This window comes from Neopsephotus bourkii, unplaced genomic scaffold (genome assembly GCF_033783945.1).
Source record: "Neopsephotus bourkii isolate Nb327-2 ecotype Australia unplaced genomic scaffold, CSIRO-AGI_Nbou_v1 NB_485, whole genome shotgun sequence".
Lineage (NCBI taxonomy): Eukaryota > Metazoa > Chordata > Aves > Psittaciformes > Psittacidae > Neopsephotus > Neopsephotus bourkii.
The window spans coordinates 30,601-102,689 of record NW_026900986.1 but is presented as its reverse complement, the minus strand read 5'-3'; the positions used below and the strand labels follow the sequence as shown (position 1 = coordinate 102,689).

The window sequence follows — 72,089 nt, the reverse complement described above, 5'->3', positions numbered from 1 at the left end:
AGCATGACGTGAATGATATGGAATAAGGGGTGGATACTGTCCTGGGTTCAGCAGTAGCGGGCATTTTCTCCTTCTTAGTAGCTGGTGCAGTGCTGTGTTTTTGACTTTCAACCTGGGTACAGTGCTGATAACACTGATATTTTTAGTTGCTGCTTTAGTAATGTTTACTCTGACCAAGGTCTTTCTCAGTCTCATTCTCTGCCAGGGAGGAGGGGAAGCCAGGATGAAGCAGAGAAAGGACACCTGACTCAAACTAGCCAAAGAGCTATTCCATACCACAGCATTTTATGCCCTCTATATAAACTGGGGGAGTTACCAGGAAGGGTTAGATCACTGCTTTTTTTTTTTTTTTTTTTTTTTTTTTGTGCTGTACCTTAGCTCCTGGACTGTTCTTATCTCCACTCATGGGAGTTACATTCTTTCGATTCGCCTCCCCAACCCTCTGGGAGCTGAGGGGAGGAAGGGGGGGAGGGGGGAGTGAGCCAGCGTCTGTGTGGCTGACTGGGCTTAAACCACAACAATACCACAGCACATCCACATACCACAGTGAGGGGGATGTAGGGAGAGAGTGAGCGAGCACCTGCATGATTCTGAGTTACCTGCTGGTCTTAAACCACGACTGGAGTAGAGGTAGCGAATCACCTCTCTTGACCTTCCAGTCACACTTCTGATGCTGCCCCGCATACGGTTGGCTTTCTGCACTGCAAGGGCACACTGCCAGCTCATAATCACTTCAGCATCCCCGAGTACCCACACAGCTCAATCCACTCATCTCTCAGGCTGTATTTGTGCTTGGGATTGCCCCAACCCTGGTGCATAACCTTGCACTTGGCCTTGTTGAACTTCATGAGGTTGGCATTGGGCCACCTCTCAAGCCTGTCAAGGTCCCTCTGGATGGCATCCCTTCCCTCCAGCGTGTCGACTGTACTGCACAGCTTGGTGTCATCAACAAACTTTCTGAGGGTGCACTCAATCCCACTGTTTATGTCACTGAGAAAGATGTTGGACAGTGCTGGTGCCAATACTGACCCCTGAGGAACACCACTGGTCACTGGTCTCCACAAGGACATCAAGCCATTGACTGCAACTCTTGAGTGTGACCATATTCTGGTTTTGGCTGGGATAGTTAATTTTCTTCTCAGTAGCTGGTACAGTGCTGTGTTTTTTTGTTTTAGTCTGAGAATAACACTGATAACACACTGATGTTTTAGTTGTTACTAAGTAGTGCTTACTCTAAATGAAGGACTTTTCATTTTCTTATGTCCTGACAATGAGGAGATGCACTAGAACCTTGGATGGAGTGTAGCCAGGACAGCTGACCTTAACTAGCCAAAGGGGTATTCTATACCATAGAATATCATGCTCAGTATATAAACTGGGGGAATGGTTTGGGAGCTATCATTTGCTGCTTGGGATGGGCTGGGTACTGGTCAGCAGGTGGTGAACATTTTTATTGTCTGTCACTTCTGCTTTGTCAATTTTTATTTCTCTTTTTTTTCCATTGTTCCCTGTTATCATCATTGTTATTGTTATTGTTGTTATTATTCTATTATTATTATATTTTACTGAATTTCAATTATTAAACTGTTCTTATCTTAAGCCGTAGGTTTTACCTTCTTCTGATTCTTCTGAAGGGGGGTGGGGAAGGGGGTAGGAGTGAGTGGCTTCATGGTACTTGATCTGCCAGCTGGGTTTAAACTGCAGCAGTCCTTTGTGGCACACAATGTGGGACATGAAAGGTTGAGATAACGATGTATCTGACCAGAGCGTGTTAAAACAAATTTGTTGTAAGCGTTGATTGTACTGTAATAGTAATTTGTCATGATGTTTCTTCATTTGTTTTCAGAGTTCATGAGTGTGTGCTCATAGACACGCTATGTAATACTATTCTTGTTTTACGTGCTCCCTATGGTAATGTTTTTCCATGGGGCTTGGGATAAGGTTATCATTTCCTTGAACAACATTTCGTTGTTCGGTGCTGGGTTATGTTACGATAGAATCATGTCAAGAATCTAATTTGGTATGCGCACTCAGTATCATCGTCACTTTTTTCCCTCGGGAGCCATGTGGTGAAAACTATTAATAATTACAACTTTGGCCTTTTCTCCTCGAGAGCCAACCTGTAACAGAAACATCTTCCTACAGCTGCCTGCCTGCCTATATCCTCCTCCTCCTCCAGGATAATTACAGTAGTATATAAGAATTTTAATACCCTTTAGATACCCTTGAAATCAGCCTGGTTCTTTTGCTAGGAACCAGCGTGGTTTTGAATATGGTTCAGATCTTGCTTAGGGTTAAACAGCTACCTGTGGCTACTCCAACCACTTTGAGAAACACTGTGGCTCAAAGGAGAAGGACTCAAAGTGTTGCTACTCAAACTCCAGCAACAAGGATTGCAGCTACATCAACCCTTGTGACATGCACTATAGTTACTCTAACCCCAGCAACAAACAAAGGGTTAATGCAAAAGTGCAGTTGCCGGCAGGTAGAAGCAGGCAGGCAGCTGTAGCTGCTGCTGAGCAAGCAGGCGTTCATGTCTGTTGCCGGCCGGAGTTTTTTCGCTGTGCAAAGCAGGGTGAGTGACCTCGGGGGGGGGGGGGGGGGCAAAGAAAGAAAGTTTGATAAGAGCTCAGTCCCCATGTTCAAAAGAAGCTGCCGTCCAATCCGGCTCCTGGTGCTCCACAAAAACAAATCAAAAAACAAACAAAAAAACCCACAAACCCCCCCCCAAAAAAAAAAAAAAACAACAAAAAAACAACCAAAAAAAAAAAAAAACAACCTCCAAACAACAAGATACCTCTCAATCTATTGAGGTATTGAGGCAATTTGTAGAGACGTCACAGACAAAGCCTAAAGAGCACCTGCAACACAGTGGGTGCATGGTAGGAGCCTTGCTTAGTATGTTTAAAGTAACCTGGGGGTGAATCCAAGACTTGGAGGAACAGATCAGTTGAAACAAGAACTGATAACTGAAAAAGCGAGAGGGGTAGTGCAAACACAAGCTTTATGATCCATCACCTAAGCAGCATCAGGGTGGCAGGAAAAAAAAAAAAAAAAGGGAGCAACAAATTCCTCATTTAACCTGTCTGCTTCTCAAGAACTGATAATCTGGAGGAGGGGGTATATTTGTGTCCTCCTGCCTACAGGTCCATGGCGACTGCCTGCAAAGTTTGTCAAGCCTTGCCATGAGCTGGACAGATGAATGGAGGAACCTGATGCCTCAGCTACAGGAGCTGACTGTGAATACCCCAAGCAGAATGAGATAGATGAAGAGAAAAACCAATGATTGTTAAACATCATTTGGGGGCAACTGAAAAGTAACAGCTTGAATATGTGTGCTTGTAAAGCAGCTATTATTAGAGGCTTTGATTTTGTGTATAAAACCACCTGTATTTACTAGCCAGTTGCTAATAAGAAACTACACCTTGTATTGTATAGATTTGTCACTTGTAAAAGAGATGTTAGAGTATGGAAATTTGCAGTAGCTGTTAAAAAATGCTAAGGCAAAAGCTAGAAATATTCTAATACAATGGTAGCGTTATAAAGCAGGTAATGGAACAAATTAAGAGGGTGAGAGAGCACCACTGGTAAGAAATTTCTTTGGCTAGTTACTCTGCTAATATAAATTTGTGTGTGCCTTGCCATAGTAACGACTTGTTACTGGATGAAGGAGGTGAAACTCTGCATTGACAACAAGGTGCAAGGACTGAGGCTGACCAAATGCCTGCTACCACAATCAAGGGCAAGACTGGGTTGGCCTCTGTGTTTGCCACCAAGAAGAACCTTGAGCTCTGCTGATGGCTGCAACCCAGCAGGCGTGGAGCGGTGGGGACACATGCCATGCCAGACCTTGATGTGAGGATGGCCTCCCCTGTTATCAGAGAGCCATGCAGGAGAAAAAGGGACAGGCCCAGCAGCCTGTAGTTGGCATATGTTGAAAATATGATCTAGCCCAAATCCCCTGCTCAAGTAGTGTCATCCAAAATATATATAAAACAAAAAGGGGTAGATGTAGAGACAGTGTTCTCACGGGAGAATGGATAATTGGTACATAAACTCTGAATAATCCTGAAAGATACAGCAAGGCTGTGAGAGTCCTGAGGAAGCTTAAGCAAGCAAGATAAGAAGCAGCTGTAATTCACTGAGTTAATGAGAACTGTGGTCTGTTGATAAGCTTTCCAGGTCAAGTTCTCACACCTGTGCTTAACCAATTATGTGTTAGTAGCTAAGGGTCTTCAAGACATGTAGGAGAAGGACTCAAACTCCAGTGAACAGCACTGTTGCTACTCAAACTCCAGCAACAAGCATTGCAGCTATTGAAAGCTCCATAACAAGCACCGTAGCTACTCAAAGTCCAGCAACAGGCACTGCAGCTACTTTAATTCCTGTGACAAACACTCCAGCTACTCAAACCCTAGTGACAAGCATGACAACCACTCAGACCCTGGCAATAGGTGATACAAATGAACCAGAAAACCAACCTGTGTTAGTATCAGTTGCCCCTATATACAAGAAGAAATGGACATGAAAGCTCATTTAGTGAAGGAGGATGAAACAGGGCCATAATCAGAACAGGAGGGGAGGCAGAACAAGAGGTAACCTCTCAGTCCCTATCCTTGACTGAGCTGCAGGATATGTGAAAAGATTTCAGCTGTCATCCAGTTGAGCACATTATCACCTGGCTGCTCCCATGCTGGAACAATGGGGCAAACAGTTTCAAATTAGAGGGTAGGGAAGCTAAGCAGCTGGGTTCATTTGCTAGGGAAAGGGGAATTGACAAGGCGATTGCAAGAGGGACACAAGTCCTCTGGAGGCAACTTCTGTTAAGTGTGAAGGAAAGGTATCCCTTCAAGGAAGACGTTATGTGTTGCAGAGTCAAGTTGACAGCAAGGGAGAGAGGTATCCAGCACCTGAGGGAAGTGGCCATTCTAGAGATGATCTATCATAAGTCAAACACTGAGCAGTCACACACAGATCTAGATGAAGTCCGATGTACACAACCCATGCAGCAGAAATTTGTACAGGGTGTGCTGTCATCATGTGCCAAATCATTGGCAGTAATGAGCTGGATAGACAAAGCGGGACTGACAGTGGATGAAGTGATTCATCAGCTCCAGTTGTACAAAGACAGTGTTTCCCCTTCCATCATTTCAGCTGTGGAGAAACTGTCTGGGACTTCCAGCAGTTCAGAGAGAATATGTCTTGCTCCCCATTTGTACTGACCCACATCTCAGCTATTAACAGTAAGCACCCTGTTGCTTGAGAGGGAGGATAGAGTAGGTAACACCACAGGATACCCTGTGGTTTTATCTCCTGGACCACAGAGAGGACATAAGGAAGTGAAAACCTACCTCGACCTACAGGAACAGATATATGAATTGCAAGAAAAAGCAACTGTGAATGGGGATCCTCCCAGGACAGTTGCTGCTCCAATCTCCAGTGGGCAGTTTCTCACATAGAGTGGAAAAGCTGATTTGACTTCAACTCCTATAAAAAGTAATTCTAAATCCCTTTTTACAAGAACTAAATGATGAATCTTATGATTAGGATTAGAGGGGTCCTGCCTCCAGCCAGGTGGAGGAGAGAGACAACTTGGGTTTACTGGACTATGTAGGGGGCTCACACATCAGACACTGTCTTGGGTTCAGCTGTAGAAGTTATTTTTCTCCTTCCTAGTGAAGTGCTGTTTTTTTTTTACTTTAGTCTGAGAACAGTGCTGATAACACACGGATGTTTTTAGCTGTTGCTAAGTAATTTTTACCCCAATCAAGGACTTTTTCAGTCTCATGCTCTGCCAGGGAGGAGTGGAAGCCAGGAGGAAGCAGAGACAGGACACCTGACCCAAACTAATCAAAGGGGTATTCCATACCACAGCATGTCATGCCCAGTACATAAACTGGGGGGAGTTACCCAGAAGGCCCAGATCACTACTTGGGTCAGACTGAGTATTGGTCATCATGTAGTGAGCAATTGCACTGTGCATCACTTGTATTTGTTTTCCCCTTTTATTTTTACATTCTCTCCCCTTGTTATTTCCCCTATCATTATTATTATTATTGGTGGTAGTCATAGTAGTACTGTATTATACCGTAGTTATTGCACTGTTCTTATGTCAACCTGTGGAATTTATATTCTTTCAATTCTCCTCCCCATCCCTCTTGGAGCAATGGGGAAGAAGGGGGGGGGGGGGGGGCGGGGGAGTGAGTGAGTGTCTGTGTAGTTCTGAGTTACCAGCTGGGCTTAAACCCAACAGTTCCTTTTGGCGCCCAATGTGGGGCACGAAGGACTGAGGTACCAAAAATCTGACCAGACTCCCTTTGATCGTATTTGTGATAAGCATTCACAACGTTGATTTATTTGCTCTCAGAGTTGTTGATCTTGGTCTTGGAGTTTCAGCATGTTGTGCCTTTCTTACAGCCAGTATTTGCTGTTTTAGTGTTTATCAGCTGGGATGCCTGGGCTAAGGTTATTGTTTCACTGTACTTTATGGTAAAGACATGTAATAGAGCCACTGAATTCAATTGTATGCTGTTGCCTACTATGTAGCACTTTCATAGCCCACCAACTAGATGTCTTCAGGTAACCAGTGACTGGCCCTGACTTGCCTCCGACCATCACCCCAACAAGGAATAAAATTTGATGAAACCAGATGAGCTCAACAGTGACCAGACGAGTTCCAAGGTATCATCAGCAGGCAAGAATCAAAGAATCATAGAATAGTTAGGGTTGGAAAGGACCTTAAGATTATCGAGTTCCAACTCCCCTGCCATGGGCAGGGACACCTCCCACTAAACCATGTCATCCAAGGCTCTGTCCAACGCAGCCCAGGATGGGGCATTCAGAACTTCCTTGGGCAACACATTCCAGTGCCTTGCCACCCTCACAGTAAATAACTTCTTCCTTATATCCAGTCTAAACTTCCACTGTTTAAGTTTAACCCAGCCACTGCAGTCTCTAATGAACAGTCACTCCCTAGCATCCTTGTAGTTCCCCTTCAGATACTGCAAGGCTGCTATGAGGTTTCCACACAGCCTTCTCTTCTGCAGGCTGAACAGCCCCAACTTTCTCAGCCTGTCTTCATACAGGAGGTTCTCCAGCCCCCTGATCATCCTCGTGGCTGGACATGATCCAACAGTTCCACGTCCTTTTTATGTTGAGGACACCAGAACTGCACATAGTACTTTAAGTGAGGTCTCACGGGAGCAGAGTAGAGGGGTAGGATGCCTCCTTTGACCCTTTTGGTCACGCTCCTTTTGATGCAGCTCAGGATACGGTTGGCTTTCTGAGCTGCGAGCGCATGCTGCTGGCTCATGTTAATTTTCTCATCAACCAACACCACCAAGTCCTCCTCCTCAGGGCTACTCTGAATCTCTTCTCTGGCCAACCTGTATCTGTGCCTGGGATTGCTCCTACCCAAGTGTAGGACCTTGTACTTGGCATGGTTAAACTTCATAAGGTTGGCATCTGCCCAGCTCACAAACGTGTCAAGGTCACTCTGGATGGCATTCCTTCTCTCCAGCATATTAATCAAACCACTCAGCTTAGTGTCATCGGCAAACTTGCTTAGGGTGCACTCAATCCCAGTATAAATGTCACCGACAAAGATGTTGAACATGATCTGTCATCCATTTTCCACTTCTTGAAAATGGGGGTTATATTTCCTTTTCTCCTGTCATCGGGAACTTCACCTGACGGCCATGAGTTTTCAAATATGATGGACAGTGGCTTAGCAATTTCATTCGCCTGCTCCTTCAGGACCCATGGATGGATTTCATCAGGTCCCATGGACTTGTGCACTTTGTGGTTCTTAAGATGGCCTTGAACCAGACCCTCTCATATAGTGGGACTGGGGTCTTCATTCTCATAGTCCCTGCATCTGCCTTCCAAGACTTGGGTGGTAGGGTCAGAGCATTTGCCAGTCAAGACTGAGGCAAAGAAGTCATTCAGAACCTCAGCCTTCTCTAAATCCAGGGTCACCAGTTCCCCTGATATCTTCCGGAGAGGGAATACTTTGTCCCTAGTCTGTCTTTTATTTGCAATGTAACTATAGAATCCCTTCCTGTTATCCTTAACATCCCTGGACAAGTTTAATTCTAACTGGGCCTTAGCCTTCCTAACCTGGTCCCTAGCTTCCCGGACAACATCCCTGTATTCTTCCCAGGCCGCCTGTCCTTGCTTCCACATTTTATAAGCCTCTTTTTTTCCTTCAATTTTTCCTCAGCAGCTCCTTATCCATCCAAGGAGGTCTCCTGGCCCTCCTGCTGCACTTCCTTGTAGTTGGGATGCAACACTCCTGAGCTTGTAGGAGGTGATCCTTGATTATCAACCAACAGTCTTGTGCCCCTCTGCCTTCTAGGGCTATATCCCATGGAACTTTACTAAGCAGGTTCCTGAAGAGGCCAAAGTCTGCTCTCCCGAAGTCCAGGGCAGTGAGCTTGATGCACGCTCTTCTCACTGTCCTGAGGATCTCGAACTCAAGCATCTCATCATCACTGCAACCAAGGCTGCCCTGGAGCGGCACATTTCCAATGAGCCCTTCTCTGTTGGTGAGCATGAGGTCAAGCATGGCACCTCTCCTTGTCGGCTCCTCTGTTAGTTGCAGGAGGAAGCTGTCTTCCACACAATCGAGGAACCTCCTGGATTGCTTCTGCTGGGCCGTACCATCCCTCCAATAGATATCAGGGTGGTTGAAGTCCCCCATGAGGACAAGGGCCTGCGAACGTGAGGCTGTTCCTATCTGTCTATAGAGTGCTTCATCCAGAGTCCTCTTGATCAGTCAATTTGTCACAGATTCCCACAGTAATGTCTCCCATAGCTGTTCTCCCTTTAACCCTGACCCACAAACTCTCTGTTAACTGATCCTCTGTCCCCAGAGTTCCATACTCTCCCGCCTATCACTAACATAAGTAGCAACTCCCTGTCCTTGTCTGTTAGGCCTGTCTTTTCTAAAGAGCCTGTAGCTTTCCATTCCAACACTCCAGTCATAGGAGCCATCCCACCCTGTTTCTGTGATACCTATTATATCATACCCCCGTAGACATGCACACATCTCTAATTCCTCTTGTTTATTCCCTATTGTCCTGTGTGTTTGTGGAGAGGCATCTGAGCCGAGCTCCAAATTATGCCAGCTGATTGGCTGGAGCTGGTGGAATATCTCTACATTGCTCTGAGCATTTATTATAGGTGCTGGCAACTGACTGGGAGTTTTGGGATGAAATGATGCCCCTCTCTCACAACACATCTAGTTTAAAGCTTTGTTGACCAGCCTGACAAGTCTCCTACCAAAACTGCTCTTCCCCTTTGTTGTCAGACCAGCTCCACCAGCCTCCAGTTGACCTGGCCTCCCAAACTGAGGCCCATGTTCAAGATACCGAAACCCCTGACTATGGCACCACTGTTCTAACCATTTATTAACCTGGCCAATCTTCCTAGCCTTTTTAAGGTCCTCCCTTTTATCCTGGAGAATTGATTAAAAGACTATCTGAGCTCCAGAGCCCCTAACCACCTCTCTCAGGGCTCTGTAGTCCTTCTCAGTGTTCTCCGAGCTACTGTTGTCTATATCACTAGCACCCGCATGGACAACTAGAAGTGGGTAGTAGTCAGTGGGACTTACTAGACCAAGTAGCCGCTCTGCAACATCCCTGATCTGAATCCAACACTGCACACCGTCTCTCCTGCCCTGAAAGACTGTTAGAAGAGATGGAGCCTGACATCATGGACTGAATGAACTCAGCAGCTTTATAGGAATTGGTCCATGTATTAAGGAATGATATCTCTCTCTTTGTGTGTGTATGGATGCATGTATATATATATATATATGGGACAAGAGTGATGGGATATTGAAAAATGTGGGATCTGAGCATGACGTGAATGGTATGGAATAAGGGGCGGATACTGTCCTGGGTTCAGCAGTAGCAGTCATTTTTCTCCTTAGTAGCTGGTGCAGTGCTGTGGTTTTGACTTTCAGCCAGGGAAGAATGCTGATAACACCGATGTTTTTAGTTGGTGCTAAGTAATGTTTATTCTGACCAAGGACTTTCTGAGTCTCATGCTCTGCCAGGGAGTAGGGGAAGCTGGGAGGAAGCAGAGAAAGAACACCTGACCCAAACTAGCCAAAGGGTTATTCCATACCACAACAAGTCATGCCCGGGATGGAGAACTGGGGGGAGTTACCTGGAAGGGCTAGGTCGCTGCTCAGGTTGGGCTGGGTATCGGTCAGTGGTTGGTGAGCGGTTGTGTTCTCTTCCCTTGTTATTTCCCTTTTCAATATTATTATTGGTGGTAGCAGTAGTGGTTTTGTGTTATACCTTAGTTAGTGGACTGCTCTTGTCTCAACCTGTGGGAGTTGCATTCTTTCGATTCTCCTCCCCATCCCTCCAGGAGCAGGGGGAGGAAGTGGGGAGGGGGGACTGAGTGAGTGGCTGTGTGGTTCTGATTTACCAGCTGGGCTTAAACCACAGTATTGAGGAATATGAGTCATTTGTAAAGAACACTCCCACTGGGAATTAACCTGGTCACTGGGTCTCACATGCCAGCTGGATTGGCAGCATTTGAGGAAGCTAGAGTTCACTGAGTGCATCTGTAGTTGGGCACATGTATTATCCTCATATATCACTAAATTATTGATCAGTCATGTTTTAACAAAAACTGGGAAAGAGATTGACGTTTACCTGGAAGTCTGCAGCACACACAAGTATCAGCTAGCTTGGAGGAGAGCCACCACTTTCACTGAGTCTCTAGAATTCAGCACTCTTCTCCTCCCCAGTATGCCATTCTGGGGCTCCTTGCAGTTCTGCGTCTCTGTCCGTCCTCCTCAGGAAACAGAGTGCCTGAACTAGCCCTAGCCCTGCTTACATGGCTGGGCTTTATCTGAAAAAAGAGAAAAACAAAATGAGATCCATGCCTAAACAAATTTCAGACTCTGAACTTCCCATAGCAAAACACAGCAGGGTATTGGCTCCACTCAGGGAAAATAAATACATACATAAATATATAAATTTGAGCTAGTATGTTTACTGCATGATCATATTTCTTTCTTTTTTTTTGCAGTAGAATTCCCCTACAATAAATATACTTTGTTTTTGTTGTTGTTATATGTAAACAGCTGAAGAGCAAGTGTTCAAAATAACTGGATTTTCTTTTAATGCTATTAATCAGACTAGGTTGTTCCTTCCTCTTTATAATTTCTTCTTGACTTGTTTTTAACACTTCAGTGATTTTAAAGTGGCCTCATTTCTTGTGTTTTGAAATCAGTACTGAGCCAGTTTACACCCATAAGGATCTAGACTAGTTCATTCCAGATTCCAGTGTGATTCCAACTAATTCCAGAGTAATTCCGCTGACTTAAAAGTAATTGCACCAACAGTGTATTTTGGTCCATAGCAAATATTATGAAACCTGGCAGAAAAAAAAAAAAAAACGTAAAGATTTTTACAAGTCAGTCTGTAGCATTTGAATCCCATTGACAATAATTTCTTAAGAATGCAGGCACTAGAAACAATTTTGCAAAAATAGGAAATGAAAACTCAGTTTCAGGATTCCTCAGATCTTACAAAATCTCTTGCCCATACTGAGTCCATTTAATATTTATGAAAATCAAAACATAAGAAATTCTGTAATTATCCTTACCTTTTATTCCATTAACATAATAATTTTGGCTTAACATGTTCAGAAAACACCCATTATTGAGAAATATACAGCATTATAAAACTGTTCCCCAACATGTCCTATAATTGCATAATTTTATCACTTGCATCAGAGTCTGACAGTAAACACAGAATCTTTTGGAAACACAGTTTTGATAAATAACACACTTTTTGCCAATCTTAACATATTACACAAAAATTAAAGAATTTTAATAACTGAACTTTTAAAACAAGAGCCAGCTGCTGCAAAGCTAACATATTTTGTGAAATCCTGCTGTTCCTAATGTGTTGGGTTTCTTTTCCTGCAGTTCTACCAAAAGCATTTTATGTACAGTACTTTGAAGATTAAACTGTGGTCCAACAGATAGCAACAGGTCCAGTTTTCTACTCTTTCCACACATCTGGAAAGCTGCTCACCTTTATATCTATTCTAAACACATGAAACTCCTATGACACCTAGAGATTCTTCAATGCTTTTATGGTCTTCTGGAGCACTGGCATACAGCACCCAGCAACAGCTGTATTGCTCTGTGAACTGCATGAGAGTTATGTTCTGAATTATACTTCTCTTCACACTTCAACTTTCTAGTTGGTTTCCAATGGAAATTTCCAGTCAGCCTGTGGAAAACAAGAAAACGCTTTGCTAAATCTTAAGTAATGAAGTTCTTTCATAAACCCAAGACCCTAATATTGCTATTGTTGCATGAGGGGTGGGAAATTTAGATTGCCATGGGATTTCTTTGTTCAAAATCCCTCTTCTGAGGCACCCTGCTCAAGCTGTAGTGCTATTAATAAAAAAGACTTTATAGAAGAATCTCCTCTCAGCCTATAGATTCAGCGGAAACCTAGAGTCAAACCCCTTTATAGTGGCTGGCATTCATAATTTCCGTAACACAGTAAGGGCAGTCAAATATTTTCAGCACTTTGTTACAGTGGCAATTTGCACGGACTTGTTGGTTCATTTATGAAACTCGCGAACGCACAGACTTGAGGTCTGGGAGAAATGACGGTGATTAATCTTACCCTAATGGTGAATTTAATGCATTTTCCTTTCATGAACGGAAAGCAGCCGTGCCCCTCCCAGGGGCGGAACAGCCGAGAAGCCGAGGCCACCTCTCCGCCGCCACACCGCCTTCCTGCGGGGCTTCAGGTGGCTGTAGCTGGTCGCTTCCCCAGCCAACCTTCCTGCCGGGAAGAGTGGCCGCCTGTCGTCGGGGCTCCCAGCCCTGTTCCGGGCCGAGACTGCACGAAGCGTACTAGCCCTGAGGTAGACAGGCTGGCTGTCCCACTCCGTTCCTAGGCCGGGCCTCGCGTGGCCCGGCGCAGCTCAGCTCGGCTCCTCGCGGCGGCACCGGCCACCCCCAAAGGCCGCGCCCCGTCCTGAGCCGCGTGGTGCTGGCTGGCAGACTGACAGAGTGCCAGACTACAACTCCCAGAATACACCGAAAAATCAAACTGCGCACCCTATCATGTGAAAGGTGATCGTGTACTACGCGACTTCCGCCGTGTAGTACAGGTTGGGAATGCGAGTAGCGATTGGCTGGCGCTTGATCCGCTTGTCAACGTGCTGGGGAGCAAGAAGCGGTAACGGAGGAGTGAGCGCGGCAGGACGAGAGGCTCCTTGCGGTGAGTACCTAACAGAACTGCTTTCCCACCTCACAGGACGCCATGCCACCTAGAAGCGATCCGGCCGGGATTTAAAAAGTCATCGATTTAATGCGCGCTTTGATGACGTAATAACTACTAACGAGGCTGCGGTGCTGCTAAACGCATGGCTCGGACCAGCACTATCCTCGGATGCACTCCCGTAGAATAATTGCGCCTGCCGGTGGTTCCCCGCGCTGCTCTTGAAATTCCCGTGCCCAACTGGCACTCAGCGCTAACTAGGCCTTCCGCTTCCTCCTACTCCTGGGACTCGGCGAGCGCTCATTGGCTTCTCCACCTGGGGCGTGCTCTGCCACCGCCCTACGATTGGTGGTTGACGCACTGACTGTCATCAGCGCCTGCCAATGAGGTTGCAGCTGGCCACTGTGCAGGCTAAAGCTCCGAGGTGGTTAGCCTCGTTTGGTTGGTCTTCGAGAGTTTTGCGGAGTTGTTGGGTGGTGGGGACTCTAAGGAACGTTGACGGCAGGTCGTGGTGCCACCTTACGGTCTCTGTGGGCAGCAGGAGGCCTCTTACTGCCCCTGGGCAGTGTAATACCTGGTGTTTGCCCTGCCCGGCTTGGTAGGGCGTGAGTGCCTGGGTCACTTTTGCTTCGGAGTGAGGTCTTGTCCGTGGCTGAGAGGGGACTGAGGGACTGGCTCGTATCTTTGCTCTGTGTCTGTTATTTTAGAAGGAAAATATACAGCAAAATGCACGAGAAATACCCGTGTTTGTGTTCTCTTGAAGTGGTTACTTGCCAAGTGTCCCTCATCTTTCTTTCCTGAGATGGCTAGAATGAGATGGCAGTGGTTTGACCAGTGCTCAGTCTGCTGACCTGTGTTGTCTGAATTGCTATAACTGTTCTGCCTGCCTGTGTTTGTGTATGATCCGTATAAGCAAAGAAAACGTCTAGTGCCTAAAATAAGAGGAGTTCCTGTTGAAGTCCAGGAGTGTAGAAATAATAAGATGGCCTCACTGAGGTAGGTTTATAAGAGCAGATATGCAAATTGCATGCCTATGACATACATCCAGTGTCAGAGGCTGATATGGTGAAGTCAGTAGTCAACTTGGTCTTCCAAGAAAATCCAGGCAAATAACTCAATTATTTCAGTTTCCATCTCTCATCTATGAGCCTGCATGTAAGTGCCAGTTTGGATTGCTTCTGTCTCCCTTGCTTGGCTGCTTAGTTTTTCGTCAATGATTTGTGCCTTTCACTTCTTGCTGCAAAGTAGCATTATGAAAATATGCTGTTCTCTTGGGCTTTCTTATGCAATGTCACTGAGTTTAAAATGAAAATATTGAATGTTGCAACTGTATTTTGATATGTGATAAATTCACATGGCTTTTATTAGTTTTGTGTTAATTCTGGACAATAAATTAGCTGTCTTAAGTTGTAATTTTCCTGTTCATGACTTTCAGTGTTATGAGACTGAAACTTCAAAATTTCTTATCTTGGCTTGCTCCGTTATTTTGAGAGGTTTTTTTGTAAGAACTTCCTATGAATGTGTTTTGGTAGTAAATTTGGGGTAGGTGGAAATAATGAGATGTGGGGGTTAAAATTTTGTTTGGTTTAACTTTTGGGGAATCAGGCTTTTACCTGCAAGCCATCTGTCCTTGTATGATGTATCAGAAATGGGCCAGAAGAATTAAACACTGTAGTAAGTGGCTGACAGATTCCCACATGAAACTTTATGTGGAATACCAGACAACAGAAGAAAGGTAGGAGCTGCTGGTCATCTGTTTTAGACCCATCATTACATATGAGGTAAAGACAGCAGCAGCATTTTCTCCCTTCAGCCTCACCTTCCTATTTGCCTTCACAAGACCCTGATTTGTATTTTGGCATCTGCAAAGCAGTGATAGCAGCTATAGCTAGACTTCCATAAGCAGTTGCTTCTGTTCTTCTTTCATACTCTTGGCAAACTGACTTATCCATAGGACAGTTTTTCTGAGATGCAAGAAAGAGTGTGCTTTGTAGTAAAAATAGGTGTCCTGGGGGAAGTTACTTGGAAGGTGCAGATGGCTGCTCAGGTTGGGCAGGGTATCGGTCAGCGGGTGGTAAGCAATTGTATTGTATGTCACTTGTGTTTATTGTTTTCCCTTTCCCCTTTTATATTCTCTCCCTTTGTTATTTCCCTTACTGTTATTCTTGGTGGTAGCAGTAGTGGTTTTGTGTTATACCTTAGTTAGCGCACTGGTCTTATTTTTATCCGTGGGTTTTGCATTGTTTTGATTTTCTTCCCCATCGGGGGGTGGGGGGGAGGGAGAAGGGGTTGGAGTGAGCAAGTGGCTGCATGGTTTAGTTACCAGCTGGGCTTAAACCATAACAATAGGAATTCCACAATTTTCTTTACTTGATATGTTTGTCATAAAAAATAACTTTGCTTTTATCGCAGCCAGGTAATTCTTCTCTCTACTTTTGTTGAACCCCATATACCAGTGTTTGTTGGAAGTATACCAGTATGTGTGTTTGTTGGAAGGGAGGTAGAATTTATACAGCTGCACAGGAGATTTAGCAAGCATGGTGGTATCAGCTCAGATGTTGTTAATGCACATAAGGATCAGGTTAACAGGTTTGTGCTCAGGACTTTCCAATCACACCAAAAAATCTCCACCAGAAGTTACGAAGCACCCAGAATTTTCTATCTCTATATTTAATGTTTGGCTTGATACTAGCTGCTCTTCTGCCTTTCTTCCTTTAATGTGACTTTGAAGTGTCTTTGCTTTTTCTGTGGCATTTTTGATACTAGAGCCATGTGAATGTGGGAGTTGAAGATGAGTGCTGCTGCACAGATCTGAAGTAATTTTTGTTGGGAGTTAATTTTTGAAATGCTTTAATTGAAGCACTTGGACTTTCTCCAGAGATCCTTCTGCATAAGCAGCACACTAACATATGTGTCTCATTTACAGGCACAGAGTTGTGTTAAAACACTTCAGGTTTGAGAATCTCTGCAACTTCTACCTCCTGTGTTTCTTGTATAAGTAAGGGAGTAAGAGCCATCAGATTACAAGCCTCCATGTTTCTCTCAAAAGGTTGGCAAAGACTATTTTGTGTTGCAGGGGGAGAAGTGTAAGAAGGCTAAGAGAATAAGAAGCTCTTGGGTGTGACAACACCTGGCAACTCCTTTGTACTCAGAAGCTGAAAAGTGCTGCTTTATTGCATCCTTATTTAAAGGAAGTAAACGTCTTGTGTTCACAAAATACAAAATGTGACTTAAGTATGAAAACTGTCAGAACTGTTCTTCTACCGAGTGGACTGGTAGAATTGCAAGAAGTAATTTTATAAAGGTTCTGACATTACACTGCTGAGGTATTATAGAATAGCTAGCTGTGGAGATGTTATATCCCTGCAGTATTTGCTTTGAGGGAGGTGGGCCTCTGATGAATCTGTAGAATAAAGAAATGCACTTACCCACTTTGACTGTGTTTTCCATGTGTATAAGTAATGCTATACTCCATTAAACTGAATGCTTCCTACCTGTCACCTAAAATCAAGTAAACCTGTTACTGAGACAATTTGTTGTTTTGTAGTCCCTGAAAAGTGCTAGTTAGTTCATGTTTGTATACTAACCAGACTGTGTAGTATTTACTAACTTGTGCTGTATTCTTACTGTCCTACCACATTTTTTGCAGACTAGTCCTTTTGCCATGGATGCTGAAGAAATGATGGAATGTATCAAGGAATTCCCTGAGCATTATAAAGTTATTTTGAATAGACTGAATGAGCAACGTGAGCAGGATCAGTTTACAGATATCACTCTGATTGTTGATGGTATGTATGTACAGGCCTGAGAACCAGTTGGTATAGAGAATTCTGAAAGCTGTGTTGGGAAGCTATGCGGCTTGTCACAGGTCAGCTGCCAAACTGGGTTGCTAATGTTCTTGGATCTGTATTGATGTGCAAGTTGCTTGCAGATTTTCATTTAAAATCTTGGGCTGAACAGAGTCATCAGCAGTGGTTAGTAATTTTGCTTCTGTTTTTCCAAACAAGGGGCTAAATATTTTCAGATAGAAGCCCACTTTGAAACTTCTGTACTATATTTAATGTGTTGTCTAAGGATTGAGAAAGTATCCTGTCCTGGGTTTAGCAGTAGCAGTCATTTTTCTCCTTGGTAGATGGTGCAGTGCTGTGTTTTGACTTTTGGCCTGGGAGCAAAGCTGATAAAAATGATGTTTTGGTTTGGCCAAGGACTTTGTGAGCCTCATGCTCTGCCAGGGAGGAGGGGAAGCCGGGAGGAAGCAGAGACAGGACATCTGACCCAAACTGACCAAAGAAGTATTCCATACCACAGCACATCATGCCCAGGGGGGAACTGGGAGTTACCCGGAAGGGGCTAGGAAACTGCAGGGTTGGAGGATGTATCGGTCGGTGCTTGGTCGGGCTGGGGGGGTGACTTATCAGTCGGCTGGTGATGAGGTGTTGTGTTCTCTTCCCTTGTTATTTCCTTTATCATTATTATTATTGGTGGCAGCAGTAGTGATTTGTGTTATACCTTAGTTACTAAACTGTTCTTATCTCAACCCGTGGGAGTTGCATTCTTTCTGATTCTCCTCTCCGTCCCTCCAGGAGTAGGGGGAGGGCAAAAAGGGGGAGGAGTGGGTGAACAAGCTGTCTGGCTGGGGTTAAACCATGACATATCCTAAAAATATCTTTGCCTAACTTGAGCTGGCTGCATGCAGAGAACTTACACAAGTATTTGTTAGTGTATTTGTTGTATTTGTTGATTAAAAAAAAAAAAAGAATCCAACAACCTCAAAACCCCACAAAAAAACCCTACCCACAAAAAAACGAACAAACTAAAAACTCCAGATTAAAATAAGATTGCCTTCCTGCTTCTCTAGTATCTGCCTACTATTTTGATGACACCAAGTTGAGTAGTGCACTTGACATGCCTGAGGGACAGGATGTCATGCAGAAGGAATTGCACAAGCTTGAAGTGGGCTCACGTGAACCTCATGAGGTTCAACAAGGCCAAATGCAAGGTCCTGCACCTGGGTTGGTGTTGTGGTTTAATCCTGGCTGGTAATTCAGAACCACGCAGCTGCTCACTCACTCCCCTCTGTTCTTCCCTTGCTCCCAGAGGGATGGAAAGGAGAATCAGAAGAATGTAAATGCCACAGATGATGATAAGAAAAGTCCAGTCACTAAGATATAATACAAAACCACTACTACTAATACCAATAATAATTTGATAAGGGAAATAATAAGGGGAGAGTATATAAAACTAAAATGGGAAAAGGAAAACAATAAACACAAGTGATGCACAATACAATTGCTCACTACCTGCTGACTGATACCCAGCCCAACCCAGCAGTCATCTGGGCCTTCTGGGTAACTCCCCCTAGTTTATATACTGGGCATGAAGTGCTGTGGTATGAATTTCCCTTTGGTTAGTTTGAGTTAGGTGTCCTGTCTGTGCTTCCTCCCAGCTTGTGCCCTCTCTCACTGACAGAGCATGACACTGAGAAAGTCCTTGTTCGGATTATTTAGCAACAACTAAAAGCATCAGTGTTGTTCTCAGGCTAAAGTAAAAAATGCAGCATTGCACCAGCTACTAAGAAGGAGAAAAATAACTCTTACAGCTGAACCCAGGACAGTTGGTGCAACCCCCAGTATCAATACAGGCTGGGGGGTGAAGGATTGAGAGTATCCCCAAGTAGGACTTGGGCATACTGGTGGATGGAAGATGGCATGTAAGACAGCAATGTGTGCTTGCAGCCCAGAAGCCCAGTCGTATCTTGGACTGCATTCAAAGGAGTGTGGCCAGCAGGTCAAGGGAGGTGATTCTGCCCCTTTCACTGGTGAGGCCCCACCTGGAGTACTGTGTCCAACTCTGGAGTCCTCAATACAGGAAAGATATGGACCTGTTGAAGAGCCACAAAAGTGATCAGAGGGATGGAGCACCTCTCCTATGAGGAATGGCTGAGAGAGTTGGGGATGTTCAGCCTGGAGAAGGCAAGACAAGTTTGCTGATGACACTAAACTATGTGGTTCAGTTGATACACTGGAGGGAAGGGATGACATCCAGAGGGGCCTTAGCACAATTGAGAGGTGGGCCAATGCCAACCTCATGGAGTTCAACTAAGCCAAGTGCAAGGTCCGACACCTGGGTTGGGGCAATCCCAGGCACAGATACAGGTTGAGCAGTGAAGTAATTCAGAGCAGCCTGGCAGAGGACGACTTGGGGATGTTGGTTGATGAGAAACTGAACATGAGCTGGCATTGCTCACCTTTACTGTGAGGGTGGTGAGGTACTGGAACAGGTTGTACAAAGAAAAACTTTGAGCAGGATATTAAATATCTGAAAAAAGAAACACTATGGAATGAGCAAGTCCTCCAGTTGATTGAGTTGTAGAGCTTCAACAAGCTCAGTGATGTCAGCAAGGGCCTGCATGAGATGGGATAGGCTAGGTGCAGTGGTATTCCATGTTAGAAGGAGACATATAGTATATGCTGCTGAAATAGATTTGTAGACCGGGGTGGTTCTGCAGTTGTGCTCTTCTCTGCATCTGCCCTTATTCTTTACTATAGAATCATAGAATAGTTAGGGTTGGAAAGGACCTTAAGATCATCTAGTTCCAACCCCTCTGCCACGGGTAGGGACACCTCACACTAGGCCATGTTGCCTAAGACTCTGTCCAACTTGGCCTTGAACATTGCTGGGGATGGAGAATTCACCACCTCTCTAGGCAACCTGTTCCAGTGCCTCACCACCCTCACAGCAAGTAACTTCTTCCTTATATCTAAAATGAACTTCCCCTGGTTTAGTTTGAGCCTGTTACCCTTTGTCCTATCACTACAGTCTCTAATGACGAGTTCCTCCCCAGCATCCTTGTAGGCCCTCTTCAGATATTAGAAGGCTGCTAAGAGGTCTCCACCCAGCCTTCTTCAGGCTGAACAGCCCCAACTTTCTCAGCCTGTCTTCATATGGGAGGTTCTCCAGCCCCCTAATCATCCTCATGGCCCTCCTGTGGACTTGTTCTAATAGCTCCATATCTTTCTTATGTTGAGGACACCAGAATTGCACACAGTACTCTAAGTGGTGTCCTGTGAGATCAGAATAAAGGAGCATTATCACCTCCTTTGACCTGCTGGTCATACTTCTTTTGATGCAGCCCAGGATATGATTGTCTTTCTGGGCTGTGAGTGTACACTGCTGGCTCATGTTGTTTCTCATCAACCAACCCCCCCAAGTCTTTCTCTGCAGGGCTGCTCTGGGTCACTTCTCTGCCATGAATAAGGATGGTGTTATCCTAAACTGATTTTTTTTTTTCCTCTTTTTGTAGGTCACCATTTCAAAGCTCATAAGGCTGTTCTTGCTGCCTGTAGCCAGTTCTTTTACAATTTTTTTCAAGATTTCACTCAGGAGCCCTTGGTGGAGATTGAAGGTATTCTTATTCACGCAAATAAAAGCCTTCAGAGTTGTGTGCCCAAGCTCAAAATGAATGCAGTATCCTTGGTATGGATTTAAAGGCATGCTCGGTTATGTTGATTAGCTTTCTAGGTCTCAGCTCTTGAGTTGTTCTGAAACAGTGTTGTGATTTAGCCCTGGCTGACAACTAAGCACCACACAGCAAGGCTTGCTTGTTCCCCTACCAGTGAGATGGGGGGGAGAATTGGAAAGGTAAAAGTGAGAAACTCATGGGTTGAGATAAAAACAGTGTAATAATTAAAAAGAAATAATAACTTTCAAAACATGGTAAGGAAAAGAGAAAATATAACAGAGGAAATATAACAGGAAAAAATATAACAGGAAATTAAAACCCAAGAAAGACAAGTGATACAAAGGAACAGCTGCTTGCCACTGACTGATGCCCTCTGCCTGTCTTCCCCCACCCCCCTCTAGTTTTATCACTGATCATGATAAGGTGAGGTGAATTAGTGGTGAGGCACTGAAACAGGTTGCCCAAAGAAGTTGTGAATGCTCCATCCCTGACAGTGTTCAAGCCAAGTTGGACAGAGTCTTGGGTGACATGGTTTAGTGTTTGGTTTCCCTGCCTATGGCAGGGGGTTTGGAATTAGATGATTTTAAGGTTCTTTCCAACCCTAACTATTCTATGCTTCTATGATGTCATATGGTATGGAATATCCCTTTGGTCAGTTGGGGTCAGCTGTCCTAGCTGTGTCCCCTACCAACTTCTTGAACATCCTTGGTTTCCTTGCTGGTGGGTCAGTATGAAGAGTAGAAAAAGACCTTGACTTGAGTGTAAGCATTGCTCAGCAGTAACTGAAACATTAGTGTTTTATCGAAGTTATTTTCAGAACAAATCCAAAACAGAGCACTTTTTGAGCTACTATGAAGTAATTTAACCCTGTCCCAGCTAAAACCAGTACAGATAGCTATTGCCACTGGAAAAAAACTTCTGAGGAAAAATAAAAAAGAGAAAGATGCCTTGGTAGGAGTGTAAGAACGGGGTACGTGTGGAGCAATACTTGCTTGACAAGCAAGGAGCAATTTCCTGGAGTAATATGGCTTCCAGTAACTTTCTGCTCAGAGGTCTCTGAGAGAGAGATCTCATTTTTTTATGTTTAAATTTATGGGTTTTATTATTTTATGCAAACAGCTTTTTGTCCATCTTACCGCTCCTTTTGTCATTGGTGTGTCCTGGGTTCAGCTGTAGGAGTCATTTTTCTCCTTCCTAGTTGCTGGTGCAGTGCTGCGTTTTTGACTTCCAGTGTGGGAACAATGCAGATAACACACCAGTGTTTTCAGTTGGTGCTAAGTAATACTTACTCAGATCGAGGACTTTTAGTCTCATGCTCTGCCAGTGAGGAGGAGCATGGGAAGCCAGGAGGAAGCAGAGACAGGATACCTGACCCAAACTAGCAAAGGGGTATTCCAAACCACAGCATGTCATGCCCAGTATATAAACTGGGGGTAGTTACCTGGAAGGCCCAGATCGTTGCTTGGGTCGGGCTGGGTATCTGTCAGCAGGCAGTGAGCAGTTGTATTCTCTCCCCTTGTTATTTCCCTTATCATTATTATTATTAGACCGTTGTGAGACAGGTTAGTTTTACCCTACTGATGATGTGTTGTTGCAATAGTAATCCTGCTTAGTCTGAGAGGAACCGCAGGTTCAGACCCCTAGTGCATGCACTTGGATGAGGAGCCACTGGCACGAGGCTACCATCTGCGGGCTCATGACTGAACGCCTCTAAGTATCCCACCTAGATGTTTGTTGTGTTATTGCCTCATCCGTCGCTTGTGATTGACCCAGGAGTTGACAGTCTTGTTCAGAATGCGTGGGTAAAGGTTTTCTCGAATCTTTGTTAGCGAAGACAGGCCTTCCTCATAGGAGAAGGAAAACTCTTATCTTCAGACCCAGGCTGATGGAGCTCATCTAGCCTTGTATGGTCTTCCATCAAAGACAAGGACACTCTTACAAAACCTACGACCTGTGGACTTTGCTGTCACTGTCCTAGCTAACTAGGCTGTGGCAGTTAAACCTCAGGTTTAAAGGGTGGGGCCAGTTCTGTGCAAGCTGCACTTCACCTAAAAAATCCACTGTGCAGGCTGGAGGGGCTTACTCTCACTTGTCTGTATGGATAGGCGAGGGTCGAAACGGTAGGTGTCAAGGTGCATGGGAAGCTGCAGATCCAACCTTGCATGCGGGTGGACCAGTGCATGGGTAGCTCGAGATTGTTCAGGAGATGACAGTCCTGGTCGGACACTTCCTGTTTGCCTAAGCACCCCTTTTTTCCAACTAGATTTGCATATCCCATATGCCCTTGGTCATCGTGCTTGTAGTAAGCATGGTTAAAGCCCTTCCCAAATCTTTGTTCGCGAAGCCAAGCTGTATTTATTATTGGTGGTAGCAGTAGTGGTTTTGTGTTACACTTTAGTTACTGGACTGTTCTTATTTCAGTCTGTGGGAGTTACATTCTTTCGATTCTCCTCCCTATCCCTCCAGTAGCAGGGGGAGGAAGAAGGGGGGGAGTGAGCGAGCAGCTGCATGGTTCTTAGTTACCAGCTGGGCTTAAACCGTGACGGTGTGACGTGACCCTATAGTTGTTCCAGATTTACACTTTTCTATAGTACATATTTTATTCCAACATGAGCCTTTCAAGAGTGGCATCTTCATGAAACTGGTTGTCTAAGTGTTGTGAGCAAAATGGTAAGTAGGCAAGTGTGCAGGATGAAGTAATTGGTAAAAGAGACTGTTTTGTTTGCTTGTAAACAGGTGTAAGTAACATGGCATTTCGTCACCTAATTGAGTTCACCTATACAGCAAAACTAATGGTCCAAGGTGAGGAAGAAGCAAATGATGTTTGGAAAGCAGCCGAATATCTACAGATGTTAGAAGCAATCAAAGCACTTGAAATCAGGTGAACACCTAAGTCTCTTTTTCTTCCCACCACTGAAATGTAGACTCTTAACAATCCTTTTACAAGAGCTGGCTGCCTGTATTTTGCAGTGCTTTCTTATCCTGGGACCTTCTAAACCTGTGTGGGACCGTATAAACTTTGACTATAAAATATGGATCAAAATTACAAAGGCTTAAAAGTGAACGTCACATTCTTTGGGCTGGAACTTGATGACAAGTGACATGGCTGGTAGATGTTGCAGACATTGTAGGCCTGTGACTTTGTGTTAACTAATACTAGGTCTCAGTGCTGACTACCCACACCTGATTGACAGTTGGGTGTACAATGAAAATTTGCCTCAGGTAATTGGACCACATTAACAAATTTGTGCTAGTGTTTTGATTTCATGTAGCTTTCTGCTTTCAAGAGAATAGGCAGTGATTAAAAAACTTCAAGGTGCAAAGTTAATCTCTTGAACAAATGTAATTGTTATCAGCTTTATATGGGATCAGTACTTATTCAAATGTTGCTGTTTAATCAAATGTTTTAGATCTATTTCCATCATTTATAGATTTTTTTTTTTTGTGGGGTTTCTTTGGTTAGAAAAAAACGTGTATCACTATCAGTCTCAGTTTTCTCCAACCCCAGTAGGAGGGGGAAGAATTGCAATACAGTGCCTCTGAGCCTTGACTGAAAGGGGTAAGCTTCAGAAATTTTAGGTCAAGTAGAGATTATTATAGAACTAACCATTTGTGTAATGAGCTCCACATCACATAATCTAGACTAGAAAGAAAACAGCCAGCTGTTATTCCTTGAGGTACAGTGTGTTGTATGTGTGTATCCCCATCCAGAGTTTCACACCTGAGTCACACAATGTGCTCAAGGATGGTAGTCTCTCTCCTCTCTGTCGAGCAGATTATTATTTTGGTATGTGATCCTGGAGCTCCTTGCAGTAATGTGCAAAATTGCTGTCACCACCTAGACATCAGAAATCCAGGCTAGATGGAACTATAAGTATAGCTGCTCTGTCGATCTGTATCTGAATATTTAATAAGCAATTTAATAAGCTGCATCCTGCATTGTCATTAGCCACATCTGTGCCATATGACATACATATATTCTAGAAAAACCTTATCTCTCCTATTACTACCAAACATGAAAATAGATATGGAGTAGCTTACATAAAAGGATTCATCAGGCTGTAAAGGAAGGTAAAAGCCCGAATTACTCTTGTCAGTTTGATTTGAGGGGAAAATAGCCACTCATTTTTTCAAAACTGATACATGCTGGAGGTTTTGCTAATGATGTAAGTGCTGTTGACACCTGTGAGAGTGCGACTTCAAAGCATTGGCCCACTCAGCTGTCTGTGTTTAAGATGGCATGTTATCCCTGACATCTTGGAGGAAGGGGCTTCTGTGTTTATGGTGCAAGAAGAGGATCAGGGTTGGGGGTTGTGTTTAAGCCCAGAAAATTAAACTAGAATACTCTATCCACATCCCAGTGTCTGCTTTAAAAAAAAAAAAAAAAAATCAAACACCCCCCCCCCAAACAAAAAGACCCAACAAAAACCTTATCTGTGCGCTTTCCTGAAGTATGAGATGTTATAATAATCACTGTGTGAAGTCACAGCTGTAGTGTTTTCTAGCAAGCTGCAAGTACTGCAGACAATTGCATTCACTACAGAGCTTAAGAGGTGAATAGTGTAGGAAGGACTTGAATCTTATTTCTGAGTAGGCAGGCCAAATAACTGCTTCCTTTGGGCAAATTTTCTTACCAGATACAGAATTTCACAAGTTTCTTAGATAAATTTATGTCTTTAGACTAATTGGCTTTTCTTCTTGATAGCTCCACTGGAACAATATACATTAGCTATTTAAAACAATTAGAAACAGAATCATAGAATAGTTAGGGTTGGAAAGGACCTTAAGATCATCTAGTTCCAACTCACCTGCCATGGGAAGGGACACCTCACACTAAACCGTGTTGCCCAAGGCTCTGTCCAACACTGCCAGGGTTGGAGCATTCACAACTTCCTTGGGCAACCCTCGCCACCCTCACGGCAAATAACTTCTTCCTTATATCTAACCTAAACTTCCCCTGTTTAAGTTTGAACCCATTATCCTTTGTCCTGCCACTGCAGTCTCTAATGAAGAGTACCTTCCCAGCATCCTTATAGGCCACCTTCAGATACTGGAAGGCTGCTATGAGGTCTCCACGCAGCCTTCTCTTCTCCAGGCTGAACAGCCCCAACTTTCTCAGCCTGTCTTCATATGGGAGGTGCTCTAGCTCCCTTGTCATCCTTGTGTCCCTCCTGTGGAGTTGCTCCAACCATTCCATATCCTTTTTATGTTGAGGACACCAGAACTGCTCATAATACTCCAAGTGGGGTTTAATGAGAGCAGAGTTAGAGTGGCAGGATCACCTCCTTTGACCTGCTGGTCACACTCCTTTTGGTGCAGCCCAGGATACGGTTGGCTTTCTGGGCTGCGAGTGCACACTGAAGACAGCTCATGTTCAGTTTCTCATTGACCAACACCCCCAAGTCCTTCTCTGCAGAGCTGCTCTGAATCTCTTCTCTCTCCAACCTGTAGGTGTGCCTGGGATTGCCCTGACCCCTTGCATTTGGCTTGGTTGAACTTCATGAGGTTGGCATTGGCCCACCTTGCAAGCGTGTCAGGGTCCCTCTGGATGGCCTTCTTTCCCTCCAACGCATCAACCGAACCACACAGCTTGGTGTCATCGGCAAACTTGCCAAGGGTGTACTCAGTCCCACTGTCCATGTCACTGGCAAAGATGTTGAACAAGACCAGTCTGAACACCGATCCCTGAGGGACGCCACTCATTACTGTTTTCCAACTGGACATTGAGCTGTTGACCACAACTCTTTGTGTGCAGCTATCCCTCCAGTTCTTTATCCATCGAGTGGTCTGTCTATCAAATTGTTGTCTCTCCAGTTTAGAGTCAAGGATGTTGTGCAGGACAGTGTTGTATGCTTTGCACAAGTCCAGGTAGATGATGTCAACTGCTCTGCCCCTGTCTGTCACTTCAGTAACCTTATGTCAGAGTTTCCACAACATTAACCGTACTATTCTATAGCTGTAAGGAATATAGATTAAGGACAAAGTCGCTTCCAAAATGCATGTAGTGTATGTGGTAGTTCATCATTCAGCTGCTTTGAGAAACAGCTAGTGAATGTTTAATGTAGGAGCTCACTATCAGGCAGGAATGTTTATGTAAGTGCTTATGGATCTTAACTATATTTATGTAAATGCTTTCCAGGAACAAAGAAATTTCATCACCCTTAGAATCAAATCAAACACAAGATAAAAATAAACCAAAGAAGAGGAAGGTAGCTGAAACCTCTAATGTTATCACAGAAACACTACCACCTGCAGAATCAGAGCCTGTTGAAATTGAGGTTGAGGTTGCTGAAGGGATGATTGAAGTGGAAGATGACAGCATCGAAACACTTGAAGTAGCTTCTGCAGAGCAATCCATAAAGTACATACAGACAACAGGTACATCAGATGCATCCGCTTTGGCTCTTTTAGCAGATATCACCAGCAAGTATCGTCAGGGAGAGGAAAAATGCCAGATCCGGGAAGAAGATGATAGTGCATCTGATACCTTGTGCAAACAGGTAGAAGGTTTTGAAATTGTGGAACTTCAGCCGTCACATATGAAGAATTTATTCCGCTGTGCGAAATGTAACCGTTCATTTAAATTGTTTTACCATTTTAAGGAACACATGAAAACACACTCTACTGAGAGGTACAAGTGTGACATATGCAAAAAGAGGTACCTACGAGAGACTGCTTTGAAACAGCACCTCACCTGTTACCACCTTGATGAAGGTGGTGCCAGCAGGAAGCAAAGATCTGGTAAAAAAATACATATATGCCAGTACTGTGATAAGCAGTTTGACCACGTTGGACATTTTAAAGAGCACCTTCGGAAGCACACAGGTAAGAGCATTTCTATAGTTCTGTCCTTGTGACCTTAGCTCTAACATTTTGGGGTTTTGCATGTTTTGGGGAAATAGAGAATATACTGAAGAGAACATGTGAGTCCTGAGTGGTAGAAATACTTGGCTTCTAGTTACAACTAAAATACTGGCTTGGTGTGTGTGTGTGTGGGGGGGGGGGGGGGGGGTTATGTCTTGTTTTTCTTTGTTTGTTTTGCTGTTTGTCCTGGTTTCAGCTGTAACAGTTTTTTGTTTGGGTTATTTTTGTGTGTGAGTGTTGATTTGGAGAAAACTCCAGGAACAAACTTGCCAACAAAGTTTCAAGTTGACAAGCAGGTATTCTTTATTGCGGCACTGGGAGACATGGGGGATAGCTCCTCCTAACGTGTGTCCCCCTATTGCTACACAAGCCATCCTTATATAGTTCCTGGGCATACGTACATATTCATGAGGCTACTTATGGATTACATTATTTTCCAGACAGTTCCCCGCATGAGTACAGAATTGTGGTGGTGGTCTCTGAGGGTCGTTTACTTCTTCCAACAGTCTTCATCACTTCTGGCAGCCTTTGAAGCACGCGCAGTAGATGCTCATACCAGCTTAATTGGTTCGTTAGCACCAGAGACATAATAATCCTCCCATCCTCCTACTTATCAGTTAGTTTAACTGTAGACCATCCTGGACACCTGCCATTCCTAGATACTCCTTATCCCTGTGTCCTGTTCTTCTACACTGTTTTTCGTACATTCATTTTCTACTAAGGTCATAGGGACTAAAACTATGTCAACTGCAATCGTTTATCTTATACAAGAATTCTCAGTATGTTCTCTAGCTGTACACTTTTTTTTTCTGTGTATCATGCACCTCAGTAATTTTCCATTGCTACTGTTACAAAGCCATCAAACTTAACATTACTTAAAACTGATTCTAAACGTTTCTATATTCAGTTTTGTAATTTTGTGCCCCCCTTGTCTCAGTGTGTGTGTGGTGTTGTTAATTTGTGTGTTTGGTTTTGGGGTTGTGTTTTTCTGTTTGTTTGTGGGTTTTTTTCCTCTCCTTCCTAGTAGCTGTTGCAGTGCTGTGTTCCAGCTTTAGTCTGAGAACAGTGATGATAACAGACAGATGTTTTAGTTGTTGTTAAGTAGCACCCTGATCAAGGACTTTTCATTCTCTCATGCTTTGTCAGTGAGGCGGGGCACAAGAAGTTGGGAGGAAGCAGAGACAGGACACCTGACCCAAACTAGCCAAAAGGGTATTCCATACCACAGCATGTCATGCCCAGTATATAAACTGTGGGAGTTACCCAGAGGGGACCAGTTGCTGTTTGAGTCAGGCTGGGTATCAGTCAGGGGGTGGTGAGCAATTGTACTGTGCATCACTTGTTTTTACTGTTTTTTGTTTTGTTTTGTTTTTCCCCTTTCCACTTCAAGCTTTATATTCTCTCTCCTTGTTATTTCCCTTATTATTAATAATAATATAATATTGTACTTTAGTTACTGGACTGTCCTCATCTCAACCTGGGGGATTTAAATTCTTTTGATTTTCCTCCCCATCCTGCCAAGGGAAGAGGTGGTGTGAGTGAACAGCTGTGTGGTGCTGAGTTACCAGCTGGGTCTAAACCATGACACCATTGATAGAAGCTTTGGGGGAATGAGGTGGTTAAAAACAGTTACCTGAAAACAGAAGCACTAATGAAGCTTCTTTCTCAAGTCTGTTAGATCTTAAAGTTTTTTTCAGAATCATTTCTTAAAGCATATTTTCTTCTCCAAAATTACCAAACCGAGGAGCCACTCATTTTCACAATTCTACCACTAAGTATTTCTGTTGAAATATGATCTGAACTGTGATCTTTAGTGGAATACACAGTTTAAAGAAACCTTTTAACTAACAGAATATCTGAATAAATGCCTATTAATGAATTAGGTGTAAAATAGCCCCTAACAACTCTCTTGTACCATCTTCTCTGAGAGTTTCATTATTGCTCTTGATATCTTACCTATGATTTAATCTTCTTTGTTAGTTAACAGAGCAAATCTTTTCTAGCAACTGACAAAGAAGTCTACTACTGCAAAATATGCCTCTGAAACATGGATAGCATATTTTGAGTACAAAATGACTCGTGCTACTTTTATATGGGAGGTTAGGGTGCTACTTCATCTTACTAAAAAGCTTTTACTATCTGAATAGGTACTGAACGTTATATGCATATTTATGTATATAAAATATATATTGTTCTGATATTTCAGAAGTTTCTGTTTAATATGTCAGTCATGAATCATCAGAATTTAATGGAGAGTAGCAGTCCTACTTCTTTCTCAGCTTGTTGTTGCTGCCAAATCATTTTAAATGGAACTTCTTTGCATTTGTGTATGGGACTGTGGAGCGTTGATATTGGTCAGTGTATGATTGGCTCAGGAAGGCCAGTGTTACTCTTATCTACAAAAAGGGCAAGAAGGAGGACCTGGGAAACTACCAGCCAGTCAGCCTCACCTCCATCCCTGGAAAGGTGATGGAATGGCATCCTGGAGGTCATCATCAAACACATAGAAAAAGAAGTCATCAGGAATAGTCAGCATCGATTCAACAAGGGTAAATCGTGCTTGACCAGTCTTGTAGCCTTTGATGATGACATAGCAAAATGGGTCAACAAGGGGAAAGCCGTGTATGTTATCTACCTTGACTTCAGCAGGGCTACTGACACAGTCTCCCATAAAATCCTTGTAGGTAAGCTTAGGAAATGTGAGTTAGATGAATGGGCAGTGAGGTGGATCAAAAACTGGCTGCATGGCAGAGTTCCAAGGGTTGTGATTAGCAGAGTACAATGCAGTTGGAGGCCTGTAGTCAGTGGTGCTCCCCAGGGATTAATACTGGGTCTGGTTTTAGAATCATAGAATCGTTAGGGTTGGAAAGGACCTTAAGATCACCTAGTTCAACCCCCTGCCATGGGCAGGGACACCTCACACTAAATCATGTTGCCCAAGGCTCTGTCCAACCCAGCCTTGAACGCTGCCAGGGATGGAGCATTCACAACTTCCTTGGGCAACCCATTCCAGTGCCTCGCCACCCTCACAGCAAATAACTTCTTCCTTATATCTAACCTAAACTTCCCCTGTTTAAGTTTGAACCCATTACCCTTTGTCCTGCCACTGCAGTCTCTAATGAAGAGTCCCTCCCCAGCATCCTTATAGGCCACCTTCAGATACTGGAAGGCTGCTATGAGGTCTCCACGCAGCCTTCTCTTCTCCAGGCTGAACAGCCCCAACTTTCTCAGCCTGTCTTCATATGGGGGGTGCTCTAGCTCCCTTGTCATCCTTGTGTCCCTCCTGTGGAGTTGCTCCAACCATTCCATATCCTTTTTATGTTGAGGACACCAGAACTGCTCATAATACTCCAAGTGGGGTTTAATGAGAGCAGAGTTAGAGTGGCAGGATCACCTCCTTTGACCTGCTGGTCACACTCCTTTTGGTGCAGCCCAGGATACGGTTGGCTTTCTGGGCTGCGAGTGCACACTGAAGACAGCTCATGTTCAGTTTCTCATTGACCAACACCCCCAAGTCCTTCTCTGCAGAGCTGCTCTGAATCTCTTCTCTCTCCAACCTGTAGGTGTGCCTGGGATTGCCCTGACCCCTTGCATTTGGCTTGGTTGAACTTCATGAGGTTGGCATTGGCCCACCTTGCAAGCGTGTCAGGGTCCCTCTGGATGGCCTTCTTTCCCTCCAACGCATCAACCGAACCACACAGCTTGGTGTCATCGGCAAACTTGCCAAGGGTGTACTCAGTCCCACTGTCCATGTCACTGGCAAAGATGTTGAACAAGACCAGTCTGAACACCGATCCCTGAGGGACGCCACTCATTACTGTTTTCCAACTGGACATTGAGCTGTTGACCACAACTCTTTGTGTGCAGCTATCCCTCCAGTTCTTTATCCATCGAGTGGTCTGTCTATCAAATTGTTGTCTCTCCAGTTTAGAGTCAAGGATGTTGTGCAGGACAGTGTTGTATGCTTTGCACAAGTCCAGGTAGATGACTTCAGCTGCTCTACCCCTGTCCATCAGTTCCCTAGCCCTATCATAGAAGGCTATCAGATTGGTCTGGCAGAATTTCCCCTTAGTGAAGCCATGCTGGCTGTCACCAAGCACCTTGTTGTTCTTCATGTGCCTTAGCATGCTTTACAGGAGAATCTGCTCCAAGATTTTGCCAGGCACAGAAGTGAGACTGAGTAGTCTGTAATTCCCTGGATCATGCATTTTTCCCTTTTTGAAAATGGGGGTTATATTTCCCTTTCTCCTGTCATTGGGAGCTTCACCTGACTGCCATGATTTTTCAAATATGATGGACAGTGGCTTAGCAACTTCATTTGCCAGCTCCTTCAAGACCCATGGATGGATTTCATCAGGTCCCATGTACTTGTGCATGTTCTGATTTTTGAGATGGTCTTGAACCAGATCTTCTCATACAGTGGGACTCGGGTCTTTATTCTCATAGTCCCTGTATCTGCCTTCCAAGACTTGGGTGGTATGGTCAGAGCATTTGCCAGTCAAGACTGAGGCAAAGAAGTCATTCAGAACCTCAGCCTTCTCCAAATCCAGGGTTGCCAGTTCCCCTCATATCTTCTGGAGAGGGCCCACATTGTCCCTAGTCTGTCTTTTATTTGCTACATACTTATAGAAACCCTTCCTGTTATGTTTGACATCCCTAGCCAAGTTTAATTCTAACTAGGCCTTAGCTTTCCTAACCTGGTCCCTAGCAATATCCCTGTATTCTTCCCAGGCTGCTTGTCCTTGATTCTGCCTTTTATAAGTTTCTTCTTTCCCCTCTGAGTTTCCTCAGCAGCTCCTTATCCATCCAAGGAGGTCTCCTGGCCCTCCTGCTGCATTTTCTTTTAGTTGGGACACAACATTCCTGAGCCTGTAGCAGGTGATCCTTGAATATCAACCCACAGTTCTGGGCCCCCCTGCCCTCAAGAGCTATATATATTGCCCTATTCCTTTTTTTTTTTGTTTTTTGTTTTTTGTTTTTACTAGTTCCCAGCTTCCTGGGTTAATGCCCTCCTTCTTTACTGCATGTGCTATGATGGATGCTTAAGCCCCCTGCACAGCTTGTGATTGGGGCAAGTAGTCCAGTTTCCTTTCAGCTTACTGACAGCCTTCTGCAGCTCAGCTGCCTGCTGCAGGAGGACCTCCACCAGGGTGCTCTGAGCACAGCCCTGTCCATTTTGTACCCTTGTTTAAAGTGACCAGTTGGGACACTTTCTATACTCTGAGGTCTGTGTTGCAACCTCCCCTCTCATCAGCTCTGTCTGGGTGCCTATGTTGGCCACCACCAGAGCAGAGCTCCCAGACTAGGCCCTGGTCATGTGGCAAATTCTCACCTGCCTGCTTGCCCTGCCTCCACAAACTGCTGTGCCGTGCCCTGCCATGCCACACCCTTTTCGCCCTGCTTCAGGTCACTTGTGCTCCCTGGGATGGGTTTTTACTCAGTCAGGGCTGGTACCACCCCCTGTGAGTCAGCTGCTTGCATCAGCTGAGCTGCTGGGCTTCTGGGCAAGTCCTGTTAAGGACTTGAGGCTCTGTCAGTGGCTCTTGTCACTTTGATTTGAGGCTCCTGGACGCTATGGTTCCCCCTGCTCAGGTGTTGAAGGCGTGCTCTCTGGAGTTACTCACCTCAGCAATTGACTATCTTATTCAACTTGTTTATCCATGCCCTGGATGAAGGGCTAGAGTGTACCCTTGGCAAGTTTGCTGATGATGTGAAGTTGTGGGGAATGACTGATACGCATGAAGGCTGTGCTGCCATTCAGCAGGACCTTCATAGTCTGGAAAATTGGGTGGAGAGGAACCTAATGAGATTCATCAAGGGCAAGTGTAGGGTACTGCAGCAGGGGAGGAAGAGTCATAAATACCAGTACAGGTTGGAGGCTGACCTACTAGAGAGCAGTTCAGATGAGAAGGACGTGAGAGTATTGGTGCGTTCTATGTTGAATTTGAGCCAGCAGTGTGCCTTTGTGGTTAGGAGGGCAAATAATATCCTGGGGTGCATTGGGAGGAGTGGGGCCAGCAGGTTGAGGGAGGTGATCCTCCCCCTCTACATGACCCTTGTGAGGTCACATCTGGAGCGCTGTTTCCAATTCTGGGCTCTTCGGTATAAGACAAGGAGCTACTGGAGAGGGTCCTGCAGGGTGCCCAAGGATGATCAGGATCTGGAGCATCTTTCTTATGAGGAGAAATTTTGGAGCTGGGCCTGTTTAGTCTAGAGAAGAGAAGACTGAGAGAAGTGGGTGCCAGGAGGATGGTACCAGACTCTTTTCAGTGGTGCCCAGTGACAGGACAAGGAGCAATGGCCAGACAGTAAAACACAAGAAGATTCACCTTAGCGTGAGGAGGTGAATCAGTCTTTGAATGAAGCTACTGCTCGTTGTGATTGTCATGGTATTTTGCAGAGCTTATATTCCTTAGCAGAAAGAGACAGTGAACAGCTTTGATTCCCTCTGATTTTACTGGGAATTTTGATTGCTGAATATTTTTCAAAGTTAGGCCTTGATTATTTTTTCTTTATTATTTTTTTTATTATTATTTATTTATTTTTTACATTTCATGGAGAGTGTGTGTGCTCACATGAGCGAAGGTGGAAGTGAAGGAGTTGCGATGTGCTCCAAGCACACAATATTATTTAGCCCTTGTCTGAAAACGCTGTAACTTAAGTAATTTGTATGCAGATTGTACAAACTTCTTAAGAAAATTAAGGTCTTTGCCATTGTCATGGTTTAGAGCCCAGCCAGCAACCCAGAACCACGCAGCATGCATAGCTCTTTGGCTAGTTTGGGTCAAGTGTCTTGTCTCTACTTCCTCTCAGATTCCCCTCCTCCCTGGCAGAGCATGAGATTCAGGAAGTCCTTGGTCAGAGTAAACATTACTGAGCAGGAGCTGAAAACATCGGTGTTATTAGTGCTGTTCCAAGGCTGAAAGTCAAAAACACAGCACTGCACCAGCTACTAAGGAGAAAAAATGACTGCTACTGCTGAACTCAGGACAGCCATTCTTTATAAATCTAAAACGTGTCTTACAGGTAGTAGACTTTGTTCACACTCGTGAATAACCTGGGCAATAGTGTCCATTGCTAAGTCCACCCCTCAATCCATCTTTATGTTGCATCTCTGCCCTGATGGCCTGAGGTGTCATGGGCCCACCAGGCTCAAAATAATTCACCCTCCCCTTCAGCAGTTTCTGCAACTTGTTGTTGGGGACTCCATACAGCTGCCTTCCATCTCTGATGCTTCCAAAGCACTGGAGGGGCCTAGTGGACTAGATACTTGCCCATACTGTCCCCGACACCCTGCCGGTCATGACTGTCCAGCCTTGTGGAAAATCTCTTCGTCCTCCTATATTGTCATCTAACCCTAGACAAGACCCAAACACAACTCTGCTTAACTTTTGAGATCAGACAAAATGGTTGTGGGTAAAACACAGTCTGTATGTGTGCCAACATGCTGATCCCCATCACAATCAGCAGGCAGATCCCAATGGTACCCAAAGGCCATTCAAAACCTTCAGAACTCTCAAATGATGCTGTACTTGTTACTGGGACTGGTGTAGCTGCTGTGCTTGGAGTTCTAGTAGCTGTGTTGTCTGCTGTGGTCGGAGTTTCTGTACTTGTTGCAGGGGTGTGTGGGAATGTCTCCCTCATAGGCTGACCACCTGAAGAGTGGAAAAAGGATGTGTAATTGCTATACACTTCTATTATATACCTCCCAAAGTATAGAGGTGATGACCACACTGGGAACACAATTCAGATTAGTTTCACGATCAATGAGTCTATTGTATTACAAGTCATTGCCATAAAGTACAGTGAAACAAGAACCTTAGCCCAGGGCCCCAGCCAATAAACAGTAACACAGCAAATAACGGCTGTAAGTAAGGTACGACATACTGAAACTCTGAGATCAAGTGCACCAACTTTGAGAACCAGTAAGTCAGCATTGTGAGGAGTGACCATTAATCCAAAACAATAAATGCTTATCACAAATATGATTAGACACACTCTGGTCAGATCTGTTGTTATCTCAACCCTTCGTGCCCCACGTTGGGTGCCAAAAAGAACTGTTGTGGTTTAAGCCCAGCCATAAATCAGACCACGCAGTCTCTCTCTCGCTCCCCCTCTTCGGGCCCCCCCCCCCTTGCTCCCGGAGGGATGGGGAGGAGAATCGAAAGAATACAACTCCCATGGTTTGAGATAAGAACAGTCCAGTAACTAAGGTATAACACAAAACCACTGCTGCTACCACCAATAATAATGATAAGGGAAATAACAAGGGAAGAGAATACAACTGCTCACCACCTGCTGACCGATATCCAGCCCAACCAAGCAGTGATGTAGCCCTTCTGGGTAACTTCCCCCAGTTCTCTCTCCTGGGCATGACGTGCTGTGGTATGGAATACTTCTTTGGCTAGTTTGGGTCAGGTGTCCTGTTTCTGCTTTCTTCTGGCTTCCCTTCCTCCCTGGCAGAGCATGAGACTCAGGAAGTCCTTGGTCAGACTAAACATTACTTAGCATCAACTAAAAACATCAGTGTTATCAGCATTGTTCCCAGGCTGAAAGTCAAAAAACACAGCACTGTATCGGCTACTAAGGAGAAAAATGACTACTAGAGCTGAACCAAGGATATTGGGTTAAGAAATATTTATTTTGGGCAATCACCTTCCTTTGGCTGTAGGATTATAAAGGAACAGCACAATATTGGACTATTTTAGTTCAGAATTTCTGTCCTGTGAGTTACTTATGATTGGCAACTGAAATCTCACCCATTTTCATAAATGGAAAAAAAGATAATTGTTAGATCAGGCCTGAACCCTTTCTCATCCTAAAATCTCACTTAGACTAAATTCTTAGTTGGATGACACCTGGGGATAGAGAAGTAAGGTGTCATTTTTAGTGGTGTTTATCCCCCCAGCTTGCCTGTGTTTCTCAAGCTAGGGGCAGGTTGACATGCTCTCTTTTTTCTATCACTACTGTGACTGGTGCAGTAGAGGTCAGTGTTGATTTGCACTGTGCAAGTAGTCACACATATGTCTTTTGGCCTCTTGATATCACCACTGTTGCCTTTCAGTTGTCACTTTGAGATACTTCTGGCAGAACACATTGAAGGTGATTGAAAAATTTGAGCAATAATAGATTAAATCTGTCCTTAACTGGGTGGTGCTTTGCTCTAAGTAACTCTTTGACCAAATTGTAGGGCAGGTGAAGGTCTGTAGTGTGAGTTTTGTTCTGTAGTATTCTCTTGGCTCACCAATGTGTTTAGTTGCTTGTGAAAAGTCTGTTATTTTTGATCTACAAGACTGATGGAAGTTCAGCATCCTCTGCATTACCTGTAAAACACTCCCCAAAAGCATAGCATTTTGTAAGCATTAAGGAGAATGTTCCCACCACTTAATGTTTTTCTGTGGCCTTTAGGTGTATAAGAGAGAATTATATGCTACTTGTGGATTTCTTTTAAAAGCTAGTTAGGCACTTCTGAATATCCTTATTTCTGAAAATACAGGTTTATTGGCTTTCTATCTCAATAGTCAATAACTACTACATTCCTGAAAAGGCTTTTAAACTTAATCTAGCTATAATAGATTCTGATGTTACTCACTGGAATGCCTTGGCCTCTTTTGGAGTTCATTAGGTTGTTTTCTTTCAGTAGTTATGTTGGTATTAGTACCTCCACAGAAAAATAATTAGACTTTCAGAAGAAACACACTGTTTCTAATTTTTTGCTTTTTAATTTCCTTGAATTTCATTGCATTTGTGTATGATGACATTAGTAAACAGGGACAGAAGTTGTTCTTTCTTACTACTTGATGATGATGATAGCGATATACTACTTTGGATGAAAGTTTGGGGGGGTTGTTTGTTTTAATACTGATGCATTGTTACTTCATGGTCCTTTTGTGCCAACTTCTTTTTCAAGAGCTCAGTTTCAGCTCTCAAGCATAAGCTGTTCTTGAAAATAAAACTTTTTATTATTTAAATACTTCCTTCTTTAATGTGTCAGTATATACTAATGTCGAGTCTTTAACTGTTAATATTATCGGGTGAAAAGAGATAAATAGCTGCTGTTTCTTTAAGATATTTCATCAGAATAGTAATCTAACTTCCATAAAAACCTAAATGTACCTTAAATGGCACTGGGAATTATGCTACATTGTTGGTTTGGGTTTTGTTTGTTTGTTTTATAAATGAGAGTTATGAGTCCACCTTAGGTTTTTGCCCTTTTTTTTTTTTTTTTTACATAGAATGTCTTTTCTTTTGTAGAATAATTTAGTTTGCCGTGTCTTCACAGCATATTTATCAATCTACACAAATGGGAGAGGGGAAGAAGGGAAGGGAGAGCTGACCGAAAACTGTCTGGTTTTATATGCTTACAAATCACTGTGTCTGTCTTAACAGGTGAAAAACCATTTGAATGTCCAAACTGCCATGAACGCTTTGCTAGGAATAGCACGCTCAAATGTCACCTCGCAGCCTGTCAGTCTGGAGCTGGAGCTAGAAAGGGAAGAAAGAAGCTGTACGAATGTCAGGTGGGTAACAGAAGTAGCAGAGTCTGAGGCTAGATATTCGTTCCTGTGCTGAGGGAGTGTGGGACTACTGAACAGGAAACAACGAGAGTGGACTTATGTATCCAAGAACTAATTTTAGTAAAATAAAATATAAAGATGGCATTCAACCACAACATGAAGGTAAATTCTTATATCTAAGTAGTTCCATTTTAAAATACGGAATTAGTGATATGGAGCTTCATAATTGTTAACCAGGGAGATTTCTGTGGATAGGTAAGTGTTAATCTGCATCTTGCTGATCTTTCTGCTTCCTTTTCAAGGTTCTTGATGCACTGACCTAGGCCTTTCCTGCTTGTGAGCATGCTTCACTAAAGTCCAAAATATAAATCATAGAATAGTGAAGGTTGGAAAGGACCTTAAGATCATCTAATTCCAACCCTCCTGCCATGGGCAGGGACACCCCACACTAAACCTGAGACTCCATCCAACCTGGCCTTGAATGCTGAAAGGGATTGAGCATTCACAACTTTAGGCAGCCTGTTCAGTGCCTCAAACCCTCGCAGTAAAGAAATTCTTCCTCATATCTAACTGTCGACGCGAGAGTCACGGACAACGCAGGAACGATCAATGTGATCAGTGAATGCCAATTTCTTACAAAGCTTTAACTCCTTATATACCATTTCTTACAGGCACTTGCAGTGATTTGGCATATTATGATTGGATACATGTCTTGAAGACCCTTAGTGACTAACACATAATTGGTTAAGCACAGGTGTGAGAACTTCACCTCGAAAGCTTGCCAACAGTCCACAGTTCTCATTAACTCAGTGAATTACAGCTTCTTCTTATCTTGCTTGCTTAAGCTTCCTTGGGCCTCTCATGGCCTTGCTGTATCTTTCAGGATAATTCAGTTTATGTACCAATTACACGTTCTCCCGTGAGAACACTGTCTCCACATCTCCCCCTTTTTGTTTTATGTATCTTATGGATGACACTACTTGAGCAGGGGATTTGGGCTAGATCATGTTTTCAACATATGCCAACTACAGGCTGCTGGGCCTGTCCCTTTTTTCTGCTGTATGGCTCTCTGGTAACAGGGGAGGCCATCCTTCACATCAAGGTCTGGCATGGCATGTGTCCCCACCGCTCCACGCCTGCAGGGTTGCAGCCAGCAGTGGAGCTAAAGGTTCTTCTTGGTGGCAAACACAGAGGCCAACCCAGTCTTGCCCTTGATTGTGGTAGCAGGCATTTGGTCAGCCTCAGTCCTTGCACCTTCTTGTCAATACAGTTTCACCTGCTTCATCCAATAACAAGTTGTTATTATGGCAAGGCACACACACAGATTTACATTAACAGAGTAACTATTACAGGGTGCAGCAGCATGTTGAAGATGCTGATGCCAGCAAGGAACTAGCCAAAGAAATGTCTTACCAGTGGAATTCTCTCACCCTCTTAATTTGTTCCATTACCTGCTTTATAACACTACCATTGTATTAGAATATTTCTATCTTTTGCCTTAGCATTTTCTAGCAGCTACTACAAATTTCTATACTCTAACATCTCTTTTACAAGTGACAAATCCATATAATACAAGGTGTAGTTTTTTATTAGCAGCTGGCTAGTAAATACAGGTGGTTTCATACACAAAATCAAAGCCTCTAATAATAGTTACTTTACAAACACACATATTCAAGCTGTTATTTTTCAGTTGCCCCCAAATGATGTTTAGCAATCATTGGTTTTTCTCTTCCTCTGTCTCATTCTGCTTGGGGTATTCACGGTCAGCTCCTGTAGCTGAGGCATCAGGTTTCTCCATTCGTCTGTCCAGCTCATGGCAAGGCTTGACAAACTTTGCAGGCAGTTGCCATGGACCTGTAGGTAGGAGGACACAAATACACCCCCTCATCCAGGTTATCAGTTCTTGAGAAGTAGACAGGTTAAACGAGGAGTTTGCTGCATCATTGCCCTTTTTTTTTTTTTTTTCTCTGCCACCCTGATGCTGCTTAGGTGACGGCTCGTAAGGCTTGTGGTTGCACTACCCCTCTCGCTTTTTCAGTTATCAGTTCTTGTTTCAACTGATCTATCTGTTCCTCCAAGTCTTGGGTTCATCCCCAGGTTACTCTAAACATATTAAGCTTGGTTTTGTTTTGTTTTGTTTTTTCACTCCTCAGCTCTGGTGTCCATCCTGGTCCTTCCACCGGTGGAGCACTGGGAGCCAAATTGGAGGGCAGCTTCTTTTGAACATGGGGACCAAACTCTTATCAAATAACTTTCCCCTTCCCCCCAAAGTCGCTCACCCTGCTTTGCAGGGCTGCAAACGCCTGCCTGCTCGGCAGCAGCTACAGCTGCCTGCCTGCTTCAGCAGCTACCATAAATACCTGCCGGCAACCACACTTTTGCATTAACCCTTTCTTGCCTGAAATGTTAAACTGCTACCGGTTAAAAACTTTTACATGAACCCAACAACAAAAAATACACAGAACACCATCTGCCCTCAACACACACACACACACACACACACACACACGGGATCCCACAAGCACAGTCCACACAACTACAATATTTGAAGCACAAAATCCCAACAATCATTACTTCCACTACACAATCCCATGTACAGAACGTGGCACAAGGACCCTGTGGAGACTAACAAGAAAACCAGCTCCGAGAAGCATCATCGCAGTGTGAGGTGGCAGGCTTAACCCTGGCGGGCGTCCCCGCAAAGACTCTGCCTCCCTCACATCGCATGAGGTTTGGGCTTTTATACTGACCAAAATGCACACTCATTCCGACACAGGTGGCCAGCCTATGTTGGAGGAAGTAGCCAGCAGTATTTATAAAGGTCTCCAAAGGTCAATAGAAACCTGGACATACTTATTTTTACCAACTTCTAGTACATGAGTATCCCAGAGAGAATGTATTAAATGAGTTGTATATGGTGTCATAAGTCCACAGTCCATCACAGTCTGCCTGATACTCGTGATAAGAGCATACGAGAGACCTTCCCACTGCGGGTCTTGATGCAGAACATACACCACCAGGAAAGCACAGTACATCTGCATCCCCCTCTGGTCTTACTTCTCCCTTTACAGCTGTGCATTTAACATGAGGATCTGGGGGGGATATAAATCAGGCTCCTTTTCCAGATGAATAGGCTCCAGGTCAAAAGGACCATCCAGGTCAGCATCAGAATTATCAGGCATCAGAACCTCAGGAGCAGCAACAGCAGTCTGATGGAGGTGCACAGGCTCCTTCTCGGGGTCAATAGGGCCTGAGTCAAAAGGATCATCTTCATCTCTGTCCTCAGTCTTCGCAGCCGCAGCGGCAACCGGCAGGGGGGGGGGGGGTGGTGGTGTTTTTGGTGGGTTTTTTGTTGTTGTTGTTGTTTTGTGTTTGTTTTTTTTTTGTTTGTTTTACTTTAACATAGAAGAGCTTGCTCCCTTCACTTTGGAAGGACTGAAAACATCCATAAAACAGATGTCCTAAGCTCAAATTTCAGTTCAGTCACTGACAGTGGGGGTGTCCTGGGGCAGTGTTGACTCTTTGCAGTGTTTCACCCATCGAGCTGGCACCCAGCACAGACCGGAATCTGTAATTACACACATATAACCTTGACCAGTTAGTTTTACTTCCGCAGGACCTTTCCAAATGCCAGTTTCCAAATCCTTGTCCTGGACCAGAATACCCAGAGTTTTAGTCATATTACCTGAACCTAATGCCTGACCATGTATTATAGCAGGGGGGGGGTCATTAAAATCTCCTGTCAATCACAAAAAATTCATAACATATACAGCTTTCTGTATCTTTGCTGTTGGTGTAAGTCCTTCTTCCCCTGTTTTTTGTTTTTCCAACAACTGTTTCAAAGTTTGATGTGTTCGTTCGATAATAGCTTGTTCTGTAGGAGAATGAGGAATACCAGTGATATGAGAAATACCCCAAGTATTCAAAAATCTAGAAAGTGTAGCTAGATGCATTGTCTGGTTTTAGCTGTAAAGGTACTGCCATAGCTGCAAAGCAGCCACGTAGATGTATGATTACATGGCACAGTCTCACCAGCCAGGGGAGTGGCCCAGACAAAGTGAGAAAAAGTGTCAATAATAACACGGAAATATTTCAATTTCCTGAAAGAGGGTACATGAATCACATCCATTTGCTAAAGCTGAAGAGGCTGGAGGCCTCGAGGGTTGACACCAAGGCCTATACCTACTGCTTGGCCTTGACAATCGGGACAAGATTGCACAATGCCTCGGGCATCTGTTAGGGACATTCCAGAGTGTCGAACTAACATCTTTGCTGATTGATGGAAGAAGGCATGGGATGCTCGAGCTTGTTGAAAGATATCTACAGAGGGTCCTGCCCATGCTGGGGCAACTAATTTATCCACTTTGTTATTGCCTTCACTAAGGCTTCCTGGAAGGCCTGAATGACTGCGAATATGCATAATAAAATATGTACATTTACAGGTATTCACAAGATGTAACAAGATCCACAACCTGTGATTAGTGAATTCTTGTAAAATTGCCCTTTCTATACATTGAACAATGCCTACAACATATAAAGAATCGCAGACAATATTAAGAGGGCTGTCAGGCCATCGTTGAAATATTGCAATAACAGCACTTAGCTCTAGTGTTTGTAGCGAATTGGAAAAATGACCAAATATCTTCTGCTCTTTCCAACCATTGTCTGTTTGCCAAACATATCCGGCTGTGTGATTGATTTTGCTTGCATCTGTAAAGACAGTTAATCCTACAACAGGTTTACTAGGATAAAAGGTAACATCTTCTTTAGCATTGTAAACATATTATGAGGTGGAAAATGTATATTAAGAGGACCAACAAAGCTTATCAGAGCAAACTGAAAAGCAGAGCTAGATTGTTGTGCCCAATCTAACCATACCCTAGTAAGTGGGAAACAAATTTGTGATGGATCACAGCCCATAATTTTCTGACAAAGCGAACGACCTCGTACAATCAAAAGAGCAAATACTTCTAACCGAGTAGTTACAGTTTTAAATAGGAAAATCCATTCTAAAATGCATAAAGAATCAGTCTTTTGAAGATCCCACTGTGCTAGTAGACTAAATGGATAATACTCACTGTTGACAGTAAATAGAATAACCTGTAAATCTGGACTCCGTTGAGCAGCATAAGAGGTAGTGATTTATGTCATTATGTGATCTAAGGCCTCATTCTGAGCTTTTAATAGAACTTTTTTTTTTTTTTGGCCTTTGACTCACCCTTTAAAAGGGGCATGAGATCAGTCAGATCATCATTTGTGATTCCACACAAAGGGAGAATCTACTGAATATCACCCATCAATTTCTGCACGTCAGACAAGGTTTTTATCTGTGCGGTAATTTTAACTTTCTGAGGCCTAATTTCAGTTCCATAAATGATCCACCCGAGATATTTCCAAGGACTTCACGCTGCTCTCTGTCTGGTGTACTTGCCAGTCCTGCTTTCTGATTGTAGCAGGTAGAGCAGATGGTCCTTGTTTAAATCTTTGCCTGCAATTAGGATATCATCCATATAGTGATAGATAACACATTTTTGCAGTTTTTGTCAGATCAGTTGCAATGCCCAGGCAACATACAGTTGACAAATACCAGGAGAATTTTTCATACCTTGAGGTAAAACAACCCATTCATATCTCTTAGCAGGCTCTCCTTTGTTAATTGCTGGGACAGAGAAAGCAAATTTTTCACAATCGCTTGGGTGTAGAGGAATTGTAAAAAAACAGTCTTTTAAATCAATTACTATTAAATCCCAACCCTGAGGTATCACTGAAGGGCTAGGCAAGCTAGGTTGCAAAGCAATGACATTCAATTGTCTTGTGTCCAAATTTGTCTGTGTCCAAATTTGTCACATCTAATACATTTATCTGCAAAACCAGTAACCCCACTGGGGGGGGGGGGGGCTGCTGAACTAATTTTCTTTAAAGTACACTGTTTCTTTTTAAAATGTCTTGTCCGTCCACAATTATAACATCTCATACCTTTAGTACCCCCACGATCGCCCTCACCTTATTGTAGAAGAGGTTTAACAGCAGAGGTGAAGACAGTAGCCTTTTCCTCTGCTGTGCCCCCTTTAAACCATATCTGAAGGTGGGGAGTAAGAAACGATTGAGCTATCATACGGATATCATATGGTGCTAAGATATATGCAGAAAAAATATGTGCAGTAATTGCCTGAGTATACGATGATTTTAACCCGTAGGATGTTACCGGTTGACAGCCTCCTTTACTGCCTTTAAATCCAATGCCTCCCACTCCTTTCCCCCCTGTGGAGTGTTAAACACCGGGAATGCCGAGGGACCCATAGCCGAGAATTCCCCCATAACAATTGCATCTTTGATCATCCCACAGCAGGATTATTACCATAATCCCCTACCCGGTGCCCAACACCCCCCTCCCACTCCCCTCTCTTTACTACAGGATTGTAGGAGGGTGGGGCAGAGGGTTCGGAGGTTTCTTTTGTCTCCAATACTTCTAATTTCTTCAGCAGCTGTCGCTGAGGCTGGTTTGCATATGCCAACGAGCCGAACTGTCTAAACCATCTGAATCTGAGTCGGGATCAGGAAGGGGAGTGTACAAGTCCAGTTCTGCCGGAGACTCTGGGTCTGGTTCCAATTCCGATTCGGGGTCTTCTTCCTCTGGGTCGGAGATGACCGCATTTGCACTTTCTACTTGTACTTTCGGGTGCGAGCGCCATTTCACTTTATCTTCCCCCTTATGCTGAGGAGGCTTCTGCGATGCCGTGCCAGGCACAGCCGTGGGAGGGCAAATGCCATAGAGGTAGCACTCTTCTCTACCTCTGACTGACTTTGTGAAGGAGCAGTGGCCAGGAAAACAGATGCCACTGCTGCCTGTTCCGATTTCATTTCCTTTAATGTCTCAATTATCAATCATCTCCATAACGAATACTTCAGGGCTTCCTTTGTCCCTTTACTAATCTCATCCCACAACGCCTGACCTATATGTTCCCATTCAGAAACTTCAAAGGTGGCTTGCTCTGTGGGGATAAAGCCACGATCCCGGGCCCACTTTACCAGCCTCTGTAAGGTGGCACTATCATGTTGCAGTCCTCTCTTAGAGGAAAGAAAAAGCACCTTTCCTTACCATATCAGAGGTCCGTCGTGAGCAGCGGAGGTCGGTCGCGGTCGATGGCTCCCCGAGAATCTCTCGGTGCCGGCTGGAGCAGGACCGAAACGCGATCCGCCTCGGCAGTGCCCGCGAGGTCCCATCTGGGTCGCCCAAAATGTTAGCGTAGGAACTGACACATAACCACCGGAATGGTTATATGAGGTGCTTTATTGCAGCGCTGGGAAACCAGGGGCACGCAGCGCTGAAATCTGGCTTCAGTCTTGTCACCTAGCATTCCCAATTTATACAGTATCCAACACGGATTACATCATCAATCACACGTATGCCCTACATCAGTCCATTGCGACATCAGCCTCTTCTGCGTTCTTGCGCAGCCCCCTCTGGTGGTCGTCCTGATGAAGTCAAGGAGTCTTCCTCAGATGAAGTAAGTAGTCTTCCTCGGATGAAGTCAAGAAGTCTTCCTCAGCTTGCTCCTTTTCACTTTCTGTTCTTTGGACGTGTTCCCCACCATTATGTGGAGGTCAGCTGCCCTCCTATTTTCCCCTTGACTGCCTTTTGGTATACCTAGGTTCTGACTTGGATAGATTCTTATAATATACTTTTCTAATTTATCACTTATACCCTTCACCATATACAGATGTATTACCTCCTGCTACCAAGACTACTATTGTATCACTGGTTACTGGTTAACCACGAGTACCGGACTGCAAAATTATAGCTCTTTCTAATCTACAAAATCACACTATTGATTTATAAACCTCTTAAACATAATCATTCCTACCATTTTATATGATTATTTATCTTAAAAACTTCACTCTTTTCTAACAGTTCCCCCCCCTTTGAAAATACTTCACTCAACTTAAGTCAAGTATTTTCATTTCCTTAGGTAGCTGTTTCCTGATATGTGGGAGGAGAGGGGGGGGCTTTGGATATTCTTTTTTAATTACTGTCCCTATAATTCGATGAGTCCATGCATTGCTCCGGGCTGTTTCCTTTTGAATACAAAAATACATCAGATATAACATTAAAAACATGATCATCATTGCAACTACAGTTTGAACGGATCCATCCAGTAAGGTGAAGGCCTAAACTATCAGAGTGCTCCAATCCAATTTTGTTCAATATATTTTCTTTCTCCTTCCGCTTCTTGTTCCACTTTGGTCAGCTGGGAAATATCATATTCTATGTTTGCAGTTACATTAGGAATGTGAACACAATAATGATCTATTCTATCCTTTAAATATCCACAAACACCATGTTCCTTAAGTAACAACAGGTCTAATGCCATTCTGTTCTGCAAAGTCATTTTAGTTGTTGCTTGTAATTGCAAATTTAAATCTCTGAATCCTTTCTTTGTCACCCTGGCTAATCTTTCTGTTTGGCCAATTAGCCTGTCAATCATTTCTCTATTTCGATATGCAGCTATTTGTGCAAATAAAGATTCAAAAACTCCACCCTATTTTAACCCCTGTGGAGGGCTCCTGCCATGTGTCATTATCATCATCATTATTTCTTTTAGTTCGAATTTGCAGGGTTTCTAGCTTGTCTTTGAATGGTGACTTTTTCCAAACTGGACAAAGAGTTGGTAATCCTAGGGTGATTTCTTTGACTGGGCCTCCTATGGATAGGTGAGTAGTCCAAGTTCCACCACTTGCTGCCCAAACAAAATGTCCTATACTACACACTGTAGAATATTTACAATCCTCATTGCTAATAGGGACCTGTATTCCTTTTTCTCCAATTTTTAGTCCTCAGCATGCACATCCTGCCATTAAAGCAGTTTTAATTGAAGGTATTGTAATTTCCTCAGGGTTTTAAAGTATCAGCAATCTAAAACTTTAGTACAATTCCATCAAGGAACGTCTTTAATAGCATTCTGACTAACTCTATTTATAGACAGCAAATCATCGATGTCTATATTCTCTGCTACGTGTTTGCTTTCCTGTCCATTTAAGGCACCAAGATGTATTTCCGATATATTGAAATTTCTGCAAAATGCTCATTGACCAGATTGTGTCCCAGTTCTGTTTTAAACCATTTTATTTTTCTTTCTTTGCAAAGTCTGCATTGAGTTTGGTTGTGTGACACAATTGCCAATTATTGTTCCTTTACATTCATACATGGTGTGATAGACTAATATTTGAGAGGGTTACTCCCCTTCGCCTAGTTGTGGTAATGCATTCAGTTACAGATCGTCTCTTTTATCAGCCGCGACATTTGCCTATATGGGCCCAAACAGAACCATCGCCAAAAGAGGTCCGGTCAGGATCACAGTGCTCAGCGGTCACAGCCCCAGGGGTTGCAGCCCTTGGCAGACCCTTCCAGCTGCAGCACTGATTCCCTCCGGTCTTGCCCTCTCTGGCAGGTCAGATGTATATTTCTCATCAGCTATTATGACAATAATATTTGATCCACAACAACTGTTCCAACGAGGTTATAGTTTCACACCGAATGCAAAAGAACTCTAATTGATTTCTCATTTATTACCCTCAGATCCCATACTAATCTATATTCACCATTTTCAAAAATAATCACTGCATCCAATTTGGCCAATAAGTCCCATCCTAAAAGGGAATGGGGTATTCAGGTACATATAGAAATTTGTGTGTTAATTTCTTTCCTCTAAGTCGCAGATCCAGGGGCTGCAATAATGGTCATATTTCCTCCTTCCCTGTGGCTCCCACAATTATTGTAGTTCTTTCCCCTAATCTTCCATGTAAATAATTTAAAACTGAATAGGTAGCCCCTGTGTCTATTAAAAGTATTACTTCTTCCTCTCCTAATTGTATTTTTACAAGGGGCTCTTCACTTCTCACCCTGTCTAGTCAGCTTTGGTTATCAAACTCTCCTAACACCATCGCCTTAGCTGCATCAGATCCCATAAAAGAATTCCCTGGAGACATAAATTGTCCTCCCCTAAATGGACATTCATTTTTCCAGTGTACTTCCTGTTTGCAGTATGCACGTTGATTATATCCTAACCTTTCTACATTCATTCTTGCTTTTGGATTACAAAATCCTCTTCCTCTAGGGTTCAGGGACGACGCTGTTCTCTCCCCTGGGTTGCTGCCAACAAATTCTGCTGCTGATTGTTTTCAGGTAAATAAATCTCCAGGTGAGAAGGGTACTTTAATGCACACCAGTCCTTCTGTCTTAAAGGCGCAAGCACTCCTCTGGACGTCTGAGCCTGCACTTTTCTTTTTATTTCCCCTCTGTCGAGTTCTATGCGAGACTGGGGTAATAGGGAGGCTTGCTTTCTGATCTCTTTTACACTCGCAACTATCCAGACTCTCGAGACTACACTATCACTCATCTTCTCCCCCTTTCTTCATTTAATGCTGGCGTGGGGCTGACGGAGCGACTGCCAAATCCAAACTTTCAATATCGCTCCGGTGTTGTAAGCTATTGTCTAAAACAAGGCACTTCATACATTTTCTCAGTAACACATTCCTTACACTGTTCATTAACATTTACCTTTGCACCCATTATTTCACAAGATTTTTGCCACTCACCATTATTTCTTAAAGAAAAGAATTATATATAACACCTTGTCCCATTTTCTTTCCTGTTATAACATCAACTGCAGTATAGTATTATACTGTTAAGTTCCATTTTTCAGGCCATTTCTCCTGATCCCCCAGTTCATACTGTGTCCACCATACATTACAATAATTAATTAATTTGCTTTTCAGCATACTCTGCCCAAATCCACCCTCCTTCCAATGGCTTAAAATACAGCCTAAGGGAGAGGGCTTGGGAACAACAGCATTTTTTTTTCTTTTTCTCTTTTTCCTTTTTTTTCTTTTCCTCCTTCTTTTCTTTTTTTTTCTTTCCTTTTTCCTTTTGTTTTTCCTTTTTTTTTTCCCTCTTTTTCCTCTTTTTTCTTTTTCTTTTTTTTTCTCTTTTTTCTTTCTTTTTCCCTTATTTTCCTTTTTCTTTTTTTTTTCTCTACTCCACACACACCACACACTCGCCACTAAGTTACAACATTTAGACAGACAGATGCTGATCCTGCAGCACAAATACCAATACCAATACCACTTCTGCCGAACCTGCAGAGCTTTCGCTACTGTCTAACGGACGGCGCCTAGGCTTTTACCCCGGGAGCTCGCCTAGCCCCAACCAAGCGCAGCTTTCGCCGCGTCTAACAGGCAGGCTTTACCAAATCAGACTTCGCGAGGCCAGATGCAGCTTTCACCGCATCTCTCTGGTAGACTTTTTGAAGCCAAAGTTTCACCAAACCAAGCAGGCTTCGCCTACAGCCAAGCTTATCAGAAGTCTGTACCCTTACACTTTACCAAAATTCGGTACCATAATTACCAAACCATACGAAAATTCGGTACCTAATTACCATACCATACGAAAATTTAATACCGTAATTACCAAACCATACTTTAAAAAAATCGGCACTGTGACCGAATCAGAAAAAAAGGAAAAAGCACCTTTTCCTTACCATATCAGAGGTCCGTCGTGAGCAGCGGAGGTCGGTCGCGGTCGATGGCTCCCCGAGAATCTCTCGGTGCCGGCTGGAGCAGGGACCGAAACGCGACTCCGCGCTCGGCAGTGCCCGCGAGGTCCCATCTGGGTCGCCAAAATGTTAGCGTAGGAACTGACACATAACCACCGGAATGGTTATATGAGGTGCTTTATTGCAGCGCTGGGAAACCAGGGGCACGCGCCCCAAATCTGGCTTCCGTCTCGTCACATCGCGTTCGCAATTTATACATATTCGATATAGATTGCATCATTCACTAATACATATGCATTAAGGATTGCCACGTCAGTCTATTGTAACATCAGCCTCTTCTGCGCTTGCGCAGCCCCCCCTCTGGTGGTCGTCCTGATGAAGTAAGGAGTCTTCCTCAGATGAAGTAAGTAGTCTTCCTCGGATGAAGTAAGAAGTCTTCCTCAGCTAGTCCTTTTCACCTTCTGTTCTTTGGACGTGTTCCAACCATTATGTGGAGGTCAGCTGTCCTCCTATTTCCCCTTGACTGCCTTTTGGTATACCTAGGTTCTACTTGGATAGATTCTTACAATATACTTTCCTAATTTATCACTTATACCCTTCACCATACAGGTGTGTTACCTCCTGCTACCAAGACTACTATTGTATCACTGGTTACAGGTTAACCACGATACCAGACTGCAAAATTATAGTTCTTTCTAATCTACAAAATCACACTATTGATTTATAAACCTCTTAAACATAATCATTCCTACCAGTTATACATATATAACTATTCTATCTTTCAAAAATTTCACTCTTTTCCAACAAGTTATACATATATAACTATTCTATCTTTCAAAAATTTCACTCTTTTCCAACAATTTCATTTCCTTTAATGTCTCAATTATCAATCATCTCCATAACGAATACTTCAGGGCTTCCTTTGTCCCTTTACTAATCTCATCCCACAACGCCTGACCTATATGTTCCCATTCAGAAACTTCAAAGGTGGCTTGCTCTGTGGGGATAAAGCCACGATCCCGGGCCCACTTTACCAGCCTCTGTAAGGTGGCACTATCATGTTGCAGTCCTCTCTTAGAGAGAATGTGTTGGAGGAGCTCCATCACTGCCTGTTCCTCTTTGGGTAGCAAGTGCCCCTTCTCCTCCCCGGCCACTCACCTGATCAGGGTGAGATCCCACTGTTATTCCACTGTTTGCAGACGTCTGACTTTCACAGTGCCGGGGCTGCGCCAAATTTTGGCTGGCTCTCCGCCCCCTCTTCTTTGATCGGACCTTCAAACTTGCATGCCACAAGTTACCGTTCTGAGGGTCCCTGTTCTGGCGCCATTTGTCAATGCGGGAGTCACGGACTACACAGGAACGATCAATGTGATCAGTGAATGGCAATTTATTACAAAGCTTTAACTCCTTATATACCATTTCTTACAGGCACTTACAGTGATTTGGCATATTATGATTGGATACATGTCTTGAAGACCCTTAGTGACTAACACATAATTTGTTAAGCACAGGTGTGAGAACTTCACCTCGAAAGCTTGCCAACAGTCCACAGTTCTCATTAACTCAGTGAATTACAGCTTCTTCTTATCGTGCTTGCTTAAGCTTCCTTGGGCCTCTCATGGCCTTGCTGTATCTTTCAGGATAATTCAGTTTATGTAACAATTACACGTTCTCCTGTGAGAACACTGTCTCCACATCTAACCTAAACTTCCCCTGTTTAAATTTGAACCTGTTACCTCTTGTCCTATCAATACAGTCCCTAATGAATAGTCCCTTCCCAGCATCCTTGAAGACCTCTTTCAGATACTGGAAGGCTGCTATGAGGTCTCCACACAGCCTTCTCTTCTCCAGGCTGAGACCGGAACTGTACACAGTACTCCAAGCGAGGTCTCATGAAAGCAGAGTAGAGGGGCAGGATCACCTCCTTCAGCCTGCTGGTCATGCTTCTTTTGATGCAGCCCAGGATACAGTTGCCTTTCTGGGCTGCGAACGCACGCTGCCGGCTCATGTTAAGTTTCTTATCAAGCAACACACCCAAGTCCTTTTCCACAGGGCTGCTCTGAATGTCTTCTCCACCCAACCTGTAGCTGTGCCTGGGATTGCCCCAACCCAGGAGTACTATTTTTGTTTCCTGTTTTATTATTCTGTTTAATACCAATATATTGACTTTGGAAAGTCATTCCAACTTATGATGACAATCTGTAATGTTTTCTAAGCAAATATAAATGCTGTAGATGGATAGCTGGTGTACCTGGTCACTATACATAGCTGACATATGAAAAGCTGTTCAGAAGGAGTACTTAGCTTTTAAAACTTGATTCTGTAAAGCTAGAAGACTTGAGAACTGAAGTTTGTCGTAGCATTTTTATATATCATTTTGCTGCTTCACTGCTGTGACAGTCTCAATTAAGAATATTCTTCCTCCGTAAGGCTCTGACCTTACTGAGTTCACAGAATAGCTGTGGTTTGAGGTTAAATTGGGTTCTGCAGTAAATGAAACTGCTGGATATTGGCTTTATTTGTTACAGAAAAACTGATCTTATTCACTGAAAGCAATGAGAATTAATGCAGGAGATAAATAAGTTCTCTGTGCTGCTGCAGCAAAAGGAGCATGGTCAGCAGGTTGAGAGAGGGGATTCTCCCCCTCTACTCTGCTGTTCTGAGACCCTGTCTTGGTTTAAGCCCAGCCAGTAACTCGGAACCATACAGCTGCTCACTCACTCCTGTGAAAAGTCCTTGATCAGGGTAAACACACTGATGTTTTAGTTGTTGCTATCAGCATTGTTCTTGGATTAATGCCAAAACACAGCACTGCACCAGCTATGAAGGAGAAAAATAACTTATACAACTGAACCCAGGACGGTATCCACCCCTTATTCCATCCCATTTATGTCTTGCTCAGGTCTGATTCGGAGAAAACTTCAGGAACAAACTTGCCAACAAAGTTTTCAAGCTGACAAGCAGGTATTCTTTATTGTGGCACCAGGAGACACGGGGAATAGCCCCTCCTAACGTGTGTCCCCGTATTGCTATACAAGCCATCCTTATATAGTCCCTGGGCATACATACATATTCATGAGGCTACGTATGGATTACATAATCTTCCAGAGAGTTCCCCGCATGCGTACAGAATTGTGGTGGTGGTCTCTGAGGGTCGTTTACTTCTTCCAACAGTCTTCATCACTTCTGGCAGCCTTTGAAGCACGCGCAGTAGATGCTCATACCAGTTTAATTGGTTCGTTAGCACCAGAGACATAATAATCCTCCTATCCTCCTACTTATCAGTTAGTTCAACTGTAGCCCATCCTGGACATCTGTGGTTCCCAGATACTCCTTAATCCTGTGTCCTGTTCTTCTAGACTGTTTTTGTTAAAACTATGCCAACTATAACGATTTATCTTGTGAGAATTCTCAGTATGTTCTCTAGCTGTACTCTATTTTTTTTCGATGTATCATGCACCTCAATAATTTTCCATTGCTACTATTACAAAGCCATCAAACTTAATATTACTTAAAACTGATTCTAAAGGTTTTTATATATTCCATTTTGTGATTTTGTGCCCCCTTGTCTCAGGTCCCACATTTTTTTCAATATGCCATCGCTTTTTGTCTTATATATATATAGATATATACACACATATGCACACACACACATATATATACACACACACACAAAGAGACAAATATCATTCCCTATTCCACGGAACTTCCCTATAATGTTCGTTGAGTTCATTCAGTACATGATGTTGGGCTTCATCTGTCGTGTTTCACGGCAGGAGAGACAGTGTATAGTGTTGGATTGTTGCCCGCTGATGATGCCACTGATCTCGTCTGGTCTCATCAAAGTTGATCCTTTGCTGGGGTGATGATCACACTGAAGTCGGGTTCAGTCAATGCTGACCTGAGGACAGTACTAGGAGACTCCTGCTGCTGCTGACTTTATTCTCTGCTGATAGACATTGCAGCATATATTTTCTTTTGAAAGCCCAGAGTGGCAGAGAGAGGCATTTAGCTGATGGGCTATAGGAGTGTTACATAGAAGGCAACAGAATATAATTGAGTTCACTGGCTGTTTTCACCCAAAATTAAATTCCATTGGGGTACACACCAGACTTCCCCATCTTCCCGCATCACTCACCAAGTACATCAAGGTCCCTGAGCAAAAGGAATCCCTTGAGTGGGTTTCACTTTACCTTAAGCAGGAATAACTCAGACTGTCTTCCCCAGCAAACTGGGCTGCCTTTGACTCCAGTTTATATTGAGTTCTAGCATGTCCAGTACGGCAGCACTCAGCGGTGGAGTGCCCTCATTTACGCCACAATAATCTACTGTTAGTCACCACTCTCCATTAGATTTTAGTATTGGCCATATGGGGCAATTAACGGTTGAGCGTATCCTGCTGATCTCTTCTTGAGTCTCCAATTCACGGACCAGCTTATGGATGGTAATCAGAGTCTCTGTTGGTACGATACTGTTGCTGCTGCACCATTGCAGTAGTGATTTGCACCTATTTTTTGTCAATCTTTGCAGTCCCACAACAGAAGGATCCTCTGAGAGACCAGGCAAGATGTGAATACACTGGCTTTATTTCATCTGTCTCTAAGGCAGCTATACCAAAAGCCCACTGGAACCCTTTTAGGTCCTTGAAGTACTCGCTCCTGAGCCTAGGATGCACAGAGCCTCTTGACCAGTCACAAAAGGAGTGCTTTTGCCACTACTTACCAGTTAGGCTGATTTCAGCCTTCAATACAGCCAGATCTTGTGGCTCCTGTCACTTGTCCTGGGTTCAGCTGTAACAGTTGTTTTTCTCCTTCCTAGTAGCTGGTGCAGTGCTGTCTTTTGACTTCAGTGCAAGAACAGTGCTGATAACACACCAATGTTCTTAGTTGATGCAAAGTAATGCTTACTCTGACCAAGCACATCCTCATTCTCATCCTATGCCAATGAGGAGGGACACAGGAAGCTGGGAGGAAGCAGAAACAGGACACATGACCCAAACCAGCCAAAGGGGTATTCCATACCACAGCACATCATGCCCAGTATAGAAACTGGGGGGAGTTATCTGGAAGGCCCAGATCGCTGTTCGGGTCAGGCTGGGTATTGGTCGGCAAGTGATGAGCAATTGTATTCTCTCCCCTTAATATTTCCCTTATCATTATTATTATTAGTGGCAGCAGTAGTAGCATTGTATTACACCTTAGTTACTGGACTGTTCTTATGTCAGCCCATGGGATTTACATTCTTTAGATTCTCCTCCCCATCCCTTAAGAAGCAGGGGGAAATAAGGGGGAGAGTGAGCGAGCAGCTGCATGGTTCTGAGTTACCAGATGGGCTTAAACCATGAAATAACTCCAGAAATAAAAATGGGTTCTACCCCTTGATAGCTTGAGGGCATCAGGGTACACGGGGCACCAGTATCTACTACAGCCTTATACTCCTGTGGGACTGATATGCCAGGCCATCTGATATCCACGTCCTTGAGCAAAAGAAATCCCACAAGTGGATTTACCTTTACCTTAAGCAGGAATAACCCAGACTGTCTTCCCCAGCAAATTCTTTATGTGCACCACAAGAACTTTATCCCCTTCTACAGTATGTAAATTTCTGACTGGGCTGGGCCAGCCCTGTTGGCAGATCCTTTGGTGCTGACCAACCAGGTGGCTTTTGGTAAATGTGTATCCCAGTGTTTGAAAGCCCCATCACGAAATGCTCTCTGTGTAGTTTTTAACAGCCCATTGTACCGTTTGATTTTCCCAGAGGCTGGTGCCTGGTAGGGGATGTGATATACTCACTCAATGCCATGCTATTTGGCCCAAGTGTCTATAAGGTTCTGGAAATGAGTCCTGTTCTCTGACTCGGTTCTCTCTGGGGTGCTGTGTTGCCACAGAATCTCTTTTTCAAGGCATAGGATAGTGTTCTGGGCACTGGCATGGGGGACACTGTATATTTCCAGCCAGACAGTTGTTGCTTCCATCATGGTAAGTACATGGGGCTTGCCTTGGTGGGTCAGTGGCAGTGTGATTTAGTTAATCTGCCAAGCCTCCTCATATTTGTATTTCAGCCTTCATCCTCCATACCAGGTATTATTTAACCACTTGGCTTGCTTAATTGCAGCACATGTTTCACATTAATGAGTAACCAGGGTCATAGTGTCCATTTTTAAATCCACCCCTTGATCATGAGTCCATCTGTATGTTTCATCTCTACCTTGATGATCTGAGGTGTCATGGGCCCACAGGGCTAAAATAATTCACCCTTATGATGTTAATCTAAATCCACCTGAGCCACTTTACTCTTAGCAGCTTTATCCACCTGTTGGTTGTTCCGGTGTACCTCAGTGTCCCGACTCTTGGGTACATGTGGCATACCTTCACCACCAGGTTCTGTACCCAGGCAGCAATACTATGTCTCAGTGCAGCAGCCCAGATGGCTTTCCCTTTGTACTGCCAGTTACTCTGCTTCCAGTGCTGCAGCCCCCTCCACAGGGCATTTGCCACCATCCATGAGTCAGTATAGAGATAAAGTATTGGCCATTTTTCTCATTCAGCAATGTCCAAGGCCAGCTGGATGGCTTTCACCTCAGCAAACTGACTCGATTCACCCTCTGCTTCAACAGTTTCTGCAACTTGTCATCAGGGACTCCATACAACCCTGGTCAGTCCATGATGACTTCTAGGATTCCTGAATGACTGTGATTTCCTATTTGAGCTCGTTGTGTGTTTAGTGCATCCCACTTATTCCATGTTGTTGAAGAAACAATTCAGGAGGTTCTTGGAGGGTGTGGGAGATAACTTCCTGACCCAGCTCATGAGTGAGCATACATGGGGAGTTGCCCAGCTAGATTTATCATTCACAAACAGAGAAGGACTGGTGGGTGATGTGATGATTGGAGGCCGTCTTGGGTAAAGCAATCATTAAATGATTGAATTTTCAATTCTTGGAGAAGTCAGGAAGGTGGTCAGCAAAACTGCCACCTTATATTTCTGGAGGGCTGACTCTGGCCTATTTAGTATGCTAGTTGGATACATTACTGAAGGACAAAGGGATTCAGGAAGGCTGGACACCTTTCAAGACTGAAATCTTCAAGGTGTAGGAGAAGGTAGTCCGTATGTGCTGAAAAGGGCAACAAAAAAAAGGGCAAGAAAGCTGTTGAAGGATCTGGAGAATAAGTCTTAAGAGGAACAGCTGAGGGAACTGGGGTTGTGTAGTCTGGAGAAGAGAGGGCTCATGGGGGACTTTATCTCTCTCTACAACTACCTAAAAGGATGTTGTAGTGAGTTGGGGGTTGGTCTCCTCTCCCAAGTAACAAGAAATAGGACAAGATATAATGGCCTCCAGCTGCTCCAGCAGAGGTTTCGATTGAATATTAAGAAAAATTTCTTCACAGAGAGGATAATCAGGTATTGGAACAGGCTTCCCATTGAAGTGGTGGAATCACCATCCCTGGAAGTGTTCATAAATCCTGTGGATGAGTCTCTTAGTGATATAATTTAGTGGTGGACTTGGCAGTCCTGGGGAAATGGTCAGACTTGATGATTTTAAAGGTATTTTCCAACCTAGTTGATTCTATGACTTTATAGTTCCATGTAGCACATAGTAAAACCATAGAGTACCCCGTGGCGTGTACCTCCTATATCTTCCCTCTTGAGCAATAGGGCACCTTTTGTTAGTAGCTGAAGGAGGTGATCCTGCCCCTTTATTCTGTTCTCGTGAGACCTCACTTGGAGTACTGTGTGCAGTTCTGGTGTCCTCAACATAAGAAGGACATGGATCTGTTGGAACAAGTCCAGAGGAGGGCCACAAGAATGATCAGGGGACTGGAGCACCTTTCATATGAGGCTGAAAAAGTTGGGACTGTTCAGCCTGGAGAAGAGAAGGCTGTGTGGAGACCTCATAGCAGCCTTCCAGTATCTGAAGGGGGCCTATAGGGATGCTGGGGACTGTAGTGATAGGACAAGGGGTAATGGGCTAAAACTTCAACAGGGGAAGTTTAGATTGGATATAAGGAGGAAATACTTTCCTGTTAGTGTGGTGAGGCACTGGAATAGGTTGCCCAAGGAGGTTGTGAATGCTTCATCCCTGGCAGTGTTCAAGGCCAGGCTGGACGAGGCCTTGGATGATATGGTTTAGAGCGAAGTGTCCCTGCCCATGGGAGGGGGGTTGGAACTTGATGATCTTAAGGTCCTTTCCAGCCCTAACTATTCTATGATTCTATGTGAGTCTGTACATATGGGGAGCTGGTTAGATTGGATAGATCATCTCTCAGTTCTTTGAACTCCTGGGTCAGGAGTTTTTCCACAACTGAAATGATGGAAGGGGTGAGATTGTCTTCAAACTCTCAGAGATGCTGCATCCCTCCTGCTCATTGATGCCAATGAGTGGGCTTATGATGATGGTGCACTCCATGTAAGTTTCCGCCACATGGATCATGTACATTTGACTTCATCTGGATCTACAGGTGCATTCCTGGCATCTGGCTTATGATAGATCACCTCTAGAATAGCTAATTTTCTCAGGTACTGGGGGCCTTTCTCTGTCATGGTCTACTTGCCTGGGTGACATATAACATAGTCCTTGTAGATATACCTTTCCTTCACATCTGCCAAGATCCACCTCCAGAGGCTGAGGAGCCATTTCTCTTTGTCAATCGCTTTGTCAATTCCCCCTTCCCTGGCAAGTGGTCCCAGCTGCTTTGCTACCCTCTAGTTCATGACTGTTGGCCCCATTGTCCCAGCATCGGAGCATCCAGGTGATGATGAAATTTTTTTTGCATATTCCACAGCTCATTCAAGGACAGGGATTAAGAAGTCACCTCTTCCTCTGTTTCTTGTACTAATTCCTCTCATTCAGATGTCATCCCCTCTAATTCGTGCATTGAGTTTTCATCATCTTCGCTATACGAGTTGCTTTTCATGCTTTTATTTTGCTTTTTCTCTTGCTTATACTGGCTAATGATATTGGCATGGACTGGCTTTTTGGTTCAGCTGCAGTGCCAGCTACTGGGGTTGGAGTGGCTTCAGTGTCTTTCCATGGAGTTGGAGTGATTGTTGTGCTCCTTGCTGGGGATGGAGCAGTCATGTTGTCCGTTGCTTTGCCATCAGATCCAAAGACATCTTTTTCCTTCTTATAGAACAGGGCTCTGTAGGCGTAGGCCAAACCCCAGCATGTTGTGGGGATTTGTTCCTCTCTGGTATTGCCAGGACAACAGCACACCTTGTCTAAGAGTTCTGCTAATATTTCTAGATTTTGCACTTGTTCAAGGGTAAAGTTCCAAAGCACTGGAGGGGCCCATTGGCCTAGATACTTGCCCATGCTGTCCCACACACCCTGCCACTCATGACTGTCCAGTCTCAGGGAAGATTTCTTTGTGGCATTTTTAGATAGTTGTTTAACCTTAGACAGACCCGAGGCTGATCCTGTTTTGCTTCTGAGATCAGCCAATATCAGGCATTCTCAGGGTGGTATGGCCATAGGTAAAATTTATGCAGTATATGCAGCAACATGCAGATTCCTAGCAAAAGGAGCAGGCTCGTTTCAGGGCATTCAAAGGATATTTAAAATGTTTAAAATTCTCAAATGCTACTGTAAATAACCTGGTGGCAGAGCGGAAGGTGTGGGAATATGTATCCTTCATAGGTTGGCCCTCCAAAGGGGGGAAAAAGAAGTGTAATTTTTAACAATTCCCATTACATGCCTCCTAAAGTATAGAGGTGACGGCCATACCGAGAATGCGTACCAGATCAGTTTTACAATAATTCTATTGTATTACAAGACATTGTCATAAAGTACAAGAAAACGACAACCTTAGCCCAGGCCCCAAAACTGATCAACTCTAAACTAGCAAATATTGGCTGCAAGTAAGGTATGACATAATGAAACTCGGACTAAGTGCAACAATTCCAAGAGCCAATAAATTAGCATTGTGATGAGTGACTATTAATCTGAAACAGTAAATGCTTATCACAAATACATTTTGACACACTCCGGTCAGATCTGTCGTTATCTTTTGCTTTAAGAAAAGATCATGACACTTGGAAAAAAATATACTGTTAGATTCTGATTCAAATGTAATGATGACAATGGAAGATACAGATTCGTGCTGTTGTTCAGCATGTAGTATTTGGAAAAGGCATTTGATAGTAAATGAAGACAAAGAAGGCCAGATGTTGGTAGCTCCAGATAGTGGGAATAGTCATAGAAATAACTACAGAGGGAGTGATAATTTTAGTTCTATAGCAGGGAGAACCCCAGCACAACAACATCCTGTACTAGTGGCTTCTTTCTGTCAGGCTGTAGGTCCAGGAGGAAAGCCTGTATTTGTTAGAGCGCCTTTCAATACTTCTGACTTAATGAATTGGAAGGAATCAGCTGGATCATATAGAGAAAACCCGGAGAAAATGTATAGCTCTTTCAAGATGGTCATTGAAAATCATAATCCAGATTGGAAAGATATACAAGTTTTATTAAATCATTTTTACAAACCAGAAGAAAAAAAAAAAGGTAATGGAAATACGATAAGACCCCTAGGAATCAATCAGTGTGTCTTTTGCAAAGAGCCAAGGACACTGGAAAAATGAGTTCCCCCTCCAAAAAATAAAGCATCAGCCAGCCTCGGGAAATACGTCCTGAAGCTGATTTACTTATAATGGGAACTGAAATCTGAATGAAAGCTGGAGAATGAAAATGAAGTTTTTAGTAGATATGGGAGCAAAACATTATTATAAATACTTGTAAAGGACCCTTGAGTCAATTTTCTATTGTTGGAGCCAGAGGAAAGCAAGAGGTTAAATCATTCTTAAAACCACTGAAATGTAAAATTGGAGGTTTGGTGTTTTTTTTTTTTTTGGTACTTACCAGGGTGCCCAGTGCCTTTTCTAGGATGGGATTTATTAAACAAACTAGGAGCACAAATTAATTTTGAAAACGGAAAGGTCCAATTTCATTTACCTAAAGCTAATGCTTGGCAAGCTCAAGTATATTTATTAGACGGAGACAGAAAACAAAGAAAAAGAATTTGAAAACGTTCCAGAGGAAATAAAGAATGCACTTACTCCTTTTGTATGAGCAACTGAAAATCTGGAAAAGTAAAAAATGTTCAACCGGTGAAAACTGAACTGAAATCAGGAGTTTGGTAAGAAAGAAACAATACCCTATCAGTAGGGAAGACAGAAAAGGTCTGGAGACAATAGTGAATAATTTTCTTCAAATATGGACTTTTGAGATAATATCAATCTGAATAGAATAGAATCCCATTCTTCCAGTGAAAAAGCATATACATTGTTAACAACTATTCTTTTGCATACCTTTGGAAGAAAACAGCCAAAACATTTTTGCCTTTGAATGGGAGGACCCACTGACTGGGAAGATAACTTAGGTCTTCTGGACTGTGTTACCACAAGGATTCAAAAATAGTCCAACCATCTTTAAACAGTCCTGGCCAAGGAACTGGAGTAGTGTCCAGGTAAGGAAAACCAAATAACCCTTCTTCAGTATATGGATATTTTATTGAGGGCAGATACTGCTGAGATCTGTAAAGAAAAGACTTATCCTCCTAAATTTCTTAGGAAGGGCTGGGTACTGAGTATCAGAAAAGAAAGTACAAATTGTAAACCAGACTGTCTCAGATTTGAGATTTCCCAGAGACAATGAAAATTGGGAAACGACAGAAAACAAGCCATTTGTAGAATGTGCCATCCTCCCCCCGCCCCCACAATCTAAATGAAAAAAAATAATTGATTCTAATCATGACTGTTTGCAAATTATCGAACAGGCATATGCTAGTGGGCCAAGTTTGAAAGATGTTCCTCTTGAAGCTCCAAAGAACTATATACCAATGGAAGCAACGTTCTTGTGAGATGAGAGAGGAAGGCTGGCTATGCTGCAGTAACCCTAATTGAAGATTGAGAAATTAAAGCATTCAGAAATAATTGCCTTAACTAGAGCTCTAGAACTGACTGAAGGATAAAGAGTTAATCATGCCCATGGAGCTATTTGGAAAGAAAAAGGACTTTTATTGCCAGCGGTACACCTGTAAAATATGGGACAGAGATCTTAAACTTATTAAAAACAATACAAAACCCAAAGGAAGTTGCTATAATCCATTGCAAGGCCCACCAGAAATGAAATCCTAATGTAATTCAAGGAAACCAGAGAGCAGATGAGGCTGAAAAACGTATGGCACTGAGTGCCACAATTTATGTTCTAATTCCATCAAAAGAAATAGAACCCCTGGAATGTAAGGATAAAGAAGATAAATTGGCCAATCTACTACAGTGCAAAAAGGGCAAGAAATGATGGTGGATCACATCACATGGACCATCTATACTGACTGCTGAAATGATGAAAAAACTGACAATTAAAACTCATGATGAGATGCTGTCATTTAAACCCAGCGGCAATTAAGTAACATGCAGCTGCTTCCTCACCCCCCCTTCCTGGGTGGGACGGGAGGAGAATCAGAAGAATGTAAAAACCACAGGTTCATATAAGAACACTTTAATAACTAAGATTAAGTACAATATAATACTACTACTACCACTACTACTAATAATAATAATAATAGGGGAATAACAAGGAAAGAGATATAAAACTAAAAGGGGAAAGGGACAAAAAAAACCAATGATAACCAATAACAGTGATGCACAATACAATTACTCACCACCTGCTGACCAATACCCAGTCCGACCTGAGCAGCGACCAGTCCCTTCCAGGTCACTCCCCCCCCTGCTTTATATACTGGGCATGATGTACTGTGGTAAGGAATACTCCTTTGGCTAGTTTGGGTAAGGTGTCCTGTCTCTGTTCCCTCCTGGCTTCTTGTGCCCCTCCTCACTGGCAAAGCATGAGAAACTGAGAAGTCTTTGATTGGGGTAAGTGCTACTTAGCAAAAACTAAAACGTCTGTGTGTTATCAGTATTATTCTCAGGCTAAAGCCAAAACACAGTACAGTGCCAGCTACTAGGAAAAAAAAAACAACTCTATCCCAGCTGAAACCAGGACAGTATCCACTCCTTATTTCATACTGTTCACATCATGCCAGGTCTCATGCTTCCCACCATCATCTTTCCTGTATTTTGATATAAATATATTCATATATTTATATATACAGAGAGATATCATTCCCTTAGTTTATGGAACATCCCTAGAAAATTTTGTTAAGTTCATTTAGTCCATGACTTGGGGCTGTCATAGCAGTCTCTCAGGGCAGGAAAGATGGTTGGTGTGTGGTGTTAGATTGTAGCATGTTGAAGCCAGTTCAGATTCGATCATCTGCTGCACTTGTCCAGTTTTATCAAAATTCATTAATGTGGTGATCAAAAGGGACTCAGGTTCAAATCCTCAAATCCAGAGCAGAGGGGACAGGTGCCCCGAGGTGTCAAGTGCAGTGATGGATGTATAGCCTCCATGAAAGTGATCATATTCAATAGTATACAGCATCATACAGTTTAATTCATTAATTATTTTCACCCAAAAATAAAATCTATCTGTTGTGGTTTAAACCAAGCTGGTAACTTAAGTCCCACGCAGATGCTTGCTCACATACCCCCTTCCCCCTCCCTGGGCAGGATGGGGAGTAGAATATAAAGAATGTGAAACCTGTGGGTTGAGATAAAAACAGTTTAAAAACTAAAGTACAATATACTACTACTAATAATAATAAGGGAAATAACAAGGAGAGAGAACATTAAACTGAAAGTGGAAAGGGGAAAAACAAACCAATCGAACAAAAAACAACAAATACAAGTGATGCACAGTACAGTTGTTCACCACCCGCTGACTGATGCCCAGCCCAACCTGAGCAATGATTGGTCCTTTCCGGGTAACTCCCCCCAGTTTATATACTGGGCATGATGTGCTGTGGTATGGAATATCCCTTTGGCTAGTTTGTGTCAGTTGTCCTGGCTCTGCTCCCTTCTGGCTTCTTGTGCCCCTCCTCACTGGCAGAGCATGAAATATTGCAAATTACTTGATCAGGTAAAGTTCTACTTAGCACACTAATGTTTCAGTTGTTGCTATCAGCATTATTCCAAGACTAAAGGCACAACACAGTGCTATACCAGCCACTAGAAAGAAAATTAACTCAATCCCAACTGAAATCAGGACACTATGGTATGGAATATCCATATGGAGTGTGATTGCTCTGCCTGGAGGTGGATGAGGACCCAACCAAGAGCTTATAGGTCAGTATTAAAGGGAGGGTAGGGACAGGGGACATTACAGTGAGTGTCTGCTATAGGCCACCTGACCAGGAAGAATGAAAGATCATGCCCTCTATAGACAGAAAGGTGTGGCCTCATGTTCACAAGCCCTGGGGCTCATGGGGGGATTTCAACCACCCCTATATATGTTGGAGGGACAACACAGCAGGGCACAAGCAATCAGGGAGGTTCCTGGAATGCACTGATAATAACCTCCTTCTCCAAGTGATAGAGGAACCAACAAGGACAGGGACTATTTTGGACTTTGTTCTCACCAACAAGGAGGGGCTGGTGGGGAATGTGACACTGGAGGGAAGCCTTGACTGCAATGACCACCAAATGGTGGAGTTTGAGATCCTTAAGGTGGTAAGGAGGGTGTGCAATAAGCTGGCTACCCTGCATTTCAGGAGGGCAGACTTTGGCCTCTTGAAGGATCTGCTTGTTGGAGTGCCATGGGATAAAGCCCTGGAGGGAAGAGGGGGCCCAAGAAAGCTGGTTAATATTAAAGGATCACCTCCTCCAGGCTCAGAAGCAATGCATCTCAACTAAGAAGTTGAGTAAGAGTGCCAGGAGGTGTGTGTGGATGAACAACGAGCTCCTGGACAAACTCCAGCATAAAAAGGAGGCCTACAGAGGGTGGAAGCAAGGATGGGTAGCCTGGGAAAGACATAGCGAAATTGTCTGAGCAGGCAGGGATCAGGTTCGGAAAGCTAAAGCCCTGACAGAACTGAATCTGGCCAAGGATATTAAAGTCAACAATAAAAGCTTCTGTAAGTACATTGGGGATAAAAGGAAGACAAGGGAAAATGTGCCTCCCCTCCTTCTGGGAATGGGAGACCTGGTCACCTGGGGCATAGAGAAGACTGAGGTATTCAATGACTTCTTTTGCCTGTGTCTTCACTGGCAAGTGCTCCAGCCACACCACCCAAGTCACAGAAGGCAAAGGCAGGGACTGGGAGAATGAGGAACTGCCTGCTGTAGGAGATCAGGTTTCATATCATCTAAAGAACCTGAAGGTGCACAAGTCCATGGGACCTGAGATTCATCTGCGAGTCCTGAGGGATTTGAATGATGTTGTTGCCAAGCCGTTATCCATTATTATCCATTGAGAAGCCGTGGCAATCTGATGAAGTTCCTATTGAATCGAAAAGGGGAAATATAGCCCCATTTTTAAAAAGGGCAAAAAGTAAGACCAGTCAGTCTTGCCTTGGTGCCTGGCAAGATCATGGAGCAGATCCTCTTGGAGAGTATGCTAAAGCAGAAGGAGGTGATCTGCAACAGCCAACATGGCTTCACTGAGGGCAAATTGGGCCTGATAAATTTGGTGGCCTTCTATGATGGGGCCATAGCACTGGTGGATAAGGGAAGAGTGACTGACATAATTTACCTGGACTTGTGGCAGACCATTTGACACTGTCCCGCATGACATCCTTGTCTCTAAACTGGAGAGGTATGGATTTGACAGATGGACCACTCAGTGGATAAGGAATTGGCTGGATGTTCACCCTCAGAGTTGTGGCCAACAGCTTGATGTCCAAGTGGAGACCGGTGATGAGTGGTGTTCTTCAGGGGTTGGTATTGGGACCGGCATTGTTCAACATCTTTGTCAGGAACATGGACAGTGGGATTGAATGGACCCTCATCAAGTTTGCCGATGACACCAAGCCATGTGGTGTGGTTGACATGCTGGAGAGATACCATACAGAGGGATCTTGACAGGCTCAAGAAGTGAGCCAGTGCAAACCTCATGAAGTTCAACAAGGCCAAGTGCACCTGAGTTGGGGCAATCCCAAGCACAACTACAGGCTCTGTGGAGAATGGATTGAGAGCAGCTCTGAGGAGAAGGACTTGGGGCTCTTGGTTGATGGGAAGCTCAACATGTGCCAGCAGTGTGTGCTTGCAGCCCAGAAAGCCAACTGTGTCCTTGGCTGCATCAAAAGCAGCATGACCAGCAGATGGAGGGAGGTGATTTACCCCACCTGGAGTACTGTGTTCAGATATGGGGCCCCCAACACAAGAGGGAAATGGACCTGCTTGAGCAAGTCCAGAGGAGGGCCATGAAGATGATCAGAGGGCTGGAACACCTCTGTGAAGACAGGCTGAGAGAGTTGGGCTTGTTCACTCTGGAGAATAGAAGGCTCTGGGGACACCTTATAGGTGTCCTTCCAGTACCTAAAGGGGGCCTACATGAAATCTGGAGAGGAAGTTTTTGCAAGGGCATGTAGTAACAGGACAAGGGGGAATAGCTTTAAAATGAAAGGGGAGAAACCAGCCAAAACCAGGACAGTATCCACATCTAATTCCAGATCATTTTTGCCAGGTCCCAAACTTCCCAGTACACCATCACCTTTCCTGTCTTTTGCTGTATACATGCAGATATTATTCCTTTAGTCTATGGAACAACCCTAGAAAAGTTTGTTGAGTTCTTTTAGTCTATGACTTCAGGCTTCTCCTATTTCCTCCAGGGGAGGAAAGATGGTGTATGGTGTTGGATTGTTGTATGCTGAAGCCCATTCAGATTCCATCACTGCTACTTCTGTCTAGTTTCATCAAAGTTAATTCTTCATTAATATGGTGATCAGAATGGAGATGGGTTCAGATCCTCAAATCTGGAGGGGCAGAGATGATATGAGGTGCCTAGTGTGGTGATGGGCATATAGCTGCTATGCAAATGATAATATCCAGTGTTCAGCACTCTTAATGCAATGGCTATCCTCACCCAAAATCAAGTACCCCTTTGGTACAGACCAGACTTCCCCAGCCTCCCCTATTACTTGCCAAATGTACCCAGATCCTTGAACAAAAGTGATCTCACAAATGGGTTTGTGTTTGCCTGAGTCAGGAATAACCCATCCTGTTTTCCCTATCATAGTCTTTATACCCACTATAGGACCTTTATCCCCTTCTACAGTACATAAAGGTTTTGTTTGGGCTGGGTCAGCCTGGTTGGCAGATCCCCTAGTGTTTACTAACCAGGTGGCTTTTGCCAAATATGTATCCCAATTTTTTAAGGTCCCTCCACCCATTGCTCTCAACACAGTCTTCAACAGCCCATTGTACCATTTGATTTTCCCAGAGGCTGGTGCATGGTAGGGGATGTGATATACCCACTCGATGCCATACTCTTTGGCCCAAGTGTCTATGAGGTTGTTCCAGAAATGAGTCCTGTTGTCTGACTCAGTTTTTTCTGGGGTGCCATGTCACCACAAGACTTGTTTCTTAAGGCACATGATAATGTTCAGGCAGTGGCATGGAGCACAGAATATGCTTCCAGCCATCCGGTGGTTGCTTCCACTGGTTGGTGAGAGTATAATATAGTCAATCTGCCAGGCCTCCCCATATTTGTACTTCAGCCATCGTCCTCCATACCAGAGAGTTTAGCCACTTGCCTTGCTTAATTGCAGAGCATATCATATTCATGAATAACCTGGGTGATAGTGTCCATGGTCAAGTCTACACCTCGATCACGAGTCCATCTATATGTTTCATCTATTCCTTGATGATCTGAGGTATCATGGGCCCACAGGGCTAAAAATAATTCACCCTTATGTTGCCAATCTAAATCCACCTGAGCCACTTCACTCTTAGCAGCTTTATCCACTTGTTGGTTGTTCCGGTGTACCTCAGTGTCCCAACTCTTGGGTACATGAGCATCTATGTGGCATACCTTCAGCACCAGGTTCTGCACCCAGGCAGCAATACCATGTCTCAGTGCAGCAGCCTGGATGGCTTTCCCTTTGTACTGCCAGTTACTCTGCTTCCATTGCTGCAGCCACCTCCACAGGGCATTTGCCACCATCTATGAGTCAGTATAGAGAACTGGCCATTTCTCTCATTCAGCAATGTCCAAGGCCAGCTGGATGGCTTTTGTCTCTGTGAACTGGGTAGATTTACCTTCTACTTCCTTAGACAATGGGGTCTCCTCAACACGTCACCTCCTCCTCTGGTGACATGGACTGTGGTGACATTCCAAAATCTTTGCCCTATGGCATGTCCATGGTCACTTCCAACATTCCTGGATGACTGGCATTTCCTATTTGACCTCCTTGTATGATCACTGCAACCCACTTAAACCATGTAGCATCAGCTGCATGATGTGTAGAGGATACCTTCTCTTTGAACATCCAGCCCAGCATGGGCAACTGGGGTGCCAGGAGTAGCTGTGGAAATCACTTCTGAAGCAGCTCAAACCCCTTTGTAATCTGCCAGTATCTCTTTTTCAGATGTAGTGGGCCTGGGATCCTCTATATCCCTGACTCCAAAAGCCATGGGGTCAGCTTGGTATTATACCTTAGTTACTGGATTGTTCTCATCTCAACTTGTAGGATTTACATTCTTTCAATTCTCCTCCCCATCCCTCTGGGAGCAGGGTGAGGAATAAGGGGGGAGGGAGTGAGCGAGCAGCTGTGGGGTTCTGAGTTACCAGCTGTGCTTAAACCTTGACAAGTCTACCCTGGAGCTTTCTGCCAGAAGCTCCAGGGAAGACCATTCTCCCTGGCTGCAGTGTAGAGCACATTTTTCACAATTTACATACCCCTCCAAGTAAAAGTGAACTGTGGCCTGCTCTCTGCTGCAAAGGCATTGAGAAAAATGCATTGTCAATATCAATCATGGCATACCACTTGGCTGCCTTTGACTTCAGTTTATATTGAAGTTCTAGCATGTCTGGTACAGCAGCACGCAGTGGTGGCGTGACTTTGTTCAGGCCATGATAATCTGCTATTAGTCTCCAGTAGAGTTTTGTACTTAGCACATTTGGCTATCAAAGGGTGAGCTGGTCCTGTTGAATCACTAGATCTCCAGATGACAAATCAGTTTATGGATGTGAATGAGGGAGTCTCATTTGGTGTGATATTGCCACTGGTGCACTGTTGTGGTCGCAATTGGCACCTGTTGTTCTTCAGCCTTCAGTAACCCCACAGCTGAAGGGTCCTCTGAGACACCAGGCAATGTAGGCAGCTGCTTAATTTTTTTTATCTCCAAGGCAGCTTTACCAGAAGTCTGTCACTTTGGAAATGCAAATGGGTTCTGCCCCTGGGTAGCTTGATGGCTTTAGGACGCAATGTACAAAAGTGTCTACTAGAACTTTATATGTGGGTCTGACATGCCAAGCCAGCTGATCCACTCAGTCCAGTAAACCCAGTTGTCCCTCTCCTGCACCTGGCTGGAGGCAGGGCTCCTCTGGTCTTGGCTATAGGATTCTCCACTTCTTGCAGAAATGGGTTAGAATTCCTTTCCATAGGATCAGGTGTGAGATCAGCCTTTCCACTCTGTCTGGGAAACTGCCCACTGGAGATTGGAGCAGCAACTCTCCTGGAAAAAAACCCGTTTGTGGTTGGTTTTCCTTGCAAGTCATGTACCTGTGCCTCTGGATTGATGTAGGTTTTCCATCCCCCTTTCTCATGTCCTCTCCATGGTCTCAGGTAAAACCATGGAGTACCCTGTTGCCATGGTTTCTTTTATATTCTCCTTGAGAGAAAGGGCAAAGAGTCTCCCTTGGTGCTTCCTGCCAGAGGCTCCAGATAGGACCATTCTACCTGTCTGTGGTGTAGGGCGCTTTTTTTACATCTTGCCCTGTCCAGACTGGTCCAAGGGCTACTGTATGAACTATCTCCTCTATAATTTGTTCAAATGCTTGTTGTTGCTCAGGGCCTCATTTGAAATAATTGTTCTTCCAGGTCACTTGATAGAGAGGGTTTACAATAAGACTGTAATTTGGGATGTGCATTTTCCAAAACCCCACAACAGCTAAGAAAGCTTGAGTTTCTTTCTTGCTAGTTGGTGGAGACATTGCTGTTATTTTGTTGATCGCATCCATTGGGATCTGACAATGTCTGTCTTGCCATTTAATTCCTAAAAATTGGACCTCCTGTGCAGGTCCCTTGATCTTACATTGTTTTATGGAAAGAACAGCCTTTAGAAGGATTTGGATTATTTTCTTCCCCTTTTCAAAAGATTCCTCCACCGTATTTCCCCATACGATGATGTCATCAATGTATTGCAGGTGTTCTGGAGCATCACCCTGTTCCCATGCAGTCTGGATCAGTCCATGGCAGATGGTAGAGCTGCCCCTGGGGCAGTCGATTCCAAGTGTACTGGATGCCCCTCCAAGTAAAAGCAAACTGTGGCCTGCATACATTTTTCAAATATTTTACTATTTTTTTCTGGATCCTGCACCTCTTCAGGGGTCATATCCCAAAACACTGTAGGTGCCTGCTGTCCTAGGTCCTTGATCATACTATCTCACACACCCTGCCACTCATAACTATCCAGCCTCAGGGAAGATTTCCTGGTGGTATTCTTACATAGCTGTTTAACCTTAAACAGGGTCTGAAACATATTCAGCAACATGCTGGTTCCTAGCAAAAGGACCAGGTTGGTTTCAAGGGTATTCAAAGGATATTAAAAAACTTTAAAATTCTCAAATGCTACTGTAATCAATCTGGAGGAGAAGGAAGGAGGGAAGAAAGGAAGCAAGGTGTAGGAAGATATCTCCCCCATATATTGACCGAGAAAAAGCAAAAAGTGTAAGTATTAATAATTCCTATTAGCTGACTCCTTAAGTACAGAGGTGACAGCATTGCTGACTGCACATACCAGATTAGCTTCATGATCGGCATTTCTATCATTTCATAAGCCAGTGTTACAAAGTACAACAAAATTATAATCTTAGCCCAGGCCCTAATAATGATAAACATCACCACAGGGAATACCTACTGCAAGTAAGGTGTTACATATTGCAACTCTGAGACCAAGCACAACTCTGAGAGCAAATAAATCAAAATTGTGACTAGTGACTATTAAACCAATGCAGTGAATGCTTTAACAAATTTGTTTTAACACACTCTGGTCAGATCTGTTATAAATTGAGACCACAACGGATCATAATCCAATTAAAATTGTATTAATTATAGCAAGTAGAATATGAGCAAAAACAGCGCTGGACGACAGGGGAGTCTGCGCTCCGCCAACTGCCGTGCTGATCAGTTCAAACAGCCCCCTTTTTATACATCTTTACTTCCGTGTTCATGAGGTAGTGGAGGTACTCTGCGCATGCTTCAGTTGTTGTTAGGGGGTCGTTTTCTGCCTCCTGGTGGTCGTTGAGGCCGAAGTAAGAAGTCTTCCTCTTTTGACCCCTCTACTCCTATGTCCTTATATGGAGTGGTTTGTCTTATTTCTGCCAGTTCCTGGAACATCTTGCAGTTATCTTATGTTAGCATAAGCGGTCTCTGGTTTAGTTGGTGTAAGCGTTTGCGGTTATCTTATCTCACGTAAGCTGTGTCCGGTGGCTATTTGCATAAGCGGTTTCATATCTTTTTGTTGCCTAACCTTTATTTTGGGCTTAACATATATCTTAATAAACAATACCCTAGTCTATAGTTTCTCACAATCCCCCCTTTTTCTTTTTATCCTATTATTGTTTATTAGACGCTGCTTTCATTCTCGGCACTGCAAATAAACCTTTTTCCCACAATCCCAACATTTATCATAACACTCACAAGGTAATACCTCACAATTACAATAGGCGTAGCCCCCACATGGCATAACACATTCACAACAATCTTCATTCTCATCAATAGATACACTCTTATATTTTGCCCCAGACCTCGTAGTTAAAATAAGCAGTTTAGCTATGTCAAACCATTCTCTAATAAAGTGTAAAATATAGCGTAATATACAAGGCCCAAATATAAGTCCCAGAATCAACATAATAAGTGGTCCTGCTAAAGCAGACAACAAAGTGGTTAGCCAAGGTGAAATATTAAACCAATTTTCATACCATGACCTGCCCGCCTCACGATCTTTCTTACGTTGATCTAACCTTTTCCGGAGTTCAGACATAGTGTCCTGGACTACTCCCGTATGGTCAGCAAAAGAGCAACATTCTTCATTGAGAGCTACACATAACCCTCCTTCCTTTAGGAACAATAGATCTAATCCTCTTCTATTTTGCAGTACTACTTCTGATAAAGACTTTACTGAAGTGGCTAAATTTTGGATAGATCGTTCTATTTTTGCTAAATCCTCATCTACAGCCATCTGTAAACTTTGTAATTCCTGACCTTTTACTAGGGAGGCTATGCCTGTACCTGCTCCAACTCCGCCCGCTATCAGCAATGTAGCTAAGGTTACCACTGTAATTGGCTCTCGTTTTTGTCTATTCAGGTCTCCTTCAAAGTGGCGTAACACCTCCTCAGAGGTGTGATAGATCAGACGAGGAACAA

General features: G+C 43.8%; 1 protein-coding gene across 4 annotated transcripts; it reads left to right on the top strand.

Moving 5' to 3' along the window:
- Window positions 1-13,043: 13,043 nt before the first annotated feature.
- Window positions 13,044-70,700, top strand: LOC133210717 (zinc finger protein 131-like). 4 transcript variants are annotated; one of them, XM_061350384.1, is made up of 8 exons: window positions 13,046-13,271; window positions 16,921-17,059; window positions 20,575-20,676; window positions 23,470-23,614; window positions 26,873-27,233; window positions 27,336-27,558; window positions 37,987-38,117; window positions 69,869-70,684. In XM_061350384.1, the coding sequence occupies exons 2-8, from the start codon at window positions 16,936-16,938 to the stop codon at window positions 69,977-69,979; spliced, it is 1,197 nt and encodes a 398-aa protein (XP_061206368.1). In that variant the 5' UTR covers window positions 13,046-13,271; window positions 16,921-16,935; the 3' UTR covers window positions 69,980-70,684. The 4 variants fall into 4 exon arrangements, with proteins under 4 accessions (XP_061206364.1, XP_061206369.1, XP_061206367.1 ...); XM_061350380.1 differs by having other exon boundaries at window positions 13,044-13,271; window positions 26,873-27,558; window positions 69,869-70,696; XM_061350385.1 differs by lacking the exon at window positions 20,575-20,676 and having other exon boundaries at window positions 13,044-13,271; window positions 26,873-27,558; window positions 69,869-70,700.
- The last annotated feature ends 1,389 nt before the right edge of the window (window positions 70,701-72,089 follow it).

What these genes read in the sequence shown, in the direction of transcription:
- LOC133210717 (XM_061350380.1), top strand. Translation starts at nt 16,936, where the DNA reads ATGGATGCTGAAGAAATGATGGAATGTATCAAGGAATTCCCTGAGCAT. An exon ending in TATCACTCTGATTGTTGATG is followed by an intron (nt 17,060 to 20,574) that starts GTATGTATGTAC and finishes CTCTTTTTGTAG; the next exon opens with GTCACCATTTCAAAGCTCAT. An exon ending in ATCAAAGCACTTGAAATCAG is followed by an intron (nt 23,615 to 26,872) that starts GTGAACACCTAA and finishes AATGCTTTCCAG; the next exon opens with GAACAAAGAAATTTCATCAC.